Below are 72,089 nucleotides of genomic sequence, written 5' to 3' on the forward strand. Positions count from 1 at the left end.
AGATTTAAATATTCACCTTTCACAAGCTCAACCTTAAACCCCAAGTACAATAATCTTTCTCATGAGTAGAATAGTTAAAATGGTTGCGTGTACTAGAGACTTTTTGTTAAGGACATTACATTTTCTTATCATCTTTGAATATGGTCATTATATTTTGTTGGTTATTTTCAGTTCAAAATGCACCATGTAGTGTATGGGGATTTAGATACAGGGTAATTTAGCTACATGGCTCCTATCATTACACTGTCTGGGCAGAGAAACCTGAGCTCAGCTGTTCCAGTGTTTGTTTTACTTCTTACTAGGCCTCAGGCTAAAGTGGAGGTGAGGAGTTATGCACATGTGGAATTAATAAAATGTGTTGAGATCAGATTACTATTAATTGGATGATGTAATTCCACATTATCAAATTTTCTGCTGGAAATAAGGGTCTACCTGCATTCTGAACACCTGTATCCTTAAATGATAAAACCGTGTATACTATGTGTTTTGAAGAATGGTCACAGAATTCGGTGACTTGCCAAGAAATGTAACTATCAGTTTATAGCTAAATAGGTATTATGTTCAGATTGGGTTATGGATCGATAAGGAGAGAACTTCTCTATCTCTCTATCTCCCTGTCTCCTTCTGTGTCTCTAATCCCTGCCAAGGATATGGACCCTAAAGGAAATGAGGTAGCTACATAGAGCAAAAACAAGTGCAATATTTTTAGTAAGATTTTCCTCTTGCCCCTGGACTCTTTATGCTTCTGACATTCTTGGACTTTTGGGATCCTGCTAGGGTTGGGAAAGAGGCTGAATTTGCTACTTCCTTGCTCTTTTCTACTTAAGTTTAAATCTCATTATTGACAAAAGTAATCTATATGCTTCTGTTTAAGATATTGTTTAAATACATCAGGTTCTTCTGGTTCATTAACCAAATTCAGAGCTAGCAACTACAGGTGGAAAATGGAGTCAATGCCTGAATGTCTCTTAACTGCATGTGGCTTCCAAATGTCCCAGAATATCTGTTTTCCCAAACCATATTAGACACTTTTCTCTTTTATCAATGTCTGGGGCTTCCTAGGAATTGAAGGATGAGGCTGGCCTACTGAGAGGATGGTACAAGTTATGAGCACCACTAAGAATTTGTAATTTGTCAATTGGTTAATGTTAGCTGTCTTTTGAAATCAAATGCTCAGAAAGGTATAGACATTTTGGCCTCTGGGCTCACATGCAGTTTGGGATTTTTTCTCTTGGTATCAGTAAGACCAAGACCTTATTCCTGGAATGATTTCAAGTTCATCACATGCTCAGGATGGTTGTAGTTTTAGTAGTATTCACTGGAATAGTGGCTCCCAAGTGCTGGTCTAAAGACAGTGCCTGTCTTAACAAGGGTTCCACTGTTCCAAAATAAAATGGAAAAAATGTTGGTTTCCCAAATTTATGGGGAAAAATTTTAGGGGTCTATGAAATCTAAAAGTTAGGAAATTATTGTCCTATCCTATACTAGGACAAATGATTAAAAAGATTAAAAGGATCCAACAGCATTTTAACTCACCTATTACAGTAGCTGAAAAAAATAATTAGGGCAAATTCTAAAATCAGCAGCTACTCTGTTCTTTTCTTAGCACAGATTAAGCAAGTAAGATATTCTATAAGTATTAGAATGTCAAATATTGACCAGCAACATTGGTCACTGTCAGGTAGAAAATAAGGTGGAAGGTAAATTAGATCATATTTTATATTTTGTTTATATAAAAATAGAGATAAGTGGCCATGGATAACTCTATATAGAGAAATTCATTGAGAAATTTACCTAGGGGAGGTGAAATCTGGGGAGGAATTTATGACAGTAGTTTTTTTTAAATTTGATACATTTATATATTGTAATATAATGGCTGAGGTAGCAATATTTATCACATTATATAATTATAGCACAATGTGATTTCCTATATTCATTATACTGTGCATAGATCTTGATGGCTTATTTACTACTTGCTACGTGTGTACTTTTAACACCATCAGTCTTACCCCCACCATCCCATGCTCTGGTAACCACCATTTTACTCTCTGTTTTTTACACATTTAACTTTTTTAGATTCCACATGTAAATGATATTATACAGTACTTGTCTTTCTCTGTCTGACTCATCTCACTTAGCATAATGTGCTCAAGGTCCATCCACATTGTCACAAATGGGAAGATATATTCCTTTCTCGTGACTGAATAATATTCCACTGAGTGTATATTTCACATCATTTTTGTCCATTCACCTGTTGATGGGCATTTGGGTTTCCATATCTTGGTTATTGTGAATAATGCTGCCATCAACATGGGAGTGTGTATTCTGCTCAAATCCTATTTTCATTTGCTTTGGATATATACTCAGAAGTGGAATTGCTGGATTGTATGGTACACCTATTTTTAACTTTTTTGAGGAAACTCCATATTTTTTTCCATGGTGGTTGGACCAATTTATATTCCCATCAACAATGTATAAAATTTCCCTATTTACCACATCCTTATCAGCACTTGTTGTCTCTTGTCATCTTGATAATAGCCAATCTAACAGGTGTGAGGTGATTTCTCATTGTGGTTTTGCATTTTGCTAATAATTAAAGTTGAGTATTTTTCATGTATCTGTTGGTCACTTTGATGTCCTCTTTGGAAAAGTGTCTATTTAGTTCTTATGCCCATTTTTTAAATTGAATTGTTTGTTTTTTTGTTATTGAGTTGACTGAGTTCTCTATTTTTTGGATATCAATCACTTACCAATATATGGTTTGCAAAATTTTACCATTATGTAAGTTTTTTCATTTTGTTAATTGTTTCTTTTGCTGTGCGGAAGCTTATGAGTTTGATGTAATCTTATTTGTTGATTTTTTTTCTTTTGTTGTTTCTGCTTTTGTTGTTATGCCCCCAAAATTATTGCCAAGACCAATATTGATGAGCTTCTTCTTGACATTTTCTTCTAGGAGTTTTATGGGTTCAGGTTTTATGTTTAAGTCTTTGATCCATTTCAAGTTAATTTTTGTAAGTGGTATGAGATAGGGGTCCAATTTAATTGTTCTACATGTGTTTCTCCAGTTTCCCCAGCATTATGAGCTAAAGAGACTATCTTTTCCCAATTAGATATTCTTGGCTCCCTTATTGAATATTAGTTGACTAGTGATACCTCCAGCTTTGTTCTTTTTCTTCAAGATTTCTTAGGGATTGCATTGAATCTGTAGATTGCTTTGGCTAGCATGGCCAATTTAACAATGTTAATTCTTCCTATAGATGAACATGGATGCATTTACATTTGTTTGTGTCTTCTTCAACTTCTTTCAGCAAAGTTTAGTGGTTTTCATTGTACATATATTTCACTCCCTTGGTTAAATTTTTTCCTAAATATTTGTTTTTGGTGCTATCATAAATTAGATTGTTTTCTTTATTTCTTTGTCAGATGCTTCATAATTAGTGTTAAGGAATGAAATTGATTTTTGTTGATTTTGTAACATGCCACTTTACTGATATTGCTGACTACTTCCAGAGTTTAAAAACTTATTCTTTGGGTTTTTCTATATATAGGATCATATCATCAGCAAATTACAATTTTAGTTCTTCGTTTTCAATTTGGATGCCTTTATTTCTTTGTCCTGTCTAACTGCTCTAGATAGTACTATATTATTTGAATGGGTGTGGTTGAGAGTGGGCATTTTTGCCTTTTCCTGATCTTAGAGGAGACATTTTCAATTTTTCTCCATTGAGTATAATGTTATCTGTGAGTTTGTCATATATGGCTTTTATTATGTTGAAGTATGTTCCTTCCATACCCACTCTGTTAAGGGTTTTTATCATGAAAGAATGTTGTATTTTGCCAAATGCTTTTTCTTCCTTTTTTCTTAATCTAGCTGAAGGTTTATCAATTCTGCTTCTCTTTTTGAATAACTAGCTCTTAGATTTTTGATCCTTTGTATTGTTTTTCCAGCCTTATTCATTTATTTCTGCTTTGATTCTTATTATTTCCTTCCTTTTACCAACTTTGGGCTTAATTAGGTCTTCTTTTTCTAGTTCCTTGGGTTGTGAAGTTAGGTTATTTGAAATCTTTCTAATTTCTTAATATATGCATTATTGCTATAAACTTTCCTCTCAGAACTGCTGCATTCCACAATATTTGACATGATGTGTTTTCATTTTCATTTGTATCAAGATAATTTTTTATTTCCCTTTTGATTTCTTCTTGGAACCAATGGTTCTTTAGAAGTGTGTTGTTTAGTTTCTGTATATTTGTAAATCATCTCATTTTCCTCTTGTTGATTTCTAGTTTCATACCATTGTGGTCAGAGAAGATAGTATGATTCCAGTTTTCTTAAATTTGCTAATATTTGTTTCATGGCCTGTCATATGATCTATCCTGGAGAATATTCCAAGTTCACTTGAGAAGAATGTGCGCTCTGCTTCTGTTCGATGGAGTGTTCTGTATTTGTCTATTATATTTATTTGTTCTAAAATGTATTTCAATTCCAATGTTTCCGTTGCTTTTCTGTCTGGATTATCTGTCCATTGCTGATAGTAGGGTATTGAAGTTCCTTACAATTATTGTATTTTTTTCTACTTGTCCCTTAAGATCTATTACTAATTGCTTGGTGTTGGGAGCATATATATTTATGATTGTTATATCTTCTTAATGTATTGACTCCTTTATCATTAGGTAATGACCTTCCTTGTCTCCTGTTAGCCTTTTTGGCTTGAAGTCTATTTTGTCTGATATAAGCATGGCTATGCCCACCTTCTTTTTATTTCTGTTTGCTGAGAATATCTTCTTTCATCTTTTCACTTTAAGCCTGTGTGTTTCTTTAGAGCTGAAATGAGTCTCCTGTAGGCAGCATATAGTTGGACCTTGTTTTTTGTTTGTTTTTTAATCTGTCCAGTCATGATGTCTTTGATTGGTGAGTTCAATCTATTTATATTTAGGGTGATTATTGATATGTAAGGATTTACTACTGTCATTTTATCTTTTGTGTTCTAGTTATCTTGTCTCTTCATTGTTTTCTTTTTCCTTCTGTTTCTGTCTACCTTTGTAAGTTGGTGGTTTTCTATGATGAAAAACCATCTTTCCTTTTCTATGTTTCCTGTCTCTGCTCTAGATTTTTGCTTTGTGGTTGCTATGAAGTTTACATAAAACATCTCATAGATAAAATAGCACTTTTCCTGCTGATAGCAATATATTTTTATTCATCTATACAGGTTTTACCCTTTTGCTCTTCCCCATTTGTATTTATTTTTTGACTTTTTTTTAACATCTTTATTGGAGTATAATTGCTTTACAAAGGTGTGTTAGTTTCTGCTTCATAACAAAGTGAATCAGTTATACATATGTTCCCATATCTCTTCCCTCTTGCATCTCCCTCCCTCCCACCCTCCCTATCCCACTGCTCTAGGTGGTCACAAACCACTGAGCTGATCTCCCTGTGCTATGCGGCTGCTTCCCACTAGCTATCTATTTTACGTTTGGTAGTGTATATATGCAGAGTGAAGTAAGAAAGAGAAAAACAAATACCGTATGCTAACACATATATATGGAATCTAAGAAAAAGAAAAAAGGTCATGAAGTACCTAGGGGTAAGACAGGAATAAAGACACAGACCTACTAGAGCATGGACTTGAGGATATGGGGAGGTGGAAGGGTAAGCTGTGACAAAGTGAGAAAGTGGCATGGACATATATACACTACCCTTTTATATTTTTGATGTCACAAATTATCTCTTTTTATACTGTGATTTCATTACCAAGTTGTAGTAGCTATAGTAGTTGTAATTGAAGAGCTCCTTTTAACATTTCTTATAAGGCTGGTCTAGTGTTGGTGAACTCACTCAGCTTTTGTTTGTCTGTGAAAGCCTTTATTTCTCCTTCATATCTGTAAGGTAACTCTGCTGGATAGAGTATTCTTAGTGGGCAATTTTTATCTTTCAATATTTTGAGTATGTTATTCCATTCTCTCCTGGCTTGTAGAGTTTTTGCTGAGAAATCTCTGATAGCCTAATGGGAGTATCTTTGTAAGTTACTGTTTTTTTCCCCTGGCTGCTTTAAAATTCTTTTTTTTTATTATTATTACTGACCTTTAAGAGTTTTAATATAATATGTCTTGGAGAAGGTCTTTTTGCCTTGAGATAATACAGTGTTCTGTTATCCTCATGGACTTGTATATCCAGTTCCTTCCCCAGCTTTGGGAAGTTCTCAGCTATTATGTCTTTAAATAAGCTCTCAGTTCCCTTCCTCTCTTCTCCTTCTGGGATACTGATTATTCTTCTGTTGCCTTACCTAATGGAATCAGATAGTTTTCATAGGGTTTCTTCACTTAAAAAAAAATCTTAGCTCTCTCTCCTCTTCCACCTGTACTATTTCTATATGTCTATCCTTGAGCTCACTAATTCTCTCTTCCATATGACCTGCTTTATTTCCAATGCATCCTAATGCATTCTTCATCTCATTTTTTGAGTTCTTCAGTGGCAGAATTTCTGTTTGGTTCTTTTTTAGGATTCCAATTTCTTTGGTTAAGTACTCCTTCTGTTCATTAATTTTATTCCTAAGATTGCCTTTCTTGAGTTTTCTTGTAGCTCATTGAATTTCTTCATAATAGCCACTTTTAAATTCCTTATCAGTTAGATCACAATATTCCATGTCTTTGGATTCTACTGCTAGAAAATTGTCATCTTCTTTTGTGATAACTTATTATTGTGACTTTTTATGGTGTTTGATGAAAAGTGCCTCTGCCACCACATTTGAAGTAGTAAACACTTTTCTTATTAAGGCAAGGCTTTGTTTACTTTGATTCTAGTAATTCATTAGGTTGATAGTTATCTGCCTTTTGTTTTCCAGAAGGTGGTGATATAGCACAAGTTTTTGGTTTCTCTTATAGTTGCTGACTAAGGTTGGGAGCCTGAACATAAAAAAAAAAAACAAACTAAGGGTGGCAGCAGAGTCGGGGGAGGAGGTATGAGCTGTGTACTTAGCACTTACGGCTTTGGATGTACCCATGTCCTGGTAGGGGAATCCTCAAGTGAGAGGGTCCCAGAGGATTGTGGGCAGTCCTGTTGCCTCCAGGGGACAGACAGCAGGAGACACTTTCTATCAGCTCTCTGTGTCTGCATACTTCCCTCTTCCTTCCCTTCCCCCAGTCACTCAGGTCTCCCTTTTGAGAGAGAAACTGGTCCCTCCATCTGTAGCACATGTGGCCAGGCAAACCCTCCCTCACCACCTTCACCTTCTGCTTCCTCTGCCAGAAAAGTTGTACTGCCTTCTCTGCTATCACAGCCTCTGTTGCTGCAGGCTCCACTTCCTCCATCGTCCAATCCTCCACTTTCAGACAGATGAATATCCATCTCTTGGTTGTCCTAGTGTGTTGTGCAGTTTCTTCCCCCTTTAACCCCACCTCCATTTGTGGCTGTCTGATTAGTTGTGAAGCAAAGAGGAGAGAAAAAAGGAACGACTCAAACCACCATGATGCTGACATCACTCTCCTCACAGTAATTAATCGATAGATTCAGGTATGTCTCTGTCATCATTGACTCATCAGTCAGCATGTGTTGAGGGCATAACATTTACTGAGAATTCTGTCATCTCTATGTTGCTTTTGATTCACTTACTCTGTTACACATCAACCTGTGTGTGGTGACTGCTTATTATTTCCCTAGTGTGACAGACATGGATATGCTCACTGGACATGACTAAGAGCCAAAGAATCTATGGTTGTCCATTTAGCACAGTCCTGTGATTCTGAACTTCAAAGTCCCAGGTAAAAGCTCTTTACTTATTTTTCTGCTGTTGTGTTTGTTATAGGTTATCCTACACATCCAGGTGACAATTAACTTAGTGCCTAGTTTCCAGGCCTTCTCAAGTAAAGCAACTCACTATTGATAAATCATTCACCAATATATTGTTCAGTTAAGCCTCCTTAGTTCGGTGAGTATAATAATGGTATCATCTTAGACCAAGTTGCATCTCAGGCAGGAAATATCCCTCAGAGCTAAGTAAGTAATTATTTGGCTTTATATTTTTTGTTCTTATAATGACTAATACCAGGTGATGCTTTTAGGTAGCTTGAGATTTATGAAGCACAGTGCCTAAATCTCAATGAATGTAACAGTAGGGGCAAATAACTATACTCTGTACTACTGTATTTGCAAGACACTAAGTGCATTATATATTTCACTTCATGTAAAACTTTTAAAGACTCTGTGAGATGGCTACTACTATTATTATTATCCCCATTTTACAGATGTGTAAACTGAGGCATAGAAGAGGTTAAATAATTGTCCAGAATGGCAGTGAGTGGTGGAGCCAAGTTCTTTGACTGCTGACTGCAAATACTGAACCTGTTGAGTTGGTTGTTTTTTTTTTTTAAACATCTTTATTGGGGTATAATTGCTTTACAATGGTGTGTTAGTTTCTGCTTTATAACAAACTGATTCAGCTATACATATACATATGTTCCCATATGTCTTCCCTCTTGCGTCTCCCTCCCTCCCACTCTCCCCATCCTACCCCTCCAGGCTGTCGCAAAGCACCGAGCTAATCCCTGTGCCTTGCTGCTGCTTCCCCCCAGCTATCTACCTTACTACGTTTGTTAGTGTGTATATGTCCAGGACTCTCTCTCGCCCTGTCAAAACTCACCCTTCCCCCTCCCCATATCCTCAAGTCCGTTCTCCAGTAGGTCTGCGTCTTTATTCCTGTATTACCCCTAGGTTCTTCATGACATTTTTTTTTCCTTAAATCCCATATATATGTGTTAGCATACGGTATTTGTCTTTTTCTTTCTGACTTACTTCACTCTGTATGACAGACTCTAGGTCTATCCATCTCATTACAAATAGCTCAATTTCATTTCTTTTTAAGGCTGAGTAATATTCCATTGTGTATATGTGCCACATCTTCTTTATCCATTCATCCGATGATGGGCGCTTAGGTTGTTTCCATCTCCGGGCTATTGTAAATAGAGCTGCAATGAACATTTTGATACATGACTCTTTTTGAATTTTGGTTTTCTCAGGGTATATGCCCAGTAGTGGGATTGCTGGGTCATATGGTAATTCTATTTGTAGTTTTTTAAGGAACCTCCATACTGTTCTCCATAGTGGCTGAACCAATTCACATTCCCACCAGCAGTGCAAGAGTGTCCCCTTTTCTCCACACCCTCTCCAGCATTTATTGTTTCTAGATTTTTTGATGATGGCCATTCTGACTGGTGTGAGATGATATCTCATTGTAGTTTTGATTTGCATTTCTCTAATGATTAATGATGTTGAGCATTCTTTCATGTGTTTGTTGGCAGTCTGTATATCTTCTTTGGAGAAATGTCTATTTAGGTCTTCTGCCCATTTTTGGATGGGGTTGTTTGTTTTTTTGTTATTGAGCTGCATGAGCTGCTTGTAAATTTTGGAGATTAATCCTTTGTCAGTTGCTTCATTTGCAAATGTTTTCTCCCATTCTGAGGGTTGTCTTTTGGTCTTGGTTATGGTTTCCTTTGCTGTGCAAAAGCTTTGAAGTTTCATTAGGTCCCATTTGTTTATTTTTGTTTTTATTTCCATTACTCTAGGAGGTGGGTCAGAAAGGATCTTGCTGTGATTTATGTCATAGAATGTTCTTCCTATGTTTTCCTCTAAGAGTTTGATAGTTTCTGGCCTTACATTTAGGTCTTTAATCCATTTTGAGCTTATTTTTGTGTATGGTGTTAGGGAGTGATCTAATCTCATACTTTTACATGTACCTGTCCAGTTTTCCCAGCACCATTTATTGAAGAGGCTGTCCTTTCTCCACTGTACATTCCTGCCTCCTTTATCAAAGATAAGGTGTCCATATGTGCGTGGGTTTATCTCTGGGCTTTCTATCCTGTTCCACTGATCTATCTTTCTGTTTTTGTGCCAGTACCATACTGTCTTGATTACTGTTGCTTTGTAATATAGTCTGAAGTCAGGGAGCCTTATTCCTCCAGCTCCTTTTTTCGTTCTCAAGATTGCTTTGGCTATTCGGGGTCTTTTGTGTTTCCATACAAATTGCGAAATTTTTTGTTCTAGTTCTGTGAAAAATGCCAGTGGTAGTTTGATAGGGATTGCATTGAATCTGTAGATTGCTTTGGGTAGTAGAGTCATTTTCACAATGTTGATTCTTCCCATCCAAGAACATGTATATCTCTCCATCTATTTGTATCATCTTTAATTTCTTTCATCAGTGTCTTATAATTTTCTGCATACAGGTCTTTCGTCTCCTTAGGTAGGTTTATTCCTAGATATTTTATTCTTTTTGTTGCAATGGTAAATGGGAGTGCTTTCTTGATTTCACTTTCAGATTTTTCATCATTAGTATATAGGAATGCCAGAGATTTCTGTGCATTAATTTTGTATCCTGCTACTTTACCAAATTCATTGATTAGCTCTAGTAGTTTTCTGGTAGCATCTTTAGGATTCTCTATGTATAGTATCATGTCATCTGCAAACAGTGACAGCTTTACTTCTTCTTTTCCGATGTGGATTCCTTTTATTTCCTTTTCCTCTCTGATTGCTGCGGCTAAAACTTCCAAAACTATGTTGAATAAGAGTGGTGAGAGTGGGCAACCTTGTCTTGTTCCTGATCTTAGTGGAAATGCTTTCAGTTTTTCACCATTGAGGATGATGTTTGCTGTGGGCTTGTCATATATGGCCCTTATTATGTTGAGGAAAGTTCCCTCTATGCCTACTTTCTGCAGGGTTTTTATCATAAATGGGTGTTGAATTTTGTCGAAAGCTTTCTCTGCATCTATTGAGATGATCATATGGTTTTTCTCCTTCAATTTGTTAATATGGTTTATCACATTGATAGATTTGTGTATATTGAAGAATCCTTGCATTCCTGGAATAAACCCCACTTGATCATGGTGTATGATCCTTTTAATGTGCTGTTGGATTCTGTTTGCTAGTATTTTGTTGAGTATTTTTGCATCTATGTTCATCAGTGATATTGGCCTGTAGTTTTCTTTCTTTGTGACATCCTTGTCTGGTTTTGGTATCAAGGTGATGGTGGCCTCGTAGAAGGAATTTGGGAGTGTTCCTCCCTCTGCTATATTTTGGAAGAGTTTGAGAGGGATAGGTGTTAGCTCTTCTCTAAACGTTTGATAGAATTCACCTGTGAAGCCATCTGGTCCTGGGCTTTTGTTTGTTGGAAGATTTTTAATCACAGTTTCAATTTCAGTGCTTGTGATTGGTCTGTTCATATTTTCTATTTCTTCCTGATTCAGTCTTGGCAGGTTGTGCATTTCTAAGAATTTGTCCATTTCTTCCAGATTGTCCATTTTATTGGCATAGAGTTGCTTGTAGTAATCTCTCATGATTTTTTTTATTTCTGCAGTGTCAGTTGTTACTTCTCCTTTTTCATTTCTAATTCTATTGATTTGAGTCTTCTCCCTTTTTTTCTTGATGAGTCTGGCTAGCGGTTTATCTATTTTGTTTATCTTCTCAAAGAACCAGCTTTTAGTTTTATTGATCTTTGCTATCGTTTCCTTCATTTATTTCTGATCTGATTTTTATGATTTCTTTCCTTCTGCTAGCTTTGGGGTTTTTTTGTTCTTCTTTCTCTAATTGCTTGAGGTGCAAGTTTAGGTTGTTTATTCGAGATGTTTCCTGCTTCTTAAGGTGGGCTTGTATTGCTATAAACTTCCCCCTTAGAACTGCTTTTGCTGCATCCCATAGGTTTTGGGTCATTGTGTCTCCATTGTCATTTGTTTCTAGGTATTTTTTTATTTCCTCTTTGATTTCTTCAGTGATCACTTCATTATTAAGTAGTGTATTGTTTAGCCTCCATGTGTTTGTATTTTTTACAGATCTTTTCCTGTAATTGATATCTAGTCTCTTGGCGTTGTGGTCAGAAAAGATACTTGATACAATTTCAGTTTTCTTAAATTTACCAAGGCTTGATTTGTGACCCAAGATATCTATCCTGGAGAATGTTCCATGAGCACTTGAGAAAAATGTGTATTCTGTTGTTTTTGGATGGAGTGTCCTATAAATATCAATTAAGTCCATCTTATTTAATGTATCATTTAAAGCTTGTGTTTCCTTATTTATTTTCATTTTGGATGATCTGTCCATGGGTGAAAGTGGGGTGTTAAAGTCCCCTACTATGAATGTGTTACTGTCGATCTCCCCTTTTATGGCTGTTAGTATTTGCCTTATGTATTGAGGTGCTCCTATGTTGGGTGCATAAATATTTACAATTGTTATATCTTCTTCTTGGATCGATCCCTTGATCATTATGTAGTGTCCTTCTTTGTCCCTTTTAATAGTCCTTATTTTAAAGTCTATTTTGTCTGATATGAGAATTGCTACTCCAGCTTTCTTTTGGTTTCCATTTGCATGGAATATCTTTTTCCATCCCCTTACTTTCAGTCTGTATGTGTCTCTAGGTCTGAAGTGGGTCTCTTGTAGACAGCATATATAAGGGTCTTGCTTTTGTATCCATTCAGCCAATCTGTGTCTTTTGGTGGGAGCATTTAGTCCATTTACATTTAAGGTAATTATCGATATGTATGTTCCTATTCCCATTTTGTATATTATTTTGGGTTTGTTACTATAGGTCGTTTCCTTCCCTTGTGTTTCTTGTCTAGAGAAGTTCCTTTAGCATTTGTTGTAAAGCAGGTTTGGTGGTGCTGAACTCTCTCAGCTTTTGCTTGTCTGTAAAGGTTTTAATTTCTCCATCAAATCTGAATGAGATCCTTGCTGGGTAGAGTAGTCTTGGTTGCAGGTTTCTCTCCTTCATCACTTTCAGTATGTCCTGCCACTCCCTTCTGGCTTGTAGGGTTTCTGCTGAGAGATCAGCTGTTAACCTTATGGGGATTCCCTTGTGTGTTATTTGTTGTTTTTCCCTTGCTGCTTTTAATATGCTTTCTTTGTATTTAATTTTTGACAGTTTGATTAATATGTGTCTTGGCGTATTTCTCCTTGTATTTATCCTGTATGGGACTCTCTGTGCTTCCTGGACTTGATTAACTATTTCCTTTCCCATATTAGGGAAGTTTTCAACTATAATCTCTTCAAATATTTTCTCAGTCCCTTTCTTTCTTTCTTCTTCTTCTGGAACCCCTATAATTCGAATGTTGGTGCGTTTCATGTTGTCCCAGAGGTCTCTGAGACTGTCCTCAGTTCTTTTCATTCTTTTTTCTTTATTCTGCTCTGCAGTAGTTATTTCCACTACTTTATCTTCCAGGTCACTTATCCGTTCTTCTGCCTCAGTTATTCTGCTATTGATCCTATCTAGAGTACTTTTTATTTCATTTATTGCGTTGTTCATCGTTGCTTGTTTCATCTTTAGTTCTTCTAGGTCCTTGTTAACTGATTCTTGCATTTTGTCCATTCTACTTCCAAGATTTTGGATCACCCTTACTATCATTATTCTGAATTCTTTTTCAGGTAGACTGCCTATTTCCTCTTCATTTGTTAGGTCTGGTGGGTTTTTATCTTGTTCCTTCATCTGCTGTGTGTTTTTCTGTCTTCTCATTTTGCTTATCTTACTGTGTTTGGGGTCTCCTTTTTGCAGGCTGCACGTTCGTAGTTCCCGTTGTTTTTGATGTCTGTCTCCAGTGGCTAAGGTTGTTTCAGTGGGTTGTGTAGGCTTCCTGGTGGAGGGGACTAGTGCCTGTGTTGTGCTGGATGAGGCTGGATCTTGTCTCTCTAGTGGGCAGGTTCACGTCTGGTGGTGTGTTTTGGGGTGTCTGTGGCCTTATTATGATTTTAGGCAGTCTCTCTGCTAATGGGTGGGGTTGTGTTCCTGTTTTGCTAGTTGTTTGGCATAGGTTGTCCAGCACTGTGGCTTGCTGGTCGTTGAGTGAAGCTGGGTGCTGGTGTTAAGATGGAGGTCTCTGGGAGATTTCCACCGTTTAATATTATGTGGAGCTGGGAGGTCTCTTGTTGACCAGTGTCCTGAAGTTGGCTCTCCTACCTCAGAGGCAGAGCCCTGACTCCTGGGCTGGAGCACCAAGAGCCTTTCATCCACATGGCTCAGAATAAAAGGGAGAAAAGGTAGAGAGTATTGGTAGAAGTATGAGGAAAGAAAGAGGGAAAGGAGGAAAGGAAGGAAGGAAGAAAGAAGCAAAGAAGGAAAGAAAGGAGGGAGGGAGGGAGGGAGGGAGGAAGGAAGGAGGGAAAGAAGGACAAAAGACAGAAAGAAAGAAGTTACAGTAAAAATAAAATAAAGTATAATATAGTTATTGACTTAAAAAATATTTAGAAAAAAAAAAGGGACGGATAGAACCTTAGGACAAATGTTGGAAGCAAAGCTATACAGAGAAAATCTTACACAGAAGCATACACATACACCTTCACCAAAAGAGGTAAAGGGGGTAAAAATCATAAATCTTGCTCTCAGAGACCACCTCCTCAATTTGGGGGTGATTCGTTGTCTAAAGGAGGGAAGGAAGGAAGGAAAGAAAGAAAGAAAGAACGAAGGTAAAGTATAATAAATTTATTACAATTGAAATTAATTATTAAGAAAAAAATTTTTTTAAAAAAACCATGGACGGATAGAGCCCTAGGACAAATGGTGGAAGCAAGAGTATACAGACAAGATCTCACATAGAAGCATACACGTACACATTCACAGAAAGAGGAAAAGGGAAAAAAATCATAGATCTCGCTCCTAAATTCCACCTCTTCAATTTGGGATCATTACTTGTCTATTCAGGTATTCCACAGATGCAGGGTACATCAACTTGATTGTGGAGCTTTAATGCGCTGCTTCTGAGGCTGCTGGGAGAGATTTCCCTTTCTCTTCTTTGTTCTCACAGCTCACAGGAGCTCAGCTTTGGATTTGGCCCTGCCTCTGCGTGTAGGTCGCTGGAGGGCGTCTGTTTTTTGCTCAGACAGGACGGGGTTAAAGGAGCCGCTGATTCGGGGGCTCCGGCTCACTCAGGCCGGGGGTTGACGGATGGGGGAAGGAGGGGCACTGCGTGCGGGGCGGGCCTGTGGCAGCAGAGGCGGCGTGACGTTGCGGCAGAGGCCGGCGTGACGTTGCACCAGCCTGAGGCCCGCCGTGCGTTGTCCCGGGGAAGTTGTCCCTGGATCCCGGGAACCTGGCAGTGGTGGGCTGCACAGGCTCCGCGGAAGAGGGGTGTGGAGAGTGACCTGTGCTTGCACACAGGCCCCTTGGTGGCGGCAGCAGCAGCCTTAGCGTCTCCCGCCCGTCTCTGGGGTCCGCGGTTTTAGCTGCGGCTCGCGCCCGTCTCTGGGGTTTGCGCTTTCAGCCGTGGCTCGCGCCCGTCTCTGGGGTTCGCGCTTTTAGCCGCGTCTCGCGCCCGTCTCTGGGGTTCGCGCTTTTAGCCGCGACTCGCGCCCGTCTCTGGAGATCCTTTAAGCAGCGCTCTTAAACCCCTCTCCTCGCGCACCAGGAAACAAAGAGGGCAGAAAAAGTCTCTTGCCTCTTCGGCAGGTGCAGGCTTTTCCCCGAACTCCCTCCCGGCTAGTCGTGGTGCACTAACCCCTTCAGGCTATGTTCAAGCCGCCAGCCCCAGTCCTCTCCCTGAGCTCCGTCCAAAACCGAAAACTGAGTTGGTTGTTGATGGCAATCATGCAACCATCACATAGAAGGGCAGATTTGTGGCCATTATTACCTTTCTAAGATACAATAAAACAAAGGGCACAAATCTTATTTATTATTGATTTGCTTGTTCTTTCAACTGATTTTTAAATTTAAAAAAATTTTTAAATTTTCACTAAATTTTAGATTCTTTCCCCATATAGGTCATTACAGAATATTGAGTAGAATTCCCTGTTATACAGCAGGTCCTTATTAGTTATTTGTTTTATACATAGTAGTGTGTATATATCAATCCCAATCTCCCAATTTATCCCTGCCCCCTTAACCCCCTGGTAGCCATAAATTTGTTTTCTGCATCTGTGACTCTATTTTCTTTTGTAAATAAGTTCATTTGTACCATTTTATTTTTAGATTCCACATATAAGTGATATCATATGATATTTGTCATTCTCTGTCTGGCTTACTTTACTCAGTATGACAATCTCAGTATTAGGCAGGACCTAATTTGAAGAGAGGAAAACAGTAGATTGAATGATACAAAACTGCTGTACTACAGAAATGAGTTTCTAACCAGGCATGTGTGTCATTCCTCCCCTAGTATTTCATCATCCCTGCCATCACCATCATCATCATCACCATCCCACGGTTTGGATGACCACGTGGAGAATTTTCTCCCCAGAGTAAACACTGTATTATTCATTAAAGGCTACTTCCATCTTCCTACATATACTCTTCCACCAAATTTTCTTTTAAATGGAAATTTGTTTCCCAGCATAGGATGAAAGGAGCATTTAACTCTAAATTTCATTTAATTTTTCTAAATTTGATTTCTAAATTTCTAAACTTTCTAAATTTTATTTTTAAATTTTCACTAAATTTCAATAAAATCATTAAAACTAAAAAAAACCTGCTATCTTGCTTCTCATTTTATTAAAAAAATCCAAATATAATTCTCTCTCTGTTGTATTTAGTTGAATAATTGTCTTTTTTTTTCTTAGTTTATCTTATTGGCCCCTAGAACACAGTACCTTATGTTCCAGAGGTTTCTTTTCTCCCTTGATTTTGGGACAAAAGACTTATTAATATGTAAGTATTGAATTTTTTTTAGATTGATCAGTAATCTCTGATGGATGTTTTAGCAAAATTTAATCGGAACAGAAAAAAATAATGAAGTTTTATTTGTTCATGTTATATAAGGTTTACTTTATTATTAGAATTTTTTTTTTTTTCTGTATGCGGGCCTCTCACCGTTGCGGCCTCTCCCGTTGCAGAGCACAGACTCCGGATGCGCAGGCTCAGCTGCCATGGCTCACGGGCCCAGCCGCTCTGCGGCATGTGGGATCTTCCCGGACCGGGGCACAAACCTGTGTCCCCTGCATTGGCAGGCGGACTCTCAACCACTGCGCCACCAGGGAAGCCCTCTTCTAGTTTTTTATTCCAATTATTTATAGGACATTTTCACTTGGATGTCCACATCATTTTAAGCTCAACTAGGAGGCAATATAAAGTTATGGTTAATAGCATAACAAAAATAAGTTTAAATTATGATTAAAGTTAAGTTTTCTATAGTAAGATAACTATTAATTGAATGACCACCAAACTAATTCTCATCATTAGCTTATATTGTTTCTATCAATAATTTCTTTTCCTAAAAGAAAATGCAAAATGCATGCCAACTGTGTTTGAGTCAAAATGAATTTGTTTTTGTGTCTCTTTCACATAAATAAATTAACAATGAACTATAAACTCTGAGAAGAGTTGTAGCTACAGCAGTTTGAAGGTTTTTAACCTTTACCTTTTTTGTTTCTTAACATCTTTATTGGAGTATAATTGCTTTACAATGGTGTGTTAGTTTCTGCTTTATAACAAAGTGAATCAGGTATACGTATACATATATCTCCATATCTCTTCCCTCTTGCGTCTCCCTCCCTCCCACCCTTCCTATCCCACCCCTCTAGGTGGTCATAAAGCACAAGCTGATCTCCCTCTGCTATGTGGCTGTTTCCCACTAGCTATCTATTTTACATTTGTTAACCTTTACCTTTTATTCTGGCATAAAAACTTCAAGCACCTCTTCACCAGGGAAACCTTTACAAAAGTGTTTATCAGCTTCAGCCTCTTCCAGGTTCTTGATAGAATGAGGTACAAGGCAAGGGTCTAAACTTGAAAACACCCATGTCCTAGCTTATTGGAGGAGCTGATGACCTAGTTATCTGGAGTTCTATTTGACTGTGTTCAGAAGATTGTGTGAAAGAGGAAGACTGGACACATTGGAGCCTGACAGTTGTTGCCTCTGGTGACCCTACACTAAGACTCTTAAGTGATCAGATCACAAGAGCTGCCCCTTATTATCTCTAACAGTGTTATGCCTATCTGGACATAAAGAGTTAGCTCACTCGAGCTTTTAGGGCTGTTCTGGTTGGGGATCAATGAGGAGAGATAATTTTAGACATAGCAATGAGGCATCACTAAAATTAACCTCTGGCTCTGTCCCAGGGAATCAGTGACAGAATCCTAGAGAAAGGCATGCTGAGGCACACTAAAGAGTCAAATGAAAGTGTTGTATCATTAAGGGAATGTTAGAAACAGAAAACACAAGGCTTCTAGGCTTTAGGTTTTATATATTTCATACACATTCACATCCTTCTGCAATTGTTCTTTAGAGCATAGCAAAGGAGAAACTGGTACTAAAGCAATGTGACAGGAGGAGCTTGTACGGATAAAAATGTCAGTAGCAAATTGAGAAGCAGAGGATTGTGTTTGGGAAAGTTTAAAAAATGGATGCCTGAATCTATCTTCTGAGAAAAATTTTAGGTGCCTTCATAATGTTTTTCTGCGTTCTTTCCTTCCTTCCTTCCTTCCTTCCTTCCTTCCTTCCTTCCTTCCTTCCTTTCCTTCCTTCCTTCCTTCCTCCCTCCCTCCCTCCCTCCCTCCCTCTCTCCCTTCCCTCCTTCCCTTATTCCTTCCTCTCATCTTTCCATCTCTTTTTTAATGCTGTTTATTGAATATGTATTTGCTAGGCATGGTGCTAGGTATTAGTAATACAAAATCATTCCCTTAAGTGTTTTACTTTCTATTGTGGAAATCAGAAATGTAAATCATCAATTATAGAACAGTAGGGAAAGTGTTGTGATAAATGTATTCAAAGTCTGCATACAAACCCAGAGTCAAGTAACCTAACATGGCTGAAGAAGTCAAGGGAAACTTCTTGTAGGTGAGGGGACTACACTGACTCCTAAAGCCTAGAAGATTAGATGAAGATTAAATATGCAAGGGCAATCTCAGTAGAGATGTCAAATAAACTTAATAATGATTAGAATTGGAATGCAAGAGTTAATAAAATCTGTTTTACTGCCACTGGAAGAAGGCAACTAGGCAACAACGACTGCTTTGAAGATTGGTTCATCATTTTTTTATCATCATAGAATTTTGGTCTCATTAGTGCTTAAGAACATGGATATGAAAGAGAGAAGTTGAATGTTTAGATTTGTCCAGAGCTGGGATTTTGCAAAGAAAAGAACAGTGGAAGGAGGATGGGTTATAGAGAAACTCACATTTGGGAGCCCTGGATGAGAAGGGAGAAATTTGCAGACTGATTATGTTTCTGGGGCCAATAGAGACCACTGTTTTATTTATACCCTCAAAGTCTTTGATTGGACCCCTAAGCTCCACCTGTCTGTTTTCTTTCATTCAGGTTAGTAAATACCTTTATCTCTGGACATCTACATATAAGTAAATAAGCTGAGAGGTAGAAGAACATAAAAATTCTTAAATTCTATCTTAAAATTTTAGGAATATGTCAAAACTTTTCTTGAAATTGGAAGAACCTTTATGTCTCTATGGCAAATACTTTCCATGGTGGGGATAGCAGAGAAAGGCAGGGTGAGTAAAATCCTGAGAGTTGCAATGCTGGTTGTTAGGGGTTACTTTATGGGATAGTATTACAGGGAACCGAAGAGAGGCTATAGGTGCTTAAGGAATTAATTTCTGTGTCGGTGGTGGCTAAGGCCTTGCCTTGTTAAAAAATAGGAACTATGTGTCTTATGTGAGCTCATATCTTGTTTGTGGGCTATGAAGGAGCTCTTTGGAAAGAAAACTTTAAATCTGGCTTGATTGCCCATGTGTAAAAATATCTGGGTTTCTACCTAGAGTACAGAATACAATGCATAGATCTAAAACATGAAGGTGATTTTTAAGGAACATGTGATTGTCATTATGCTTAAATTAAGCTTGAATATAGTTTTAATTTTAGTAATATTTACTTTTTAAAGTGTTGGGTATCTTATCCTAATAATGAAGTGTTACCCCCCTTTGCCAAATTCTGAAATAATAATAAATGTTAACTACTGAAAATCTCTATGAGAACACACAGCCTCTCAGTGACAATTAAAAGCCCTGTGCCTATTTAGGTGATTCTGACTAACTGTCCTTCAGGATAAAAGTGGGAATAGAAAGATTAGTTTTTTAGAAGAAATAAATGCTTATGTGTTTAAGAATTAGTTAATCATTGCCACTGGTTGGTTTCAGAGACTCACACGAAAAGATTTTACTTTTCCCAAAAGACTTAAGAACAGTGTTCTATCAAACCCTCTTTTCTTCTGGGTGGCAGCCTCCCCAGTGGCATCTTATTCTAACTCTACCATTTTGGGTTACACTTAACTATTAAACCAGTCTTAACCTAGTTTTGAAATGTAGTCCTGCTTATTTACAAACTCCTATCTTATATTTAATTGAAAATGCTTTTTGGCCCAAGCACAGGTAGATTTCTGCATCTAGCATTGGAGTAGAGGGGCCTTTTCACACCCCTCTTCTTATTCTCTGTATGTGTAATCTTTAGTTTGGGGGCAGGGAGGAGATAGAAGAAGACATTTCCTAAAAGACTGTCTGGTAGGTTGGCTGTCAGTGATGGTAAAGTTGCTTCCTCATTTTTGTCTGCTAGTGATGCATCTCTGCCTAACATTTGTTAGTTCTTCAAGTAGGTCAAGGTGGGGAGTTTACTCATAATTCTCTTCAATTTATACTAGACCCCTTTCATTTATACCCCTTTACCCCAATCAGTTCGCCACATAGCCTCTAGCTGCAGGAGTCCCAATGCCTAGCAATTGACCCATATACCAGTTGTACCTGAAGTTGACTTTGCCAAGAGACCATTGAAGCCACAGCATTATTCATGCCAACTGAAGATAGTGTTGACATCTTCCTGGATTCCCCATTTCTCACTCCCTCTCTTTCCTCATCCTTTGACCATGTCCCAGTAGAACTATTAGCCCAAATGTTGCCTTTAAGTGAATTGGAAAAAAAAATTTCCAATAGAATTAGAAAAAAAAAAATGTTTTCCAAATGAATTGGAAAAAAATTTTTCCAATTGAATTGGAAAAAATAAAACTCTGTATCTCTTTCATCTATGTATACAGAGATGTATGACTGTGCCAGATCTCACAGCTTGACTTTGGAGCATGGTTTGTATTTCAGTCCTTGTTTGTAATCTCATCTAGGTGTTCTTGTGCAGTGCATGGCCTTTATGCTCACATAGGGAAGTCCTGAGTTTTGATGCTCATTTTGCTAGCCCTGTGGCTCAGCACTCTCAAGATACAAGCTGATTTCTCTCACCAACAAGGTCACATTGGGTGAGAACTGTTAGTGCACCAACAACCTTATAGTAAGTGATGTTGACTTCCTTGCTTCTCACATGAGGGAAAAAGAGTGGAAGAAATATTACTGCTCCAAAAACTCTACGTTATGCTGAAAGCAATCTCTGCTGAAAGCAATCTCTTGCAGACCCTCTCTTATAGCTCTAGATGGTAAAACTCTCCAAACCAGTTATCTTCCTTGGCTACTGAGAGCAGGGGAGTTATGTGACTTCTTTGAAGTCACCTCTAGATCAGTGGTTCTAAACTGGGGAAATTTTTCCCCTCAGGGGACATTTGGCAATGTCTGGAATCATTTTTGGTTGTCACGACTAGGAGGGAGGAGTTACTCCTATCTAGTGGGTAGAGGACAGGGATACTGCTAAACATCCTACAATGTAGAGGGTGTACATCCTACAGTCCTCCCTGCCCCGCCCACAACAAAGAATAATCCTGTCCAAGATGTCAGTAGTGTTGAGGCTGACAGACACCCCCCGGAACACTGCCAAGCATCTTGTTCCCCACATTGCTAGGGGTCAGGAAATGACCTTATCTCAACTTCTCACATCAAGGGACCAAGAGAACTAAGTTTTTACTTTTGATTTTCCACTTAACTTTGACTCTGGACAAATCTTTGCTTCAATTTCTTCTATCAAATGTGATAAAAGTATCTGTTGTACTAATGTTCTAAGATGGTAATGAGAATGAAATAATAGATATGAATGTTCTTTGAAAATATTTCAAAAGCCACAAAACTCATTATTTCTGCCACATTGAGAGCTTTCTAAGCACAAAAGCATTCTGACGACTATAGGGCTGAATTACTCTGCTTTATCCCCTTGCTTAACTGTAACATCAAGCAGTTCATTTAAAAAATATGTCACTTGTTTAAACATAGGATAGGTTATCTAGATGAGAGAATTTGCTTGAAGTGATTGCCTTTGGTATTCATTTGTTCTTATACTCTATTAGTTCCCTTGTCATCACTTTTCTTGGGGGTCCAAGTGCATATATATTATCTACATTCCTGAAAAAATTAATTTAAAGTTGGGCTAGTTTTTGAATTAGTAGCACCATCTAAAATACCTAAATTGCTAGCATCACCTAAAATTTATGATCAGAGTCTGAACTAAATCTGTATCATTTTGAACGTGACATAAATGAAATAAACATGTTGACCTTGGGCATGCACAATCATTAACAGATATAAGCACATTAAATGGGATAAAACATTATAAAAAATCTATGTACATATGAAAATGTTTCCATAGTTAGACCCCCTACCAAAGAAGTGCTAAAAGTAATGTGAATGGGGCTTAATGTAAACTTATTATCAACAGTTGACCATTTACCAAAACAGCATGATACCTTTTTAGAGTGAATCTTTAGTCAGCAATCCAGTTGCAAAACTTCATCTTAAGAGTTGAGAGAGATAAACTGGAAAAAGCTATTAGGATTATGCATTTAAAAAATAATGTGTTACAGACTGAGAACATAATGGATAGAAAGCTTTTAGTTTGCTCCTTTTGAAACATGGTTTAAAAGGGGCATGCCTGTTTAGATTGTGTCAGGGTGTCATATAGCTATGCTGTAGAAGAAACATGTTAGTTTTGGGGAAAGAGGTAGCACAAGTGAAAGAAAACTCCCCAACTCCTTTTTGATCATTCCATGATCACACAGAAATGACACATCTGACATTCTCTGTGTTTCTCTGGATTTCTAGAAAGGAATCTTAAGCATATATCATTACTCTCTTTTTTTTTTCTTCATTAAAACTGTGATACTAGCTATGGTTATGCTTAAATCCATGATTTCCTTTAAGGTTTTAGTGTTCTATTATTTGACCCTCCTTGTGCTAAGCTCTCTAAATTGTGCCTTGCCATTCTCACATTGGCTGAATTCTGATGTAGAGAGAAAGAAAGAGCCTCCGATGCTTTAAATGCCCTCTTGATTTTGCCAGGGAAAGAAGAGTCAACATTGCATGGCATATTTGGGGTACAGATGAGTATGTAAGGAATGGGAATTGAATAAAGGTAAATGTCTTTTCATAGATAACAAAGAGTTACCAAAGGGGAAAAGGCAGGGGTAGGATAAATTAAGAGTTTGGGATTAACAGATACACACTACTATATATTAACTAGATAAACAACTAGGATCTATTATATAGCACAGGGAATTATATTCACTATCTTATAATAAACTATAATGGAAAAGAATCTGAAAAAAAAATCTGAATCACTTTGCTGTACACCTGAAATTAACGCAACATTGTAAATCAACTGTACTTCAATAAAAAAATGAAAAGTAAGGATAGTAACATCTGAGGTATATATACACAAAAAAAGGTTAATGTCTTTTGAGTTCTTCACTCACAAACATTTATGCATCTGCTTTCTTTTCTGCCACTTTTTTTAATAAAAGAAACACCTTTTTTACACTCCTTCGAAATACTGCAGGTTGGGCAGATGGGAAGAGGTGGTAAACTGGCTTGTAAATTTGTAAACTGTGACTTGAGCTCTTCTACTTCTTCTGGTACACAGAATGCAGGTATCATGAAGCCAAGTGAAGATATCCTGAACAGGTACATAGTCAATCAAGCAATTGCTGAATTTGCTTTATGACAGTGGTGTAGTTCTAGAAGAAGTATAACAAAGCATTACTAAACAATGGCCAGAATTTAAATTGCTACTTAATCCAGATTGACAGATAGTACTACTGATGAAACATAAGGGCTTTGGCTCATCACAGCCATTCACAGGACTTTATGGTATGTTACTGCCTTGTTCAGGATGATGCCTGGCCCATTTCTGGTGCTCAGTGAGTGTTAAATAATACCAATATTGTCATGTGCTTCTTATTTTTCACCTGGGAACATTTATAATTCTCTGCTTCATGTACTTCCTAACTTTTCATGCTTAATGATGGGAATGAGAATTAATTACACTGGGAATGTGAATGTCTCCTTGGCAAATCATTCCTATTCTGTTCAATAATGTTTTCATTGGTGAGCCTAGGAGGTCCCTGAACTCTGTTCTCTTGTCCTAGTCTCCTTTTCATTCCTCCTTCCTCTGCCCTAAAATCTTTTTAGAAATGCCAAAACTCAACAAGAGTAATAGCCTTTTAATTTAGGTCTGGTATTTAGATGTGATTTATTTTAAAACCTTCCCAAATGTGGCATTTAAGTCTACTTGAAATTCCCAATTCTGTACTCCTGTAGCTCAGCCAAAGATGTCATTTTGATTTCTGAGCTGCACATTCCTGGGAGCATGGATCTCATTTGTCTGAAAAAGAGAGATGTAAGCTCATTTGAAGTTTCAGTTGACTTATTGTTCTTTTTTGACCTTTGCTACTAATAGCTGGCAGAGAGTAAATCCAGACATGTCAGTCACTGTCTAGATTTTATAAACTATTGACTGTTTCTTGAAGGATTGTAATGCTTATTTTATTGGCCTGTTGTACCATAGGAGGAGATTTATAGAGTGCCAAAAAATAAAAACCATGGCTAGCTAGCATCATCCAGATTGCTGGTAATAAAGTCATTGCAATTAATAACTATCAAATATAAATGAGCAGACATCACACCAAGGAGAGAAACAAAAGCATTTTAATCCCTAGATCTCTTTTGGTGTTATCATATTTAATGCCCTGCAAAGAGTTGAATTAACTAGTTTTCCAGATTTTTATTAAGCTGAACACTTCCTCTTAACAGTTTTCTTCATATTTTGTAACTTCCAAAGGAAGACTCTCCAAGTCATTACTCATGTGTGCTGTCATCCAGGAAATCTTGCCCCTTCTCTGCTTTACTCCCACCTGTGCCTTGTATATTTTTAGCTCTTCTACACACTGCCATTCTCTTTAACACAATTTCTGCTATGATTTGGTCATTCCCAATACTCCGGTCTCTCAATTTTTTCAACTTCTGTCCTCCAATGATTTTTGCCTTACATCCTGCCTTAGACACATTCCATTGTCTTTACTCTAGATCAGCAGTTCTCAAAGTGTGGTCCAATGTACCCTGAGGTTCCAAGACACTTTCTGGGGGCCAATGGGTTAAGAACGATTTTCATCATATTGCTAAGATGTTACTTACCTTTTTCACTCTCATTTTCTCATGATATACAATGTCATCCAGAGACTACATGACCTGTAATATCAAAATAGGTTGAATATAGAAGCAGATTCAAAATCCAGCTCTCTTCTATTCAGGCAACCATTAGAGAGATTTGCATAAATGTAAAATAATGCCACTCTTCTCATTAATTTTTTTTTGTTTTGGAAAACATATATATATATTTTGCGGTACGCGGGCCTCTCACTGTTGTGGCCCCTCCCGTTGCGGAGCACAGGCTCCGGACGCGCAGGCTCAGCGGCCATGGCTCATGGGCCTAGTCGCTCTGCGGCATGTGGGATCTTCCCAGACCGGCGCACGAACCCGTGTCCCCTGTATCGGCAGGCAGACTCTCAACCACTGCGCCACCAGGGAAGCCCGGAAAACATATTTTTTTAAATAAAAATAGTCATGTTAACACTTAATGGGTTTATTATATTTTAATTGAATTAAATATTTTTAAAACTCCTGTTTTAATTTCTAATATAGTAAATATTAATAGCTGTAATCTATATAAAATATTTTTTGCCATCAATAATTTTTAAGAGTGTAAAGGGGTCCAGAAATCAAAAAGTTGACAAGTACTGTGCTGACCAAATTTCTCAAACTGTCTGGGAAGATGAAACCCCCTTTCTCTATTGTTGCTGTTTTGTAACATCTAATTCATCATAAATAAAAAATGCTTTTGGAAAATGAAATAAAAATAAATTGGTTAAAAAAATGTAGATGCAAAAGATGCAAACCCATGATCAAATGCTTGGGTGTCATGACACTGTCAAATTGTTGTCAAATTTTCTTTTTATTCCCAATTTCTGCAATTTATCTCATTGTGGACCCATATGAGGCTCAAGGATTGGCTTTGATACTGCTTTGAGCAGCACTGCTCTTGATCTTGTCACCACAAACAGCCATTCTTCCACAGAGGTAACATCCCATGCTCTGATCACAACCTCTTATCTTTTCGCTTTATTCTCTCCAGTAATTCAACTCCAAAAATCCTTTGACTCCCAACCAAGACTTTCCATCTGTTTCCCGAACACCTTTTCACTCTTCCTCAGTGCCCTCAATTCCTTATTTCTCCCTTAAATTTCATGGTTAATTATGATAAACACTTCTTTGCAACACTTGAAACCCCTTGCCAATTTCTTACTTCTTTATACACAATTTAATGACTCACAACCCTGTTTAAATCCAGCTCTACACACATGCTGTGCCTGCCTCCATGCAGATGAATGTGGCTGGGAATAAACCCGTAGCCATGCCAATACTTCTTACTGTATATTCACGATGGTAACTTCAAGTAGGCCCTTAATTCTGCCCATGACAGCCAATTTTGTCTAGTTGTGCTGTGATACGAAACAATCTCAGAGTCTCAAAGGGGACGCAATAAAGCTTTATTTCTCATTTAAATGTACACTGTGAGTCACCTTTGTCTCTTGACTCCGGGAACTAGGCTAATGGAACTGCTCCTTCCTGGGGGTGCTGCTGTACTCATGGCAGAAGGAAAGAAGAGATAGTAGAAGCATATGATGTTTCTTTTTTTTTTTTCAGTTATAGTGGTAATAGTTTTCTTCAGAGAGCACAGATTAATTACCTTTTTTTTTTTTTTTTTTTTTTTGCGTCTCCCTCCCTCCCACCCTCCCCCTCCCACCCCTCCAGGCTGTCCCAAAGCCCTGAGCTTATGTCCCTGTGCCTTGCGGCTGCTTCCCCCTAGCTATCCACCTTACTACGTTTGTTAGTGTGTATATGTCCATGACTCTCTCTCGCCCTGTCAAAACTCACCCTTCCCCCTCCCCATATCCTCAAGTCCGTTCTCCAGTAGGTCTGCGCCTCCATTCCTGTCTTGCATATGATGTTTCTTAGAGCTTCTCTTCTGAAGTGGTACATGCCACTTCCACTTCTATTTCATTGGTCAAAGGAAGTCATCTGGCTAAGCTTAATATCAGTGGGGTGAGAATTATAATCCTCCTGCAGGGCTAAGCATGGTAAGGAGGAGCTAGCCGGAAGGGGCAATGAATGTTTTTACATTAATATCATCTATCCGACAGCTATCCAGTGCTACAATTTCTCATTCAATTACTTTTCCATTCCCACAAATGAGTATTTAATGCTTTCTCCACTCCCTTAAGCCTCCAATACCTCTTCTCATATCCTTACACTCTGTTGATGATCATGCTTCCCATTTCACTGAAAAAATCAAAACAATCAGAAGATAAATTCCTACCTACCCATCTACCTGCATTAGTAGATATATATGCTACCTTCCTTTGTATTAAATTTCCATGATCCCACTTGGGGCTGACCCCTTCATTTGTCTACTAGATAGTACTGCCTACAACTACTCAAATTTATTGCCCCAGGAACTCTTTTTTTTTTTAAATAAATTTATTTATTTATTTTTGGCTACATTGGGTCTTCGTTGCTGCACGCAGGCTTTCTCTAGTTGCAGCGAGCACAGGCTACTCTTTTTTTTTCTTACATCTGTATTGGAGTATAATTGCTTCACAATGGTGTGTTAGTTTCTGCTTTATAACAAAGTGAATCAGTTATACATATACATATATTCCCATATTTCTTCCCTCTTGCGTCTCCCTCCCTCCTACCCTCCCTATCCCAACCCTCTAGGTGGTCACAAAGCACAAAGCTGATCTTCCTGTGCTATGCAGCTGCTTCCCACTAGCTATCTATTTTACGTTTGGTAGTGTATATATGTCCATGCCTCTCTCTCGCCTTGTCAAAACTCACCCTTCCCCCTCCCCATATCCTCAAGTCCATTCTCTAGTAGGTCTGTGTCTTTATTCCTATCTTACCCCTAGGTTCTTCATGACATTTTTTTCCCTTAAATTCCATATATATGTGTTAGCATACAGTATTTGTTGTTCTCTTTCTGACTTACTTCACTCTATATGACAGACTCTAGGTCCATCCACGTCATTACAAATAGCTCAATTTCATTTCTTTTTATGGCTGAGTAATATTCCATTGTATATATGTGCCACATCTTCTTTATCCATTCATCTGATGATGGACACTTAGGTTGTTTCCATCTCCTGGCTATTGTAAATAGAGCTTCAATGAACATTTTGGTACATAACTCTTTCTGAATTATGGTTTTCTCAGGGTATATGCCCAGTAGTGGGATTGCTGGGTCATATGGTAGTTCTATTTGTAGGTTTTTAAGGAACCTCCATACAGTTCTCCATAGTGGCTGTACCAGTTCACATTCCCACCAACAGTGCAAGAGTGTTCCCTTTTCTCCACACCCTCTCCAGCATTTATTGTTTCTAAATTTTTTGATGATGGCCATTCTGACTGGTGTGACATGATATCTCACTGTAGTTTTGATTTGCATTTCTCTAATGATTAATGATATTGAGCATTCTTTCATGTGTTTGTTGGCAGTCTGTATATCTTCTTTGGAGAAAAGTCTATTTAGGTCTTCTGCCCATTTTTGGATTGGGTTGTTTGTTTTTTTTTGTTATTGAGCTGCATGAGCTGCTTATAAATTTTGGAAATTAATTCTTTGTCAGTTGCTTCATTTGCCAATATTTTCTCCCATTCTGAGGGCTGTCTTTTGGTCTTGGTTATGGTTTCCTTTGCTGTGCAAAAGCTTTGAAGTTTCATTAGGTCCCATTTGTTTATTTTTGTTTTTATTTCCATTTCTCTAGGAGGTGGGTCAAAAAGGATCTTGCTGTGATTTATGTCATAGAGTGTTCTGCCTATGTTTTCCTCTAAGAGTTTGATATTTCTGGCCTTACATTTAGGTCTTTAATCCATTTTGAGCTTATTTTTGTGTATGGTGTTAGGGAGTGATCTAATCTCATACTTTTACATGTAGCTGTCCAGTTTTCCCAGCACCACTTATTGAAGAGGCTGTCCTTTCTCCACTGTACATTCCTGCCTCCTTTATCAAAGATAAGGTGACCATATGTGTGTGGGTTTATCTCTGGGCTTTCTATCCTATTCCATTGATCTATCTTTCTGTTTTTGTGCCAGTACCATACTGTCTTGATTACTGTAGCTTTGTAGTATAGTCTGAAGTCAGGGAGCCTGATTCCTCCAGCTCCATATTTTGTTCTCAAGATTGCTGTGACTATTCGGGGTCTTTTTTGTTTCCATACAAATTGTGAAATTTTTTGTTCTAGTTCTGTGAAAAATGCCAGTGGTAGTTTGATAGGGATTGCATTGAATCTGTAGATTGCTTTGGGTAGTAGAGTCATTTTCACAATTAACTCACTTCTACATTGTCAGTTTCTACTCTGTACTAGATTATTCCCACAGGCATGCCAATATGTTATTTTTCCTATCTTAAAAAACAAAACAAAATAAAACACAACACAACCCCCCCCTTGTACCCATTAACACTCATGATATTCTTCTATTTATATTTCTCATCTTTGAAAGAGCTGCTTATGCATGCTATCACTATATTCTCTCTTCTCATTCCTCCTGAACCGTATCAAAGTCTCAATGACGTCATTTTTGTTAAGCCAATAGTCAATTCTCAGTTCTCATCTTCCTTGACCTATCAACATCCTGGGAATAATTTCTCCACTTGCCATTCAGAACACTACATATATCTGGTTTCCATTCTACCTTTTTGACCACAACTTCTCAGGCTTTTTGTGATTTCCTCCCCATTTCCCTCACTCCTCCATGTTGGGGTACTTTAGGAAGCAGTAATGGGTTTTCTTTTCTTTGTCTATGCTCTCCCCCCTTGGTAAGTTCATCCAGTTGTATGATTTTAGGCACGTTATATTTGCAGCTTTCTCTCACGTTTATAATTTAAGCTTGGACCCCTCTTATGAATTTCATACTTATAAATTCAGTGCCCCTCTTATGAATTTCATGCTTATGAATTCAGTGTTTGCATGATACAATCCCAGTTTACACTTGTTTTTGGGGTGTAATTATTAATAGAGTTCACTTTCACTCTCTGAAGTGTTTTAGTTTGGATGAAAACTCACATTGCCCTTCTCATAGGTCACACAGGAGGAGATGGTTGCAGATGTGTAGAAGGAACACTGGGAAAGGCTAGAGCACAGAGTCTAACACACCATCAAACAACTGTTTGCGTTGTGTTCTAAAGTGGGTCTTTTTAGAGTAAATATACCCTTTCACCTATGCTTTGCCTTTCTTAGAATTAAATAATTTTAGTTTTTATTAAAAAAATAATTAAGACTGAATATATAATCTGTGCACACAAATAAACTTTCTGCTTTTTAAATGTATGGTTTTGGAGGAGTTCAATGTGAATAAGGAGCTAAGGTAAGGACTAGAGATGAACATTGTCCTGATGATGAAGAAACCACTGTAGCAAAGTATGATGTCTCAGCTAGCCATCCATAAGCTACAGTGGTCTCCAAATCTTGTGGTTGAATACTCTGTCTTTAAAAAATTTTTAGCATAAGCCACCAATAAATTCAAGTAATTGTAGATGTATTCTAAAACATATATAAAAATAGAAATGAAAATGGATGCTATGAAGTCAAATATAATGACTATAAATAACTTTTTATTTGTAATTTATTAATGGAGTGATTATAGAGAGCCCCTTACTCTCACTAGTATAATAATAATTTAGTGTGAGCAATGTAATTGAATATCCTATTATTTTAAAACTTTCAGCTTACAATTTTTCATATAGAGATTTGAAGATCTGGTTCCTTTTATTTGAATATTTGTTTTTAATTTCTATCATAGGTTAGAGAAACCTTACCAAGATAACCAGATATAATTGGAGGGAGTACAGTGTAGTTATACTTACTAAACCACGACTTTCATTTTCATCCCAGATATTAATCATGCAAATATTTTTATTAAGGTATGGCTAGTAAATTTCCCGATATTTATTATTAAATTTTCTTTCAAATTACTTAAAGGATGTTGCATTTTTATATATTTAGTTTATGAGTCTGAAACTCACTGCAATCTTTTGTTTGGAAGACTTATAAACAGGTTAGAAAATTCTGATTACAAGTTTTTTTAAAAATAAACTTTGGGCTTCCCTGGTGGCGGAGTGGTTGAAAGTCCGCCTGCCGATGCAGGGGACATGGGTTCGTGCCCCGGTCCGGGAAGATCCCACATGCTGCGTAATGGTTAGGCCCGTGGGCCATGACCGCTGAGCCTGCACATCCAGAGCCTGTGCTCCGCAACGGGAGAGGCCACAACAGTGAGAGACCCGCATACCGCAAAAAAAAAAAAATAAATAAATAAATAAATAAACTTTAATTTTAGAATAGTTTTGAATTACAGAAATGTTGCAGAGAGTACACTGAGTTCCCATGAGGCCCACCCCTAGTTTCCTACTGTTATCATCTTACACTAGTACAGTATATTACTCACAACTAATGAACCAATGTTAATATATTACTATTAACTATAGTCCATACTTCTTTCAGATTTCCTTTGTCTTTACCTAATGTCCCTTTTCTGTTCCAGGATAGAACATGACTCCTTAGGCTCTCCAGACTGTGACAGTTAACTTTCCCTGTTTTCTCAGACTTTCCTTGTTTCTGGTGACCTTGACAGATTTGAGGAGTACCGGTCAGTTATAGAATGTTCCCAGATTTTTTAAGTGTGCAGATATGAATTTTTATAGATGGTAGAAATCATATTGCTTTTTGTAACAAATGCATATAGAAACATTTAAAAACAGTCATTTTAAACAACTCATCACTCTTAAAAAGCACCTTTTTATTTTTCATTATTAAAACCTCACCTTTATATTGAGTGGGCAGATTATACACAGTTATCACTATTTTTTGAAATTTTCTGCTAGGGGCAAACTACCAAGTGCTACATTTTCCATAGAACAGGCCAGCAGATTTAGGACAACTTGTCTTCTTTTAACAGAAAAATGCACCACTCATCTTCAGGTCAACAACTTTTTAAAGATTTTGATGCAAGATAACAAATACATATCTGGGCTGGGCAGCAGATTCTCTTGCTCACTCCCTACCTCATTAGTGAGGTTTTGTAAGAACTCTATTGCATTTTTAAAATTAATTTTTATTGGAGTATAGTTGCTTTACAATTTGTGTTAGTTTCTACTGAACTCTCTTGTATCTTAAAGGTCTTTAAAAGGTGAATTGCATCAATGATTTCCTGCAGTACTCTGTGTACTTCTATCTTTTATTTTGCTGCAATAGCTTGCCTGTGAATGATGAAGTGAATGGATTAAATGTGTGGCCCTATCCCTGTAATTTTTCCTTATAATCTTTCCTTTAGTCTGGCCAAAATAGTTACTCCATTAATGTTGTAATGTAAATATTGTCAGGAAAAAACACTATTTTTAAGAAATTAGGGCTTCCCTGGTGGCGCAGTGGTTGAGAGTCCGCCTGCTGATGCAGGGGACACGGGTTCGTGCCCTGGTCTGGGAAGATTCCACATGCCGCCAAGCGGCTGGGCCTGTGAGCCATGGCCGCTGAGCCTGCACGTCCGGAGCCTGTTGCTCCGCAACGGGAGAGGCCACAACAGTGAGAGGCCCCCATACCGCGAAAAAAAAAAAAAATTAAAGAGCTCACTTTCTGTCAACAATATGTCTTTTATGATACATCTTTAATTTCATGGTACACAAAAAGTTAGTTTTGATGTATCTTATTTTTGAAACAGAATTTAGCTGTTACATACTGATATACTAAGTTATATAAGAAATATAGGTATTTTCCTCCAACTTTAGAGAAAACATATCACCATGTGTAGATTGTTGTTCCAGTTCTTGTTTCTTCCATTCTTCTGTTACGTGTTCTATACATCTTCCAAAATGATTTACTCATAAAAAGGCATATTATTTTGTCTCTGTATTGTATGTGTGTGTGTGTGTGCGTGTGTGTGTCTTCTGCTAATTTTTACCAAGAAAAAGAACAAGGGTTTTCTAGATAATATGTGGCTTTTAAAATTTTTTCTCATAGTGAGAAACTTCTAGAGGTGATATTATATCTACCATGCAGTTTAATAATGTTGTAAAATTAAGATGAATTTAAACATGACTGAAAAAATTATGCAGCTGTGTCTTCATGTTCTGAGTATGTAATTTTAATATGAGTTATTAATTGTGACGACTGCATACCATCACTGAAGAAAATCTCAAAGATTTGTTGTTAACGGTAGCAGATGTCAATCCATTAACTTCCTGATAATTTTGAAATTTTTGGTCTACTTTGGTCGTGTTAGGTATGATTATGTTATTGCAGTTTTCTAAGGCTGCATACAAAGGATAGAAGAAGTGTCAGCCTTTCTATTTTCTTGATGTTTTTCGTGGGCTTGCATGATTCTTATCACACTCAATCTGTTGGTTTATTTTACCTGAAAAAGTTTGATCCACTGGTCAATTTGTGAAGATTAACTTGTTTAAAACTAGATAATATGATCTATAAATCCACCTAATCACATGCACTCTGAAATGTGCTTCATTACTCTGAAAGCAAAATAACACTTTAGGGCCATATAGTGGGTTAAATGGTGGCCCCCAAAATGTATGTCAACCCAGAACTTCAGAATTGGGTCTTTGTAGATGTTATCGAGATAAGGATCTAGAGATGAGATCATCTTGGATTAGGTGGGCCCTAAATCCAATAATGGGTATCTTGTAAGAGGCTGAAAAGGAGAAGACACAGGGAAGAAGGCCATGGGAAGTCAGAAGCAAAGATTGGAGTGACTTTTCTACAAGCCAAGGAATGTCAAAAATTGCCAGTAGCCACCAGAAGGTGGAAGAAGCAATGAAGGATCCTAGCCTACAGACACATTCACATCTTGATTTTGGTCTCCAGAACTGTGAAAGAATAAATTTCAGTTGTTTTAAACTGCCAACTTTGTGGCAATTTGTTATGACAGCCCTAGGAAACAAATACAGGTTCCATTGTTCACTCTTCTGCCCTGTGACTGTCTCACTCTTTCCAGAGGAAACTTAAATACTATACCTGACTCATGCACACACACCTGACTGTAAACTGAGTGAGGTAAGAGTACAAATCCATGAATTAAATATCAATATCTCAATATTAAGAGAAGCCTTTGTATTGTTTTCGCACCCAAAGTAGATGCATCATCTTATACAACACCTGAAGAACATTCACCCCACTTTGGAGACCACTGGGGAGAGACTTTTTATATTCCAAGACATATCTGTTTAATTGTTTGAGCCGTATCTTAAGAGTCTTATCAGACAATATTCAAGGCCACAGAGCAGCAAGATTGTATTCTTTGAAGAGCTGAGGAAATAGAGTAAGAGAAAGGACATGGGACCAAAACGTAGTATTTGGAGGATGTAGAGTAGGGAGGATGGACACTGAAGTTAGAATTCTGGTCCAGGATGTAGCCCTGGCCTGAGCACATAAAGTGCTAACATAGGTCTTTAGGGTCACAAAATATGAATAAACTTAATAAATTTGGAAAAATATTTCTACTTCTTTTTGGATGCAATTATGTCATTATTGCATTTAAAAATGATTAAAATAGTATCAAGTGCTTATTGTAGAATACAACAAGGATAAACAAAAATGTAAGACCTATGATGCTATTACTTGGTATATTTCTCCCACCCCCCCCACTTCCACCACCCAGTGTGTATATTTTTAAATTGGAACCACAGTATAGATTTTTATTTTCTGCTTTTGTTCACTTAGCATTTTATTGTGTGAATAATATGATTGGAAACTATGGTGTTATAGGTTGAATAATGTCCCACCAAAATTGATACATTTAAGTCCTAACCCCCAGTACCTCGGAATGTGACCTTATTTGGAAATAGGGTCTTTTCAGGTATATGGTTAAGATGAAGTCATACTGGAGTAGGATCTGTCCTTAGCCCAATATGACTGGTGTCCTTATTTTTAAAAAGGGAAATTAGACATAGATATGTACACAGGGAAAATTCCATGGAAGATGAAGACAGACTTTGGGCTTAAGCTTCTACAATACAAAGAACACCAAAGATTGCCAGCAAACCACCAGAAACTAGGGGAGAGGCATGGAACAGATTCTCCCTCACAGCCCTCAGAAGGAACCAATTCTGCCACCACTATGATTTTGCACTTGTAGCCTCAAGCACTCTGAGACCATAAATTTCTATTAAGCCATCCAGTTTGTGGTGGTTTATTATGGCAGCTCTAGCAAACTAATACATATGGTGTGGTGGTGAGGTACATGGACAATAGAGCTAGGAGGTCTGGGTCTTAAACTCAGCTCTACCTCTGACAAGCTGTGCCATTGTACATGCTAACCTTTCAGTGTCTCAGTTTACTAGCTATAAAATGGGGAACGATGATGCTTCAGACCTAATAGGTTTGTTATAAGGATTGACTAGGTCCATAGATACAAAGCCCTTAAAGTGGTATTCAGCATATAGTAGCCATTTAGTTCTCGTTTATTACTCTTCAAAACATTAGTAACTGGATATTATATTCTACGTATGTACCTTAACTAATCATTCTCTATTCTTTAAAATATTATAAATACTACTGCAATGAAGACAGTTATAAATAAATATTTTTTCCCATTAGGCCAGATACTATATGTGCAAACCTTGGTCAGAGAATGTTAGTCTTAAGTTTCTGGATACTATATGTTTAAAAATTCCTACTTTGAACAGCTGTGTTTTAAAGGAATCCCCTCATTGTACCTTGACTACCATTAGGCATTGCAGTTAACTAAAAATATTGCTCATTTCATAAAATTATTGTATTTGCTTTCTTTTTGTTACTTGTATGGTAGTAAGATTGAATAAAATTTATTAATTTTTGAATGCTAACAGTTGAGTGATGAGTATTTGCTTGATGAAAAAGAAATGTGGTTCTTATGGGAAATACACTAGAGCCTATCTATTTAGAGAGGAAAAGTCGAGCATCTCGAAGTCATTCACTTCAACCTGCTCTTATCCCCTATGAGACATTGGACTTTATCAACTCTTTGCTAATAAAATTCACTTTTATCACTGATAGCCTGCAGAGCGTCCCCTCATTCTAGATAAATTGCTAAAGCAATCTACAAATATTTTAAAGTGACATGTCATCCATTCACTGAATAAAAAAGGCCTGTGCTCAGTACAACCTTACAGAAACTGAAAGAACACTGCATTAGGTCTTTATAATATGCGACGTGCCAAGGACTCGTATGCGAAATGACGCTGAGATAGGAGGTGGGGAGAAATGAGCAGGCTGGTGCTTTGTTGCTGTCAGGAGCAAAAGCATATTAATCAATGCCTCTATGAATAAAAATCTTCTAATATCATAATATCATGGCTTAAAATAAACAGTCTCACAGGCAGTATGTCTCAAAACAAGCCTTTGTCCTCAAGACGATCTTGCTGGGTAAAAAGTTGTCTTAAAAGGCGCTGACAATTCAGTGTGAAAAGGAGCCTTATTTTTTTTAACTCAGGAGTTTAAAAAAATAACTAAAACAAAGACCAAAGAAGAAACCCCTTGTGAATTTTAGTTACTTATGTGTAGCATGCCTAGATTTAGGAGTTCAGGAACAGCTTTATTGGATCTTCTACATCATATGAAAAATTCCTTGGTATATTTCAGGCATCAAATTCTGTCAGCCCAGACTCAGGGCATTCATCATGCATGTATTGAGCTCCAAAAAAAAAATTAATACTTTATTCAGTCTCTTGAAAAATGATAAAATGACAAAAAACAAACAGACAAGTCCCCAATCCATACTACTTATCTTTGTGGTAGAAGCCGAAGAATTTTGTAGAAGCTGTAATATAAGGAGAAATTATTATAGTCCTCATTTTATCCTTATAACTTTCATTCAGTTAAGAGTTACCTATTAAGGTCCTACTAGAGCCGGGTTCTGTAATGATGCTGTGGACATGGCAATGAACAAGAATAAATCCTGCTGCCAGGAATTCACAATCTGGTGGGAAGGGTAGATAAATGAAGAGTCATAACTGTAAGACAACTGCTATTAAAGAAGAATGTTGGAGAACCATGAGAGTAACAGGAGCAAATCCCACTCTGTTGAAGTGAGGTAGATGGGCAAAGGGCAAGCTAAGAGGCTGGAGAAAGAAACATCTGAGCTAAGTTTTAAATAGAAATAAAAACTGAGTGTGGAATGGGAAAAAGAAGAGAAGTTCAGTGGAATGACATGAGCTGAGATGTAGAAGGGTGTCTTTCATGTCATGTGCAGGGAACTGCACGCATTGGGTAAATCCCAAGTGCAAGTGGATAGGCAAAGGAGGCCAGAAAAGCATGCAGAGCTTGCATGTGCCTACCGTAAAGTTAAATTTCAAGCACAGGCAAAGGGAACGCATCCAGGATTTTAAGTTGGGCAGTAACTTGGTCAGTGCAGCCTAGAAAATCAACCTCTTAGTCAGTGGAGCGGTGGTCTCTGATGGAGGTAGGGTCCATTGAGAAGGAAGTACTAAAGCTTATGTTTTTGCTTACTATGTATCTTAAAAATAATAAAACTATTAGATTGTGCTCAGTTTGATGGGATGCACTAGAAAGAAACTTTACTCTTCCTCTAACTTTTTTTTTTTTTTTCGGTACGCGGCCTCTCACTTTTGTGGCCCCTCTCGTTGGGGAGCACAGGCTCCGGACGCACAGGTTCAGTGGCCATGGCTCATGGGCCTAGCCGCTCCGTGGCATGTGGGATCTTCCCGGACCGGGGCACGAACCCGTGTCCCCTGCATCGGCAGGTGGATTCTCAACCACTGCGCCACCAGGGAAGCCCTGTTCCTCTAAGTTTTAACCCACTCTGTAGGCTGGCTCCTTTCCTGCCACTGGATGAAATTTTGTGCAGGTCTCATTGCTTTTCTGATCACTTTTAGGGACAAGTAGAGTATCATTTTAGGAGGTAAAATGCCAAGTCCCTGCAATAATCAAAATGATACCTTCATGTGAAATTAAAGCTTTCTTCTCCTGTACGTTGGGTCTTCTTTGGGATATGAGGCCAGAGGGCAGAAGCTTCTTTTCTATTCTGTCCTTGTTCTTCAGTTTTCTTCTTCTCTGCCTCTCCATGCACCAGGGTTGGGGTGGACCAAGATGGAGGTGTGAGGAGTATGCTTGTGATCTGGTTTTGGGACCCTCCGGCGCCATGTGGACTCAAGTCATGAGGTGCTCTTGAGGTTTTCTTGGGGATTCATCCTCTCAGAACCTTTGTCTGCAATTCCTACCACATGAGAATACTTCTGTCTCTTCCTTCAGCAGGCCACTTGCTACTCCCTTTCTTAGTCCTTCAGATTCCTAGAAATTCACCCTTTTTCAGGCTTACTTTCCTCTTTAGGGCAGATACCATTTCAAGGTATTTCCAGGACAGCTTTCTCCCATCTGGTTCATATGTCTGTTCACTTTCATTCCCATCATAAGTGAAAATGCAGGTCACCCCTAGGGCTATCCTCTCTCTCCAGCTCACTCTTTCTCTTTATCTCTCTGTGTCTCTGTCTCTCTCTTTCACACACACACACACACACACACACACACACACACACACATTCTTTCTCCATCTCTCTTCTTCTGTCTTGGGTTGGTATAACTTCAGTATATAATCGTAGTTCTTAATCTTTCTAAATTCCTAAAGACCAGCTTAGCTATCTGATTGATATCCTTAAAGCATCCCTTGATTTACTTGGGAGAGAGAGAAAAACCTCCTTGAAAGGCAGGGGGAGCTCACAGCACTCTCCAAACTCCAAATGAATTCCAGCCTTTCTGTAGCTGAAGGTGAGTGATCTCTAATTCTTGAAGAATAGGTTTTATTATCTCATCACATTCTTATATGTGATTTATCAACTATCTGTGGGATTTAGGTATGGGTTTCCTTTTGCAGTGGTTCTCAGCATTTGGAGCTGAGAATAAATAAAGAGAATTATACTTATTATCCCTGTTAAACCAAGAATTAAATTATGATGTAGAAATATTTAGTACATAGATGAAGATCCTAAAAATATTTTATAGGTATATAAATATATATTTATATATATTGTATATAAATATATATTATATATACCTATATATTATATATAGGTATATATTTATTATATAATATATATAATATACATAGATATATATTTATTATATAATATATATAGGTATATAAATATATAAATATATAAATATATCTATATATCAAGGATAGATTCTCAAAAGAGAGGCTTGATCAAAAGTTAGCACCGCACTGGTATAAAAAACACCTTGGATGTGGGTTTGACAGGATGTGGGGAGACTATTATATGGGGTGGGTGAAATGTGTTGAGGACCTAAACCAAGGGAGCAAAATTGCCAGTGGAGAGGAGCAGACAGCAGAATATCCTGGACTGGGAGATTGACATTATTATGGGGACTTCCCTGGTGGCCCAGTGGTTAAGAATCCACCTGCCAATGCAGGGGACTCGGGTTCAGCCCCAGGTCTGGGAAGATCCACATGCCATGGAGGAGCTAAGCCCATGCACCACAACTACTGAGCCTGCGCTCTAGAGCCCACAAGCCACAACTACTGAGCCCGCATGCCACAACTACTGAAGCCCACATGCCTACAGCCCGTGCTCCGCAATAAGAGAAGCCACTGTAGTGAGAAGCCTGCGCACTGCAACGAAGAGTAGCCCCTGCTCACCACAACTAGAGAAAACCCATGAGCAGCAAAGAAGACCTAACACAGCCAATAATAAATAAATAAATTAAAAAAACACACTATTATGGACTGAATTGTGTTCCTCTCAAAATTTATTTGTTGAAGCCCTAACCCCCAGTACCTCAGAATGTGACTCCACACGGAGATAGGATCTTTAAAGAGATAAGAAAAATGGGGATAATTATGATGGGTTTTAATCCAATCTGACTGGTGTCCCAATAAGAAGAGGAGATTAGGACACATGAGAGACACCAAAGATGCAAGCACACAGAGAAAATGCCATGTGAGCACACAGAGAGAAGGCAGCCATCTGCAAACCAAGGAGGGTGCCTCAGGAGAAGCAAACTCTACTGACACCTTGATGTTGAACTTTCAGTTTCCAGTACTGTGAGAAAATAAATTTCTGTTGTTTAATCCACCCAGTCGGTGATATTTTGTTATGGAACCCTCTCAGTCTAAAACAGGTGCCCAAAATAGGAGAGTGGAGAAGCAACTAGGACCTTGATTCACCAAGATGAGAGTTATGTGGTGGGGTCACTTGTGTGAGTCTTGGGAGGAGGACTCTTGCCTTTCCCCTTCTGTCCTTACTTTTCTTGTATATTGTTCACTTACAAATCAAGGGTTCACCCAAACTAATATACTGTTCTATGTTGAGGGAAGACAAGATCAGAGGGCATCATCATCGGATGAATGGATAAAGAAGATGTGGCACATATACACAATGGAATATTACTCAGCCTTAAAAAGAAATGAAATTGAGCTATTTGTAATGAGATGGATAGACCTAGAGTCTCTCATACAGAGTGAAGTAAGTCAGAAAGAAAAAGACAAATACCATATGCTAACACATATATATGGAATTTAAGGGAAAAAAATGTCATGAAGAACCTAGGGGTAAGATAGGAATAAAGACGCAGACCTACTGGAGAACGGACTTGAGGGTATGGGGAGGGGGAGGGGTGAGTTTTGACAGGGCGAGAGAGAGTCATGGACATATACACACTAACAAACGTAGTAAGGTAGATAGCTGGGGGGAAGCAGCCGCAAGGCACAGGGATATTAGCTCGGTGCTTTGTGACAGCCTGGAAGGGTGGGATGGGGAGAGTGGGAGGGAGGGAGACGCAAGAGGGAAGACATATGGGAACATATGTATATGTATAGCTGATTCACTTTGTTGTAAAGCAGAAACTAACACACCATTGTAAAGCAATTATACCCCAATAAAGATGTTTAAAAAAAAAAAAAAAAAAAAAAAAAAAAAAAGATCAGAGGGCATTACACATTATGGTTCAAAGCAAGGGTCTTTGAGTCAGTAGAACTTGTGTTCAAATCCTAGCTATACCATTTTGAGCAAGTTATGTAATCAGTCTTGTGAACTGAATTAAACCAATTTGGTTACTTGCAATTCTTTGGTAAGTGTTTGGTAATCCTCCATAAAGCTAATTAACAAAAGCTCTGTTTATTTTTTCTAAAGATAGATGAAGAATTTAGAGTATCAGCCTTTAGATTATGGCTTTTGATCAGTCTTGCAAAGTGCTGAGTAACCCTACAGTGTTTTCCCAGTTAGGTACTTCAGATGTTTACTAATCACTGTAGGGAATAAAATAAAACTATATATCAAAGCTATATGTCACATTGTCCAATCCAAAGAATTTTAAGATAAATGAGACATAATGTAAAACTGCCTAGGGCTTCCCTGGTGGCGCAGTGGTTGGGAGTCCGCCTGCCGATGCAGGGGACACGGGTTCGTGCCCCGGTCCAGGAGGATCCCGCGTGCCCCGGTCCGGGAGGATCCCGCGTGCCACGGAGTGGCTGGGCCCGTGAGCCATGGCCGCTGGGCCTGCGTGTCCGGAGCCTGTGCTCCCCAACGGGAGAGGCCACAACAGTGAGAGACCTGCGTACCGCAAAAAACAAAAAAACAACTCCCTAAGTTGACTTGCCCTTCTGTAAAATAGATTAATTTAATCAACACCACATTCATAACACAAGGATTAAAGTAAATCATGTCATTAAAGCACTGAGCTTCATTTCTGGCATATAGTTGGAACTTAAAAGTAGTTGGTTATTTTCCCTGAAAGATGACATGAATTAAGTTGTTCTACAAGGAAAATAGCCTCCATTTTGTTGCTAAACCAATAACTAGGAAATCTGATCTAGGAACTTACTGATCAGTAGCAAACAATTTTTTACCCTACACATCATATCAATTAAGGGATTGCTCTGGTCTTGAATATTTAAATTGTTTTTTAATCAAACATTTGTCAAGCTTCTGTTTTAATACACTTTTTAAATCCAGGAAAACAATTTTTCTTTCAATCTTTACTGATTTCTGCTAAGAAGTATAAATTTCTATCCAAAAAAGTGTGGGCAAATATTTCTGTAGATTCAGTTTTGAATTGTGAACAATTTACACAGTAAGTCTTTCACTTTTGTGCAAGAAAGCTGAGAGTTATTAAAACAACATTTTAGGTTTGATATAATCTTGTGTCCACTGGACCAAGAGAGCACAGACCAGATTATTAAATTATATTTTGTTACTGAGGGCATATATGACTTAGGCTATTGTTTAAACTCTAAACATACTTTTTTGATTTGTTAGATTGCCTCTTTTTCCTTTATCTAATTTCTTGATGTTTTGCAGGTACCACTGTAAACATTAGGAGAAAATGCAGTTCAGTGTCGTAACTTTCATAAAAGCTGTATTTAGTATAAGATGTCAACTATTCAATGTAAACTGAGAAACTCAGTCAAAAATGCAAACATTTGGGCTCTGTGATAATCCTCCCCATATTTGGAAACATTCTAAATGGGATAAGTTGAAAGAAGGGAACTGATATTATTACAACTCAATTTCTAAACAATGATTGATCCTTCTCCTTTCCAAAACTGTAATTTAAGCAGGAAAACATGTTGCCTTAGCCATTGCTATATCCTTCAGAAATAAGAACAGCTGTTTTGCCAGCAGTGTGGATTCCTTTTTCTATCATGTAAGTAGCATTAGAAAGAAAAGTTTTTCTGATTTCAAAAGGACCAGCTGCTCTGATGTTTTGGGAATATTCCCATATGTTCTGAATGGGAAAAGTTAAATGAAGCCAAACCAAAGACTTCTGACTTCATAAAAGAGACAAAGCTTTTCAAGACTTTCCTCAACCAGAAAGTTTATAATTAGAGCATTAATTTCCTGGAGGGAATTTTTGCTTCTTTGTGTAACTTAAAGGACAAATTTTTTCATTCAGTCTCCCATAGGGTTTTGTTTTTGTACTTAGAATTAATAGTCCAATGAGCCCAAAATAGTCCCTGATGCTTGGCTGAAAAGCTAATTCAAGAGCAACTAGTAGTGTATTAAAACATAAATTAGTATTCAAAATCAGGGTCTTGGGGCCCATTATAGAAATATGTGAATCTGCTATACAAATGACTAATTTCATATTTGTGTTTAAGCTAACTGGCACTGCTTTGAAGACATCTGTTTTATGAATACTAACATTTAGACTATATAAAGAAGAACAAACAGAAACTTCTCTCCAAAGAAACCCCTTGCTGAGATACTTAATGGTGTACAACCTGTGAATCAACTAGAAGAGCCTGACTTAGAAATCAACCACCATTTCTCACATCTATAGCAATAGTCTTTCGTTAACTTGTAGAGTCTCACAAGTTTATTAGTGGCAAGAAAGAAATTGCAGTCCTTTGGTCAGGTCCAGACAATGTATGTGAAGTAGGCTGGGAAACAGATCCATGTGGGAGGACATGAGACAAAATATTCTGGTGGGGCTGGGCCTGGAGGTGACTTCTCCATGGGGAAATTGTACGTGATCTTGGACCTAAGAAATGTGTATGTTCCTTTAAGTTTGACGAGTGGATAACCTGAACTAGGTGTTTGGGTTAAAGAAGGAAATTTAGCACAGGAAAAAAAAAGGGAATTGCATCTTTATCGGTAAGGCTCATATTTGTCCTCTAAGCCACCATTTTTAGCCCATGCTATTCCTGTATTACCTTTATTTATTTAGACTGTCAACCTGAAAGATAATTTTGTTATATTTTAATTTCTATTGTTTGTGTTGTAAATAAAGTAGGTATATTAATCATATTTTTGTAAAAACATACATGTTCTTTTCCTCTCTGATATTTATATACACACTGAGGAACTTCCTTCACTATTGCTTCACTCTGATTATTTGAGAATCAACATCCAAGTGTAAAGGATCTGTCTGTTTATGTAGTCAAACACATCACTTAAATCTGATTTAATTTGGGTAAACTGACACCTATTAATTGTGTTCTGGACAATATAGTATAATGTTTAGTGATAATAATTTAAAAAATAATAATGATATCAGCTGACATTTAGAGAATGCTAACAAATTCCAGTTGATGATCTTTTCTGTCATTCTATGTTTTCAGTAATCTCTTATAGCACATATTTTTTATTTAAACATCTTTATTGGAGTATAATTGCTTTACAATGATGTCTTAGTTACTGCTGTATAACAAAGTGAATCAGCTATACATATACACATATCCCTATAACTCCTCCCTCTTGCATCTCCCTCCCACCCTCCCAATCCCACCCCTCTAGGTGGTCACAAAGCACCGAGCTGATCTCCCTGTGCTATGTGGCTGCTTCCCACTAGCTATCTATTTTACATTTTGGTAGTGTATGTATTGTATATATGTGCCACATCTTCTTTATCCATTCATCTGCTGCTGGACACTTAGGTTGCTTCCATGTCCTGGCTACTGTAAATAGAGCTGCAATGAACTTTGTGGTGCATGACACTTTTTGAATTTTGGTTTTCTCAGGGTATGCACAGTAGTGGGAATGCTGGGTCATATGGTAGTTCTATTTTTAGTGTTTCAAGGAACCTCCATACTGTTTTCCATAGTAGCTGTATCAATTTACATTCCCACCAAGAGTGCAAGAGGGTTCCCTTATCTCCACACCCTCTCCAGCATTTATTGTTTGTAGATATTTTGATGATGGATATTCTGACTTGTGTGAGGTGATACCTCATTGTAGTTTTGATTTGCATTTCTCTAATGGTTAGTGATGTTGAGCATCCTTTCATGTGTTTGTTGGCAATGTGTATATCTTCTTTGGAGAAATGTCTACTTAGGTTTTCTGCCCATTTTTGGATTGGGTTGTTTGTTTTTTGATATTGAACTGCATGAGCTTCTTGTATATTTTGGATATTAATCCTTTGTCTGTTGCTTAATTTGCAAATATTTTCTCCCATTCTGAGGGCTGTCTTTTCATCTTGTTTATGGCTTCCTTTGCTGTGCAAAAGCTTTGAAGTTTCATTAGGTCCCATTTATTTATTTTGGTTTTTGTTTCCATTTCTCTAGGAGGTGAGTCAAAAGCGAACTTGCTGTGATTTATGTCATAGAGTGTTCTGCCTATGTTTTCCTTTAAGAGTTTTATAGTGTCTGGCCTTACATTTAGGTCTTTAATCCATTTTGAGTTTATTTTGGTGTATAGTGTTAGGGAGTGTTCTAATTTCATTCTTTTACATGTAGCTATCCAGTTTTCCCAGCACCACTTATTGAAAAGGCTGTCTTTTCTCCATTGTATATTCTTGCCTCCTTTCTCAAAACTAAGATGAACATATGTCTGGGGGTTTATCTCTGGGCTGTCTATCCTATTCCATTGATCTATATTTCTGTTTTTGTGCCAGTACCATACTGTCTTGATTACTGTAGCTTTGTAGTATAGTCTGAAGTCAGGGAGCCTGATTCCTCCAGCTTCGTTTTGCTTTCTCAAGATTGCTTTGGCTATTCGGGATCTTTTGTGTTTCCATACGGCTTGTGAAATATTTTGTTCTAGTTCTGTGAAAAATGCCAGTGGTAGTTTGATAGGGATTGCATTGAATCTGTAGATTGCTTTGGGTAGTAGAGTCATTTTCACAATGTTGATTCTTCCCATCCAAGAACATGGTATATCTCTCCATCTATTTGTATCATCTTTAATTTCTTTCACCAATGTCATAGTTTTCTATATACAGGTCTTTTGTCTCCCTAGGTAGGTTTATTCCTAGGTATTTTATTATTTTTGTTGCAATGGTAAATGTGAGTGTTTCCTTAATTTCACTTTCAGATTTTTCATCATTAGTGTATAGGAATGCCAGAGATTGCTGTGCATTAATTTTGTATCCTGCTACTTTACCAAATTCATTGATTAGTTCTAGTAGTTTTCTGGTGGCATCTTTAGGATTCTCTATGTAGAGTATCATGTCATCTGCAAACAGTGACAGGTTTACTTCTTCTTTTCCGATTTGGATTCCTTTTATTCCTTTTTCTTCTCTGATTGCTGTGGCTAAAACTACCAAAACAATGTTGAATATTAGTTGTGAGAGTGGGCAACCTTGTCTTGTTCCTGATCTTAGTGGAAATGCTTTCAGTTTTTCACCATTGAGAATGATGTTGGCTGTGTGTTTGTCATATATGGCCTTTATTATATTGAGGAAAGTTCCCTCTATGCCTTCTTTCTGTAGGGTTTTTATCATAAATGGGTGTTGAATTTGGTCGAAAGCTTTTTCTACATCTATTGAGATGATCATATGGTTTTTATTCTTCAGTTTGTTAATATGGTTTATCACACTGATTAAGTTGCGTACATTGAAGAATCGTTGCATTTCTGGGATAAACCCCACTTGATAATAGTGTATGATCCTTTTAATGTGCTGTTGGATTCTGTTTGCTAGTATTTTGTTGAGGATTTTTGCATCTATGTTCATTAGTGATATTGGCCTGTAGTTTTCTTTCTTTGTGATATCTTTGTCTGGCTATGGTATCAGGGTGATGGTGGCCTTGTAGAATGAGTTTGGGAGTGTTCCTCCCTCTGCTATATTTTGGAAGAGTTTGAGAAGGATAGGTGTTAGCTCTTCTCTAAATGTTTGATAGACTTCGCCTGTGAAGCCATCTGGTCCTGGGCTTTTGTTTGTTGGAAAATTTTTAATTACAATTTCAGTTTCATTACTTGTGATTGGTCTGTTCATATTTTCTAGTTCTTCCTGGTTCAGTCTTTGAAGGTTATACCTTTCTAAGAATTTGTCCATTTCTTCCAGGTTGTCCATTTTATTGGCATAGAGTTTCTTGTAGTAGTCTCTCAAGATGCTTTGTATTTCTGCTGTGTCTGTTGTAACTAATACTTTTTCACTTCTAATTCTACTGGTTTGAGTGTTCTCCCTTTTTTTCTTGATGACTCTGGCTAATGGTTTATGAATTTTGTTTATCTTCTCAGAGAACCAGCTTTTAGCTTTATTGATGTTTGCTATTATTTACTTTGTTTCTATTTCATTTATTTCTGCAATGATATTTAGGATTTCTTTCTGCTAACTTTGGGTTTTGTTTGTTCTTCATTTCTATTTCCTTTAGGTGTAAGTTAAATTGTTTATTTGAGATTTTTCTTGTTTCTTGAAGTAGGCTTGTATTGCTTTAAATTTCCCTCTTAGAACTGCTTTTGCTGCATCCCATAGGTTTTGGATCATCGTGTTTTCGTTGTCATTTGTCTCTAGGTATTTTTTGATTTTCTTCTTTGATTTCTTCAGTGATCTCTTGGTAATTTACTAACGTATTGTTTGTCCTCCACGTGTTTGTATTTTTTACATTTTTTTCCCTGTAAGTGATTTCTAATCTCATAATGTGGTCAAAAAGATGCTTGATATAATTTCAATTTTCTTAAATTTACTGATGCTTGATTTGTGACCCAAGATGTGATCTATCCTGGAGAATGTCCCATGTGCACTTGAGAAGAAAGTGTAATCTGCTGTTTTTGAATGGAATGTCATATAAATATCAATTTAATCTATCTGGTCTATTTTGTCATTTAAAGCTTCTGTTTCCTTATTAATTTTCTGTCTGGATGATCTGTCCATTGGTATAAGTGAGGTGTTAAAAGTCCCCCACTATTATTGAGTTACTGTCAATTTCCTTTTTTATAGCTGTTAGTATTTGCCTTATGTATTGAGGTGCTCCTATGTTGGGTGCATAAATATTTACAATTGTTATATCTTCTTTTTGGATTGATCCCTTGATCATTATGTAGTGTCCTTCTTTGTCTCTTGTAACAGTCTTTTTTAAAGTCTATTTTATCTGATATGAGTACTACTACTCCAGCTTTCTTTTGATTTCCATTTGCAGGGAATATCTTTTTCCATCCCCTCACTTTCAGTCTGTATGTGTTCCTAGGTCTGAAGTGGGTCTCTTGTAGACAGCATATATATGGGTCTTGTTTTTGTATCCATTCAGCCAGTCTATGTCTTTTGGTTGGAGCATTTAATCCATTTACATTTAAGGTAATTATCGATATGTATTTTCCTATTACCATTTTCTTAATTGTTTTTGGTTTGTTATTGTAGGTCTTTTCCTTCTCTTGTGTTTCCTGCCTAGAGAAGTTCCTTTAGCATTTGTTGTAAAGCTGGTTTGGTGGTATAGCACATATCTTTTAACAACTATTTTTTTATGGATCAGGAAACTAGAGCCTAGAAAAAGTATCTTTCTTAAGGTCACATAGATAATAGAGGGAAACTAGGATTGGAAGCCTGTGTTGCCTAACTCCAGATCCAAAGCCTTCACTGTTTTCATTACATCATCCTGCTCTCTTGACTAGGATCTCCCTAGGAACAATGGGGAGGCATGAACAATTTTGATTTCATAGATAATGTCTTCAGTACACTGTGGTTTCTTTTCTTCATTTTACATTCATGTCTTTTTAATCTCCCTCCCTTCTACCACAGGTATCCAGTTCTCTCATGCTGGTCTAGGCCTTCCCATGTGTAAATTTAATAGGCTATTTTTCTTGGAGATGGAAACACTTACGACAATTTTATAAAAAGTATATAGGCAGCAGGCAATACTTACTACAAATGAATGAATCATAAATTACAGAATTTCTACTGTTGTTTCAGGTTTTAGGAGAACTGGGAACTTTCCTGAAACCCTCTAAGTGTTGTCTTTTGGCTAATTTCCTCCACACAAGGTTGACAGTGGAGGAATGAGTTTATTTGGAAAGTTGAAGCTAAGGCAGGTCTCCTTCCTTGCTACACCTGCACAACCCACTGCCTCCAGGTCAGGATGAAGCTTTGCTGAATCCCACTGTGGTTCAAGATCCAGAAAGCCCTGTGCTTGTGAATATTCCCTTCATAGTATACAGCATTAGTTTTTGCTGCAAGTGCTTCTGAAATGGTGATGTGAGTTAGAAAAATAAGAGTTGTAACAGAGTAAGAATTAAGTCTTCAGGATGCAATGGGACCATTCTTTGCATGAATATGACTTTTGGCTTGTGTTTCCTATTATGATTTCTTACAGTGGGGGAATTTTGCTGAGATATGCCTCATCTGTTGCTACCATTTGAGGCCACCTTGTTTTTTAAACAGATTGTATATCTTTGGATAACTAAACCGTAATGTATTCTAGTCCTATAGACTACGTGTGTTTATGTGGTGCATACTTCTGGGTATATGTGTGTGTATATGCACCTATGTGTATGTGTGTGTGTTTCAGGAATGGGTGTGACTCTTCCTTAGCTTAACAGAAATGTTGCAGTGTGTAAAACTGATGTATTATTTCTCAATGGTGAAACAATCTCTAGACTTCCTATAGGCTTCTATACCATTTAAATAGAAATATTTTGTATCTTTTTAAAAGTTTGAGTTTATGTCTTAGAGTGAGAACTGACAAAAATTTGGAAATACCCAACAAAATTTCTTTATTAAAAGAGACAGAATCCTCACTTGGCATGGTACCCACACAAGTCATTATCTAAAAGAGTCTATATTGTTAACCTAAGTATAAGGGCTTATCAAAAACTGTGAAAGCTTTGAGACTTTACCTTAGTTGCAACATAATACATTAATCCCCCCAGTTTCATAGATGGTAGGGATACAAGCATCCTGGGTTAGAGACATAGCACAGTTTATTACAACCAATACCTTCAGCCAGATAATCAGCATTTTTGTGCTGTTCCCTGACCTCCAATTCCCACACGATGATGCAGAGAGGCCACCAATACCCACACACACAGTGCAGTGAGTTACAGAAGAAGAATGCAGAATTTAGGAACCAGGAACCACTTACAATGAACAGAAAGCAAACCCGTCCTCTGCTTTGGAGGAAAACACTATCTCTATCTTCCAAGGCTGCTTAATATACAATTATCCTTGAAAATATAGTCTGCCACAAAGGACAATCAGTTCCTTTGCTTTTAAGACATGCAGAAATGCAAGAGACTCATGCAGGATTGTCTCTCAACAGTTTATTTCTCTGCTTTCCTTTTCTTGGTATCTATTTTTTTCCTTTCCAATACTCATGCAATACTATCACCTTGAATTTATGACCAAAACTAACAGAGAGGTAAATGTTCAATGTGTTAGTTGAATAGTCAATTTGGATGCATTTTATAGCTGATCTGATCATTTGTACAGACATTGGTCAAAAATAACTGTCATAAGAAACTTCTACTAGAAAATTTTTTCCCTCAGAACCAAGGCTTGAGGGTGAAGAGTAAAACCTGACTAGGGTAAAGACTGACTAGGATTGTCAGGATCTGAGACCTCAGGACCCAGTTCTAAAACAAACACTGAGTCAAAAGAGTTAGCTGAGGATTGGCAAGTGTGGCAACTATAACTAATCTAGGGAACTGGATTAGAAGAAAAATGTCTTAAGAACTGGCTTCCTAGTTATCTTCTGCTTGGCTTTGCTCCTACACCCATTTTCCATTCTTGTGACCATTCTGTCTGCTGTAAGAGGCCTGTGCCTAGGCACTGCATTACCCAGAATCCCTTGCCAACTGGCTTCCACTGGGAGGCACCAGTAGTGTGATTGAAGGTGGGGAAGAGGGAAAGGTAGGGGAATTTTTTTCCTAGGCCCTTCTTGGGCCGTGTTTCTGGAAGTGACTCAGACCTTCCATAAGTGCAGCTCCAGCTCCTCTCAGGCAGCCCTTCTTCCACAGCTCTGGTTCTCACTGGATTCCATTGTTTCAGGACTAGGCTTCCCATTGGCTTCCCACTGCTGTTTGTCTTCAGGTACCTCAAAATCCCTTGGCAATTCTCTTAACTTGTGCCCACCCCTCTATAAGTTGAACTTCATTCAGGTCTCTTAAATATTTTGAGTTGGTTTCTGGTTCCTACTGAGACTCTGACTGATAGAACTAGAGAAAAAAAGTGGGACCCTAGTCTCAAAGGACCTAAGATAATAATCAACATTTATTAAGCCATTACTGTGTGTTGGTTTAAACCTCACAGCAAACCTAGGAGGTGGAAACTATTAGTGGCTCCATTAGACAAATAAAGAAACTGGGGCACAGAAATCTAGCAATTGGGGGAACAGAGACTTAAACCCAAGCAGTTGGACTCTAAAGCCCTCACTGGTAACACTGCACACTACAAGTCACATGGCCAAGGTCAGACACTGCCATATGCTCCTCTACAGGGCAGAGGCTTAGTCATCATAATCTGAGGAGGAGGCAGGTGACCTCTAAGAAGGCATAAGGCAAGAGTAAAATGATAACAACTGGTTTTCAGGATTAGTGTGGGATCAGGAGCAAGCTGTCCTGCTGCTGAATAACTGGTGCTTTAGTCTAGGACTGGTCCTGCATCATAGGCCTAGACTGAATCCAGTTTTCTGAGGTTAAGACTCCCTAGCTGTGGGAGGGATGAAGGGCTATAGGGACAAGAAGTCAAGGATGGTGTGTGTGTGTGTGTGTGTGTGTGTGTGTGTGTGTGTGTGTGTGTGTGTATGTGTCATTGCCATGTCTAGGTTTCAAGCTGTAAAGATCTATGTCCTTTGTAAATAGGTATATCCATGTAAAAATGGCATTGATAAAATACGCTACTGAATGCAGAGAGCAGTTAGTGCCATTCAAAACCAACTAGAATGTCAAAATATTTCAAAAGAGAGCTATATACTAGTAAAATGAATTGAACTGAGTCAAACAGAATAAACAAAATAAAAACAGCATGTACAGTTGAGTGGCCATCTGACTTTCAGATGTCTGGCACTATTAACTTTCTAAAACAACCATGAACATGAAAATAAGCAAAAAGGCTAATAATCCGAAACAGTAAAAATAGCCCATAACATATTTCAGAACATTGAATGGCTAAAAGGAAAAGCATTATTTCTTCAACTAATAATTACAATAAAACTCATTTCTCATTGGCACCAAAGCCCAGAAGCCCTGGAGAAATAACAGAGTAGACAGTGAAAAGACTGATGAAGGAGGATTTGGAAATATCCACATACAAGTTTGTCTCAGAGAGACAACTGGCTAGTCTCTTTGCAAATGCCACGTGGCCAGAAGAGAGAAGAAAACAATGAAGAGTCGTGAGGAACTGTGATGAGAAGTGACAGCCAGTATCAGAAATCCTCACTAGGGGAGGCAGAAGAAATACCAATGTGCTGAATCCAGCAGCCAGAGATCACTCACTGTGCTGGTGAGCACAGCTCAGCCTCTCCTGGCACTGTCACAGTATTCCATTCCAGGAACTCCAACCAGCACAGGACAGGAGTCTGTGATCACCTGACTGCTTCAATTCCCAGCAAATCCTTCTGCATCACCACCTCATTTATTACTCTACTACAGCCTTGTCTTGATTCTGTCCTTGTAGTCTTAGAAGCTGCTCCAGGGGGAAAAGAAAATGTAGGAAATGCTGATCATAATTTTCCCCTCTTTGTGATTCTGAGTGAACATTTATTTATACCCCCAAAACATGTGAGAGTCTAAAGTAAGGATGCCATTTAATTTTGATAAATCCAGTCTGTCAAAATAATTTAACATTGAAACCTTTTTATTTCTGTTTCAAGAACAACCTTTGGGAAATGCTGCTATAGTCACTCTAGACCAGACACAGGTGCATTCCGGAGTCACCTGTATTAATCAGAATTAGGTAATATAAGGAGAGTTTGCAAAGGTGTGGACTCAACTTAGGTAAAGGAACAAAGGAGAGTGAGGAACCTGGGCAGTGACAGCAGAGAGCCATTACTGTTCCCTGGATGCTGAAACTGCAGAGACAGACAGCTGTAAAGCAAGAGGTGGCCTCTGGGAGAAAGATGCAGCCAACCTGAGACATAAACACCTGACCTTCCTATCATCCCTTCCTTTGCATCTGCTGTTGCCTCCTCTGTATGCCAGTGGCTGCCTCACTGTAAGCTGGAGGGCAAGATAGCTCCCAGGGCAAAATGTGCAGGTCAGTGGCCCAGGATGGAGAAGGGGAGGGGGGATGGCTTTGAGGGAAAAGAGAAGACTCTCGACATCACCTCCCCTACTATCAAGTAGAAACTTCCTAAATTAAAGGCAAATAATCTGTGAAATTTGTGTAATAAGTAGACACACAAAGACATCTCTCCAGAACTTAAAGAACACAAATATTTGGATGGATCAGTGCAGTGTTGCTCATCCTTGACATGTAATACAGCTCTGTATTGCCATGTAATACAGTAAGGATGGCTTCTGGTAGATTTTGAATCAAATAAAGCTGTTGATCAACTTGGTTAATGCATGCAGCAAAATTAGTGTCAAGTTCTGTTTCATGTGAGTACTTCTCAGCAAAAAGATCAGAAAATATTGCTATCTTTGGTTCAGTGATTGCTGAAAAGTATGAAAAAAGTTGCTTGACTAGACTTCAGAGTAAATCATGGCATTAGAAGACAAAATACAATGAGCAGGCTTGAAGTTGCAGGCAAATATTTTGATAAAGAACAATTCATTCATCTATTTAGAGATATTATGCATGGAGTTTCTGTTTTGAACAGTAAAGTACTTATTTGCCATTCCGGGGAGGGGGTAGGCAGTATTTCAGAATAAGCTTGAGAATTTAGAGTCAGAGAAACTTGGGTTAGAGTCCTGTTTTCCTCACTTACATGGTGGTACCTGCCTGGCAAATTCATCAGTCTTTGTAGGCATTATTTTAGTTAAATTATAAATAGAAGCTAATGTTTGCCAAGCTCTTATTTTATGCCAGGCATTAGATTGTGCATTATCTCAATAATTCTTATAATAAACCTAGGGAGATACATTATTCTAATTTTCAAATACAGAAGTTGAATCAATTGCTCAAGGTTACACTTACACTAACACATGTAAACCCTAGGCATACTGCTTGATAATAAGTGCTTGACAAATGCTAGATGCTGCAAGTATTTGTTATTAGTATTATTGTTAATATTACTTGTTAATTTTACCCTAAGAATAACAGGCAAATAAAGAGCCTTTGGAATACAGCAAATGTGGCTAGTTTGATTTTATATATGTGATGATATTACAGGCCCCCATTAAAGTAAAACGTACGGTAATTGTTCTTTTAAAACTGTAATTATTCTGAAATTTTCAAAGATGTCACACATTTACTTATTTAGAGTAATTTAATACATGAAGGGACAAGTTATATATATTTTTCTGATTTGTTCCCTAGAGTTTATATCCTTAAAAGGGGAATGTTTCAGGGCTTCCCTGGTGGTGCAGTGGTTAAGAGTCCGCCTGCCGATGCAGGGGACATGGGTTCGTGCCCCGGTCGGGGAAGATCCCACATGCCGCGGAGCGGCTGGGCCCGTGAGCCATGGCCGCTGAGTCTGCGCGTCCGGAGCCTGTGCTCCGCAACGGGAGAGGCCACAACAGTGAGAGGTCCGCATACCAAAAAAAAAAAAGTAAAATTAAAATAGAGTAAAAATAAAGTCAAGTGGAAGAACACTGGAGGTTGAGGTATGCTTTCTCAAGTATGCCATTAGTGCAAATCATTCATTCTTTGTCAAGCACTAATTGAATAACCACTCTGATGGGTGCTAATGATTATGCATATATTGGCATAGTCCTTGCACTCATGGAGCTTACATTACAGCTGGAGGAGCTTTCTTCTTATCTTAAGCTCTGTTTAAAACAGGACTTTTATTTCTGCTTACATACCCAATCTTTGCTTTCATCTACTCTTCATTCTAGCTTTCTACTCCTCAGGCTGACCTCAGCCATCCTGATATTAGTTTGTTCTTCTATCAAAGCAGTAATTCATGGGCCAGTGTTTCTGGGTTCCCAGCATCTGGCTGCAATCCTGTATCCCAGAGATTGGTGCCCTTGTGCCTACTCTAGCTCATCTGGACATGAGTCCCTGAAGTAACTCTGCTGTCCCCTACTGTACCTGGGGTCTGAGACCCTGGTCAAATCTAAAAATGTTGTAATACTTTTAATTTCACAGTAGTACTTAGTTTGAATTTTAAACAATATTCTTTATGCCTAGACATCTTTTAAAATTCAAATATTAAGGATGACATAGGGAAAGACCAGCCTATGTTTATAAGGAGTATCTTTTAGTGATGCTGTTGGATGAAGAGGAATAACAACATATAGGCTTTATGATAGTAAACACTATCATAAATTAAATGTCACTGGAATAATGGGCAATACTTATTTTTTAAAATATTTTTTATTATATAAATTTCAGGTGTACAGCATTATAATTTGACATCTTTATAAACTACAAAGTGATCACCACCTCTAAGCTAGTTACCATTCATCACCATACAGTTGACTTCCTTCACCTGTTTTGCTCACCCCAAACCTTTTTCCCCATTAATCTGTTCTCTGTATCTATGAGTTTGTTTTATTTTGTTTGTTGGTTGGTTTTGGTTTTTTACATTCAACATATGAATGAACCATATGATATTTGTCTTTCTCTCTCTGACTTATTTCACCTAGTGTAATAACTGCAACGTCCATACATGTCGCAAATGGCAGGATTTCATTCTTTTCAATGGAATACCAGGTAGTATTCCACTGTGTGTATATATATATACATATATATATGTATATATATGTATATATATATGTATATACACCACATCTTCTTTATCCATTCATCCATAGATGGACACTTAGGTTGTTTCCATATCTTGGTTATTGTAAATAATGCCACAAGGAACACAGGGGTGAATATATCTTTTCAAATTAGTGTTTTTGTGTTCTTTGGATACACACCAAGAAGTGGAATAGCTGGATCATATGGTAGTTCTGGTCTTAATTTTTTGAGAATCTCCATAATAGCTGTGCCAATTTAGAGCCCCACCAACAGTGCACAAGGATTCACTTTTCTCCCTGTTCTCACCAACATTTGTTATTTCTTGTCTTTTTGATATTAGCCATTCTAACAAATATAAGGTGATTTCTTATTGTGGTCTTGATTTACATTTCCCTAATAAATTAGTGATGTTAAACATCTTTTCATGTGCCTGTTGACCACCTGTATGTCTCTGTTGGGAAACTGTCTATTTAGATTCTTTGCCCATTTTTCAACCAAGTAGTTTGGTTTTTTGTTGGTGAGTTTTATTTCTATTTCTTCATGATTCAATCTTGGAAGATTGTATGTAAAATCTAGGAATTTATGCATTTCTACTAGGTTGTCCAATCTGTTGGTATATAATTGTTCATAGTAGCATCATATGATCCTTTGTATTTCTGTGGTAGGATTTGCAATTTCTCTTCTTTCATTTCTTATTTTATTTGAATTCTTTTTTTTTTACATCTTTATTGGAGTACAATTGCTTTACAATGGTGTGTTAGTTTCTGCTTTATAACAAAGTGAATCAGTTATACATATACATATGTTCCCATATCTCTTCTCTCTTGTGTCTCCCTCCCTCCCACTGTCCCTATCCTACCCCTCCAGGCGGTCACAAAGCACCGAGCCGATATCCCTGTGCCATGCGGCTGCTTCCCACCAGCTATCTACCTTACGTTTGTTAGTGTATATATGTCCATGCCTCTCTCTCGCCCTGTCACAGCTCACCCTTCACCCTCCCCATATCCTCAAGTCCGTTCTCCAGTAGGTCTGTGTCTTTATTCTTGTCTTACCCCTAGGTTCTTCATGACATTTTTTTCCCCTTAAATTCCATATATATGTGTTAGCATACGGTATTTGTCTTTCTCTTTCTGACTTACTTCACTCTGTATGACAGACTCTAGGTCTATCCACCAAATTACAAATGGCTCGATTTCGTTTCTTTTTATGGCTGAGTAATATTCCATTGTATATATGTGCCACATCTTCTTTATCCATTCATCCGATAATGGGCACTTAGGTTGTTTCCATCTCTGGGCTATTGTAAATAGAGCTGCAATGAATATTTTGGTACATGACTGTTTTTGAATTTTGGTTTTCTCACGGTATATGCCCAGTAGTGGGATTGCTGGGTCATATGGTAGTTCTATTTGTAGTTTTTTAAGGAACCTCCATACTGTTCTCCATAGTGTCTGTACCAATTCACATTTCCACCAGCAGTGCAAGAGTGTTCCCCTTTCTCCACACCCTCTCCAGCATTTATTGTTTCTAGATTTTTTGATGGTGGCCATTCTGACTGGTGTGACATGATATCTCATTGTAGTTTTGATTTGCATTTCTCTAATGATTAATGATGTTGAGCATTCTTTCATGTGTTTGTTGGCATTCTGTGTATCTTCTTTGGAGAAATGTCTATTTAGGTCTTCTGCCCATTTTTGGATTGGGTTGTTTGTTTTTTTGTTATTGAGCTGCATGAGCTGCTTGTAAATTTTGGAAATTAATCCTTTGTCAGTTGCTTCATTTGCAAATATTTTCTCCCATTCTGAGGACTGTCTTTTCGTCTTGTTTATGGTTTCCTTTGCTGTGCAAAAGCTTTGAAGTTTCATTAGGTCCCATTTGTTTATTTTTGTTTTTATTTCCATTACTCTAGGAGGTGGGTCAAAAGGGATCTTGCTGTGATTTATGTCATAGAGTGTTCTGCCTATGTTTTCCTCTAAGAGTTTGATAGTTTCTGGCCTTACATTTAGGTTTTTAATCCATTTTGAGCTTATTTTTGTGTATGGTGTTAGGGAGTGATCGAATCTCATACTTTTAGATGTACCTGTCCAGTTATCCCAGCACCACTTATTGAAGAGGCTGTCCTTTCTCCACTGTACATTCCTGCCTCCTTTATCAAAGATAAGATGACCATATGTGTGTGGCTTTATCTCTGGGCTTTCTATCCTGTTCCATTGATCTATCTTTCTGTTCTTGTGCCAGTACCATAATGTCTTGATTACTGTAGCTTTGTAGTATAGTCTGAAGCCAGGGAGCCTGATTCCTCCAGCTCCATTTTTCTTTCTCAAGATTGCTTCGGCTATTCAGGGTCTTTTGTGTTTCCATACAAATTGTGAAATTTTTTGTTCTAGTTCTGTGAAAAATGCCAGTGGTGGTTTGATAGGGATTGCATTGAAACTGTAGATTGCTTTGGGTAGTAGAGTCATTTTCACAATGTTGATTCTTCCCATCCAAGAACATGGTATATCTCTCCATCTATTTGTATCATCTTTAATTTCTTTCATCAATGTCATAGTTTTCTGCATACAGGTCTTTTGTCTCCTTAGGTAGGTTTATTCCTAGATATTTTATTCTTTTTGTTGCAATGGTAAATGTGAGTGTTTTCTTGATTTCACTTTCAGATTTTTCATCATTAGTGTATAGGAATGCCAGAGATTTCTGTGCATTAATTTTGTATCCTGCTACTTTACCAAATTCATTGATTAGCTCTAGTAGTTTTCTGGTAGCATCTTTAGGATTCTCTATGTAGAGTATCATGTCATCTGCAAACAGTGACAGCTTTACTTCTTCTTTTCCGATTTGGATTCCTTTTATTTCCTTTTCTTCTCTGATTGCTGTGCCTAAAACTTTCGAAGCTATGTTGAATATTAGTGGTGAGAGTGGGCAACCTTGTCATGTTCCTGATATTAGTGGAAATGCTTTCAGTTTTTCACCATTGAGAATGATGTTGGCTGTGGGTTTGTCATATATGGCCTTTATTATGTTGAGGAAAGTTCCCTCTATGCCTACTTTCTGCAGGGTTTTCATCATAAATGGGTGTTGAATTTTGTCAGTGGCTTTCTCTGTATCTATTGAGATGATATTATGGTTTTTCTCCTTCAGTTTGTTAATACGTTGTATCACATTGATTGATTTGGGTATATTGAAGAATCCTTGCATTCCTGGAACAAACGCCACTTGATCATGGTGTCTGATCCTTTTAATGTGGTGTTGGATTCTGTTTGCTAGTATTTTGTTGAGTATTTTTGCATCTATGTTCATCAGTGATATTGGCCTGTAGTTTCCTTCCTTTGTGACATCCTTGTCTGGTTTTGGTATCAAGGTGATGGTGGCCTCGCAGAATGAGTTTGGGAGTGTTCCTCCCTCTGCTATATTTTGGAAGAGTTTGAGAAGGATAGGTTTGAGCTCTTCTCTAAATGTTTGATAGAATTCCCCTGTGAAGCCATCTGGTCCTGGGCTTTTGTTTGTTGGAAGATTTTTAATCACAGTTTCAATTTCAGTGCTTGTGATTGGTCTGTTCATATTTTCTATTTCTTCCTGATTCAGTCTCAGCATGTTGTGCATTTCTAAGAATTTGTCCATTTCTTCCAGGTTGTCCATTTTATTGGCATAGAGTTGCTTGTAGTAATCTCTCATGACCTTTTGTATTTCTGCAGTGGCAGTTGTTATTTCTCCCTTTTCATTTCTAATTCTATTGATTTGAGTCTTCTCCCTTTTTTTCTTGATGAGTCTGGCTAATGGTTTATCAATTTTGTTTATCTTCTCAAAGAACCAACATTTAGTTTTATTGATCTTTGCTATCGTTTCCTTCATTTCTTTTTCATTTATTTCTGCTCTGATTTTTATGATTTGTTTCCTTCTGCTAACTTTGGGGTTTTTTTGTTCTTCTTTCTCTAATTGCTTTAGGTGCAAGGTTAGGTTGTTTATTCGAGATGTTTCCTGTTTCTTAAGGTAGCATTGTATTGCTATAAACTTCTCTCTTAGAACTCCTTTTGCTGCATCCCATAGGTTTTGGGTCGTCGTTTCTCCACTGTCATTTTTTTCTAGGCATTTTTTTAATTTCCTCTTTGATTTCTTCAGTGATCACTTCGTTATTAAGTAGTGTATTTTTTAGCCTCCATGTGTTTGTATTTCTTACAGATTGTTTCCTGTAAGTGATATCTAGTCTCATAGCATTGTGGTCGGAAAAGATACTTGATACAATTTCAAGTTTCTTAAATTTACCAAGGCTTGATTTGTGACCCAAGATATGATCTGTCCTGAGAATGTTCCATGAGCACTTGAGAAAAATGTGTATTCTGTTGTTTTTGGATGGAATGTCCTATAAATATCAATTAAGTCCATCTTGTTTAATGTATCATTTAAAGCTTGTGTTTCCTTATTTATTTTCATTTTGGATGATCTGTCCATTGGTGAAAGTGGGCTGTTAAGTCCCCTACTATGAATGTGTTACTGTTGATTTCCCCTTTTATGGCTGTTAGTATTTGCCTTATGTACTGAGGTGCTCCTATGTTGGGTTCATAAATATTTGCAATTGTTATATCTTCTTCTTGGATTGATCCCTTGATCATTATGTAGTGTCCTTCTTTGTCTCTTCTAATAGTCTTTATTTTAAAGTCTATTTGGTCTGATATGGGAATTGCTAATCCAGCTTTCTTTTGGTTTCCATTTGCATGGAATATCTTTTTCCATCCCCTTACTTTCAGTCTGTATGTGTCTCTAGGTCTGAAGTGGATCTCTTGTAGACAGCATATATATGGGTCTTGTTTTTGTATCCATTCAGCCAATCTGTGTCTTTTGGTGGGAGCATTTAATCCATTTACATTTAAAGTAATTATTGATATGTATGTTCCTATTCCCATTTTCTTAATTGTTTTGGATTCATTATTGTACGTCTTTTCCTTCTCTTGTGTTTCCTGCCTAGAGAAGTTCCTTTAGCATTTGTTGTAAAGCTGGTTTGGTGGTGCTGAACTCTCTCAGCTTTTGCTTGTCTGTAAAGGTTTTAATTTCTCCATCAAATCTGAATGAGATCCTTGCTGGGTAGAGTAATATTGGTTGCAGGTTTTTATCCATCATCACTTTAAATATGTCCTGCCAGTCCCTTCTGGCTTGCAGAGTTTCTGCTGAAAGATCAGCTGTTAACCTTATGGGGATTCCCTTGTGTGTTATTTGTTGTTTTTCCCTTGCTGCTTTTAATATGTTTTCTTTGTATTTAATTTTTGACAGTTTGATTAATATGTGTCTTAGCGTATTTCTCCTTGGATTTATCCTGTATGGGACTCTCTGTGCTTCCTGGACTTATTAACTATTTCCTTTCCCATATTAGGGAAGTTTTCAACTATAAACTCTGCAAATATTTTCTCAGTCCCTTTCTTTTTCTCTCCTTCTTCTGGAACCCCTATAATTCGAATGTTGGTGCATTTAATGTTGTCCCAGAGGTCTCTGAGACTGTCCTCAGTTCTTTTCATTCTTTTTTCTTTATTCTGCTGTGCAGTAGTTATTTCCACTTTTTTATCTTCCAGGTCACTTATCCATTCTTCCGTCTCAGTTATTCTGCTATTGATCCCATCTAGAGTATTTTTAATTTCATTTATTGTGTTGTTCATCATTGCTTGTTTCATCTTTAGTTCTTCTAGGTCCTTGTTAAGTGTTTCTTGCATTTTGTCTATTCTATTTCCAAGATTTTGAATCATGTTTACTATCATTATTCTGAATTCTTTTTCAGGTAGACTACCTATTTCCTCTTCATTTGTTAGGTGTGGCGGGTTTTTATCTTGCTCCTTCATCTGCTGTGTGTTTTTCTGTCTTCTCATTTTGCTTATCTTACTGTGTTTGGGGTCTCCTTTTTGCAGGCGGCAGATTCGTAGTTTCTGTTGTTTTTGGTGTCTGTCCGCAGTGGCTAAGGTTGGTTCATTGGGTTGTGTAGACTTCCTGGTGGAGGGGACTAGTGCCTGTGTTCTGGTGGATGAGGCTGGATCTTGTCTTTCTGGTGGGCAGGTCCACATGTGGTGTTGTGTTTTGGGGTGTCTGTGGACTTATTATGATTTTAGGCAGCCTCTTTGCTAATGGGTGGGGTTGTGTTCCTATCTTGCTCATTGTTTGGCATAGGCTGTCCAGCACTGTAGCTTGCTGGTCCTTGAGTGAAGCTGGTGTTGGTGTTGAGATGGAGATCTCTGGGAGATTTTTGCCATTTGATATTATGTGGAGCTGGGAGGTCTCTTGTGGACCAGTGTCCTGAAGTTGGCTCTCCCACCTCAGAGGCACAGCACTGACTGCTGGCTGCAGCACCAAGATCCTTTCATCCACAAGGCTCAGAATAAAAGGGAGAAAAATTAGAAAGAAAGAAAGAAAGAGGATAAAGTAAAATAAAGTAGGATAAAATAAAGTGATTAAAAATAGGAATTATTATGGAAAAATTTTTTAAAGTAAAAAATATTAAAAAAGAATGGATGGACAGAATCCTAGGGCAAATGTTGAAAGCAAAGCTATACAGACAAAATCTCACACAGAAGCATACACATACACACTTACAAAAAGTGGAAAAGGGGAAAAAATAATATATCTTCCTCCCAAAGTCCACCTCCTCAATTTGGGATGATTCATTGTCTATTCATGTGTTCCACAGATGCAGGGTACATCAAGTTGACTGTGGCGATTTATTCCGCTGCTCCTGAGGCTGCTGGGAGAGACTTCCCTTTCTCTTCTTTGTTCGCACAGCTCCCGGGGTTCAGCTTTGGATTTGATCCCGCCTCTGCGTGTAGGTCGCCTGAGGGCGTCTGTTCTTCACTCTGACAGGACGGGGTTAAAGGAGCAGCTGATTCGGGGGCTCTGGCTCACTCAGGCTGGGGGGAGAGGAGGGGTATGGATGTGGGGCGAGCCTGCGGCGGCAGAGGCCGCCGTGACGTTGCACCAGCCTGAGGCGTGCCGTGCATTCTCCCGGGGAAGTTGTCCCTGGATTGTGGGACCCTGGCAGTGGCAGGCTGCACAGGCTCCCAGGAGGGGCGGTGTGGAGAGTGACCTGTGTTTGCTCACAGGCTTCTTGGTGGTGGCAGCAGCAGCCTCAGCGTCTCATGCCCGTCTCTGGGGTCCGCGCTTTTAGCCGCGCCTCGCGCTAGTCTCTAGAGCTCCTTTAAGCGGTGCTCTTAATCCCCTCTCCTCACGCACCAGGAAACAAAGAGGGAAGAAAAAGTCTCTTACCTGTTAGGCAGCTTCAGACGTTTTCCCGGACTCCCTCCTGGCCAGCCGTGGTGCACTAGCCCCCTTCAGGCTGTGTTCACGCCGCCAGTCCTCTTCCTTTGCTCCGACCGAAGCCCGAGCCTCAGCTCCAAGCCCCGCCCGCCCCGGCGGGTGAGCAGACAAGCCTCCTGGGCTGGTGAGTGCTGGTCGGCACTGATCCTCTGTGCGGGAATCTCCCCGCTTTGCCCTCTGCAACCCTGTTGCTGTGCTCTCCTCCGTGGCTCCGAAGCTTCCCCTTTCCACCACCCACAGTCTCCACCCGTGAATGGGGCTTCCTAGTGTGTGGAAACCTTTCCTCCTTCACAGCTCCCTCCCACTGGTGCAGGTCCCGTCCGTGTCCTTTTGTCTCTGTTTTTACTTTTTTCTTTTGCCCTATGCAGGTATGTGGGAAGTTTATTGCCTTGTGGGAGGTCTGAGGTCTTCTGCCAGCATTCAGTGGGTGTTCTATAGGAGCAGTTCCACGCATGGACGTATTTCTGATGTATCTGTGGGGAGGAAGGTGATCTCCGTGTCTTACTCTTCCGTCATCTTCTCCAGCACTCTGATTGTGTTTTATGATATCTTGCCTATAACTCTCTATATAAAGCTGATGTTATTCACCAGTTCTTTGTTACCCAAAAGATAACAGCCTTATTTGGGCTTATTTTAATAATTGTTACCTAATTTCCCACTTCCTTTCTCTGTCTTTTCTATGAATAAGTTTTACTATCTTTACTTTTTAATCATATGCGGTCTTCAACAAGATCATGAGCAGATTATTGATTTTGAACTACAAAAATCAACCAGCTCTGAAGTTATTTATCCAAAAAGTAGTCTCCCTCAATCAGAGACACTGTTTATATCAATCATCTATTCATCTTTTCTATGTTCCTGGGTATATCAAATAATTCTTTCAAGAACACTCACATAGTATTGTGTGAGAATGAAGTATTTATGGGATTTCATAGAGCTTACACAGAAAAAGCAAAGGAATATTCTGGAAATTATAATATTGATTTGTTTCATTTTTGTATAATTTACCTTCTCAGCCAGACTTTAGATTCTCAAAGAACTAGGTGGTGCCTTTTCAGCCCTGTATTATCCAGAGCAATGCTTCATGCAGTGCCCCAATGCCTGAGGCAGTACCGGATTCAATACATTCTCATTAAATGAAGGACTAATGGGCGCAGTGGTTGAGAGTCCACCTGCCGATGCAGGCGACGCAGGTTCGTGCCCCGGTCCGGGAAGATCCCACGTGCCGTGGAGCGGCTGGGCCCGTGATCCATGGCCACTGAGCCTGCGCATCCGGAGCCTGTACTCCGCAAAGGGAGAAGCCACAACAGTAAGAGGGCCGCGTAACGCAAAAATAAATAAATGAAGGACTAAGTCTGGAGTTGATATTTTACAAAAACTGAGAAATTAAATTCCTTCTGAGGTTCACAAAGTAAATGTGTTTCAAGATTAATCAATGCTAATTTTACTTATTTTAAAAAGCACTTCGAAAAGCTTGTTGAGATAATTGATTATTTCTACCTCTCTTAAGTTTAGAGAAAATTCTGATCTTCACTGAATTCACTATGAACAACTATGATTTTTACTCTTAGAGGAATTTAAGTCAGATAGACCAGGAGATATTAATGAGCACATAAAGCCTAATGGGTGAATTTCTGCTCCCCTCCCATACTTTGCATGGTGGAGTGTACCCTGTAAGTGATGGATAAATATCACCTAACTGGTGGGGCATCCCATTGTTATCATTCTTAATTATTGGTCCTGTAACTAAGGGTAATGTTTCTTTGTAATTATTCTGCCTACAGAGAAGACCATAAATGTTTAATGCTCTTGTGTTTTCTGTTCAGGGATAAGATGAAGTTACTCCCTTTTGTATGCAATGCAAACACCTATATCCGTCACTAGTTTGTGATAATGTCTTGATAGCAATTGAATTCAAATTTTACTGACTAAAAGTTTACACTTACCAGGCTCTCCAAGCCTGCCAAGTTCTTCACAAATATACCAAAGACTTTCCAAAGGCCTTTTCCATGTCCACCAAAATTAGTCCTGCTTGTTGATGGCTTGCTGCTGACAGCTTTCTGTTGCTGGTCTGTAGAGACAGACACACACCGTCCATGCCATTGATTTAGGATTTAATAAATAAAGGCCAGGGATCTTTAATCACTGGTGCTATCTGAACTGGAGGTGTACATTCACTGCTGAGGTTGCTGGGCAGTGCTGTAACCCTCACCTCCACTGAACAGGACCCATTGCCAGTGTGAGCAGCCAGGCTGATGGCTCAGGTCACCAGTGCCATTCCAGTCCCAGTTCTTCCACCACAGAGTGAACATGGGAATGGCATCCTTCCTCTAGAATATAACTGATTATAGGGATTCCTTAGTAAGGACCTCAAGATGTTAAGAGTTTAGTGAAAAACTTCCTTTAGTTAGCAAAATTGGCCAATTTCTCTTCTGGGTGTATACAAACCAACCCAGAATCTGTTGGGGAGAGTTTCCAGTATTAGCTGTGTATCTGGAACCACACCTCCTCTCCAGTCCTCAAACTCTGTGCAAATTCTCCTCAACCTTTTCATATCTTTTCTTTGAGATAAATTCTCTCTCAAACCCCTACTGACCCTTCTTGAAATTTGACTTCTGTTTGCCTAATCCTCAGTTTTCTAGATATGTTTATATACAATCATAGTTTGGGAGCTCCTTAGCACTTGTGTAAATCAGCTGACACAACTAGATATGGGGTCGAGGAGAAATGATGCAAAGGTGTCATATAACTCAAAAATTCCAGTTTACACAATTCAGCTGGAATGGCCTTTATGTGTGAAAAAGTGAGCATTTATACTCTTTGATTGTTTGAATCTGTGGGTGAACAGGTATAATTGAAAAGATTCCTCATGTGATTCTGATACACTTTTCTGTGAAGTCAGAGAGAGTGGAAATAAAGGGGATGTGTGGGTATTGGGGGAAGCATGTCTCCCCTGTATCTATGCCAAAAAAATCACTGTCACTAAAAGGATATATTATAAATCTCAAGTTTAAAGTAATTTATAAAGCAATGTGCCTAACATAATTACTCAGGCTGGGGTTAGAGTTGGTACAATGGAATTCTCAGAATGGGTGTGAGAGATTTGAGAAGTAAGAGCCTGGGAAACTTCTGCTTATAATTTCTCCAGGGTTTTAGTTTATCCTATTTTATTGTGTTCTCTATTCTGGCCCCTCCAAACATCATGCTTTAATTATACATCTGTCAATTTTCTGAGATCATGCTCAGGTGGGCTTTTATATTTTTCTCACTCTATAGGAGTAGTTGGTGTGATGATTTTTTAACCTCTTAAATTTTTCTTCTAATATTTTAGAGAATATAGCTGTAGCTATATATGTAATCCAGTGTTACCTTAGCTAAATTGGTCAGTGGAAAATACCAGAATCAGCTCACAAGAGAAGAGGCCACAGGAGATTGGGCAGTGACCTTTTAGAAGCATAAATATTCTTCAGAATATGCTGATAATGAACACATTTGGTGCTTGAAGCTGTAGCAAAGCAGGAACAAATTTGAATTAGCTAGCATCATGTGGTAATTTTCAAGGTTAATAACAGGTGAAGTAAAATCTTAGAGAACTTTGAAGCTAGAAGGGATTTTTTTTTTAAATCAGTGGCTTTCCAGCTGTGTTGACTAAAACCTGCAATAAGCAATACATTTTACATCATGACTTAGTATCTACATAGGTATGTCTGAAACAAAAGTTTCATGCACATACACATACACAGACACAGAAATAATAATAGTTACATTTACCATAGGGAAGCACTTATTTCCTATTCTATCTTTGACTCACTAAATTAGTTTTATATTCCATATGTGGTTATGAACAGAAATTATAAAGTATTATTATAGATCACCTTGACCCACCTTTCATTTTATAGACATATGTATTGACATATGAAGCGGATAATTCTTTGTTATGCGGACCATCCCATGCATCGAAGAATGTTTAACAACATCCTTGCCCTCTACCTACTAGATGCCACTCTCTTTGATAACCAGAAATGTCTCCAGACATTGCCAAATGTCTCCTGAGAAGCGAAATCACCCCTGGTTGAAATCCTGCTTTAATCTGTTATATCTCTTTCTGTCTCTCCCTTTTCAATCACCTCCATCTAATTTCCTCCTATTGTTTAGCCTCTCAGCTAGCCTCCCATTTAACCCCTAACACAGACAGAAGTGGGGGTCCCTTTCAAAACACATTCTTTCCTGGTGCCTAAAATTCCACCATTAGCAGTTAAAGCATAGCTTTGAGCAAACTTTAAACATGAAAATTTCTGGAAACAAAATGCGTGCTATTGATTACTGAAATTTTTAATGATTTAGTTTTAATATATATACCTTTGTGGCAAATAGATGATGGGATAAACACAGAACATGATTATTTATGTATTTTTCCCAACAGCACTTAATACAATGCTTTATGTATAGTAGTTGCTTAATAAGAATTTGTTAAATTAATGAACAGATGGATGAATGGATGAATGCATGAATAGATTAAAGAATGAATAAGAGAAGTGAAGGCCCCAAGAATAGACTGTTTTTCTAATAAATATGAAAGAAAGCATTGTTAAAAGTGGTTTTATTTTTTTACACAAAAGAAGAAATCTGGATATGTTCAAATTAGTTGAAAAAAATGGGAGCTAGTAGAGAGAGAGATATTATAGAAGATAATGAAATACTTAACTTGAAGGAGTCCGGTCTCAGAGGAATGTGATAAAGTTCCCAGTTAGGAGGATTATCTTTGCAAAGGAATTTTTGAGGTGACCTTTTCCTTTCCTTTTCTGAATAAAAATTATCAATGGGAGAAAGCAAAGTCTTTTGAAAGTAAATGAAAATTCTAGCAGAAGTGTAGTGCATAAATTCCTCCATTTTATTTATGTGTTTTAAGCTTGGAATGGCTTGAGTTAAATTGATTCATTCTCCTGCACGTGCCACCTGCAATTAGGGACTGTTCAGCATCAGCCATAAACACCTGCTATTTGTCTTAGGTTTTTAGGCTGGCACTATTTTCAAAGGTTCTATTTCTAAATTACAGGTTTCCTTTTAGAAAGAACACAGCCCTAATCTGCAGAAGGAGATGCTGTACCATCTGAAAAGCAAAAGTTGGCTTGTGAATTTATGTTTCAGTTTTTAAATTCTGTGCATGACAATAAAACCTCTATGGAAAGGCTCCTGGTTTCTGTATTAGATGAGGACATGTTGCATTGCCAAAACGTTAGCTCTTTGTTGATTGTTGAAATTCGGAAAATTTTGAAAGCAATTTATGCATTTGTGTGAGACCAGCTACATTTAATCTGTTTGACAAGGATAAGTTACAAATGACTTGTTTAATAGATCATCTGTATGAGATGAAATGCAAATGAGGACATGATGAGTGTAGGGGTAAGTCCTCTGTTCTTTGCCAGTAGAAGAAATGGCTAAGCAGAATTTGAGTACACTTGCTGGGCCAATTCAGGATCAGATTAATAATGCTAACGGCAGAAAGGACAATCCTTTGTTGTCCTTTGTTGTTGTTAATTATAATTTATAAGGCATTACTAGGATTCAAGTGTAGCTTGGTAGTGGGTGCTGGATGTCAGAAAAGAGATCCACTGCTTTGCTACAGCCCAAGAACTCAGACTCAAAGTGCTTCAGCAGATGAACTCCTTGTGGAAAAGGGTGAACTGAACCGGAAACAGCTGCAGTGGCTGTAGCCCCTTCCTTATGGAAATACCTCCAGAGTGCCAGCTCCCAAGTCTACTGCCTGGATTCCAATCCTGGCTACCTCTAATTGCTAACTTATCTGCAATGCAGACTAATAATAGTGCCTGATTTATGGAACTTCTGTGAGGATGGGATGAGGTAGTCCATGTAAAGAATAAGCACAGTGCCTCAGAATAAGCCCTCAGTAAATGTTAGTCATCATTGTTCTTGCTTTTAATTATTAGAATTAGAAAATATGAAAATGCAACTCATGTAATGGAAGGAAACTTGGGAAATATTTTTAGTTCTAATTTTATTTTAGAAAATTTGCCCTCATCAGTCTCTGAGATTAAAGAAACGACCAAGTAAGCAAGCAGGCAAGTGAGCAAACAAATAAAAAGCAGCAGCAGAAACAACAAGTTATTTAAAAGCTTAAAGGCTAGACAGACCACAGTGCATCCACCTGAGAGCTAGGATCTCTAATAGTGGAAGGCTTTGCCCACTGCAGGACATCCTGTACTTCTGAAATATATGGTTTGAGGTTTGGCACTATGTCTGCCTTGCCCATTTTCACACCATGATTCTATTCCCTGTACTCAGAGCGTGGGAAGGGGTAATCCTCTCACCTAGGAAAGAACATGAACAATGTCTCTGAGATTAGACACTGAAACATATGGGACTGGTGGGAGAAGGGCATCAGTGGGATGAACTTTTGGTGGCTTAAGATGTTGTTTGATTCTGATTTGTAGCTGGCAGAAATCTGGACTTGCATCATGTTCAAAGATGACCAATATCACATTGTTGGCTGTCAATAAATAGGTGCTGTTGTGAGAATAATGGATGAAAGCTGTCACTCAGGTGCTGACAATTCTGCTAGCCATTGTGGGAAGAGAATATGAGCTGGTGTCAGTGCTTCTGCCTTCCTAAACTGAGTTCAGATACAAGCAAGGTGATGTTGAGAGGGTTGCAGTCTTCTGGACCTCAGCTTCCTCATGTGTAGAATGAATGCTTCCAACTGCGTGGTCTCTAAGGTTCCTTCATGATCATAATTTGATGATTTGAATAGAAGTAATCATATCCAGGCACATGGGAAAGTAGAATGGAAATAAGGAAAAGAAAGGGAATGAGAGAATCTGAAAGCAAAGGGAAGTATGGAGATCAGAGAGAGAAGAAAGAAAGCAAAGGCAAGAGCAGATCAACTAGAGGAAGGAAAATACAAGATAAAACAAGCCAACAGTGGGAGGAGAGGTCGTGAATAAGCACTGTAGCTCTTCTGTTGGTCAGTGGAGGCGTCGATCTGAGAAGGAAAGACTCTCATGGTGGATTACTTTCCTTCGTTTTGCACAATCTCAGTTAGCAAGTCAGGCACTTGCTGTTAGAGGAAAAGCGGAAGAAATAAGAAGGTTTAAGTAGATAATTAGAGATTGCTTGAGGAAGGACAGAAGGAAGTTGAGGGTGGAGGGAGTGATGCTGAGGGAAAGGAGAAAATAATCAAAGGGGAGGATGAGGCGTTCCCTTGTCCCACACCATTGGCTCACCCAGACCCGGCACTGGGGCCCCTCTGTTCCAAGAGTTCCCTCCTTTTGCTAGGCGGTTCCTGCTGTATTTATACAGAGTGAAAAATGGAGGTTCTTTTCTCCGTCTCTGACTCTGTAAATGTAGTTAAGTCTACAGAATTTCATCCATCATGATGGAGTCTAGTATTCCCAAAAGTCACTCTCCAGGCATCCTAATGATGTTCACATTTCAACTCCCATTTGCCTAGGCTGTTTTTAAGTCAGGACTCTCAGGGATCATAGTAAAGACAAGTAATTTGAATTCCTTATTTTTGTCTGAATGTGCATGGTGAAGGACAAGTCTGTTAATTAAGGGGCCTTCAATGAGGCAAGAATTTTATTGTTCCAAAACTCCATGGAATATCCCAATCAGAGTCTCTGCATTATACAACTGTAAGAACTACAAAGAAATAAAAATGGTAACAGGTTCTCAGAAGAAATAAGCTCAGTAATACTGAGCTGACATTTATACAATATCAGAAAGTGGGTTACTGAAGAACCCATGTTCCTGTAATGTGCAGGTGTCTCTATTCTTGCCCCGTTACTGATATTGATGTTCATAATCCAAGTGTGCAAATTGCAAACTCCCAATTTCTAGAGTCTTAAGTAGCTTCTGGTAGTTTTTAGTTTGTATTTTTATTTTTTCTAATATATTCTGATACATTAATTTTCATTAATCTCTTGATGAAAGGCCTCCTTTCAAATGACATGGGTTAGGGAATTGGTCCAGGTGTGAAGACTGACAGTGAAAATGACTGAGTCCAGAGATGGGTCAAGGTTGCTAACACATCAGAAAACCACTAGACTAGGTGACTAGTTAAGCAAAGAATATCAACCAGAGAAGATAAGTGAGTAGACACAGTGTTCTGTCTTCTACTTCTTCACAAAAGACTGCAAATCTCAGTGGTCACTTCTGCTTAAACTAGTAGGAGATGTTCATTTTGATGGAGCTTAGAGCCTGGTTTAAAAACTAAGCAGGGCACAACACTGTATCAGTACTTGAAGGCTTGTTTTTCCTGTCTAAGCCTTAGATTCTTTGCTGTGCCATTAATTCTATATCTGAGATCTCTTTCTTACAGATCACTGGTCAAAGCAAATTAAACTGTGATGTAACATATGGTAATGGCCTCCAAAGATAGTCTTGTGAATTTCTGTTATGTTACATTGGCCAGTTGGTGATATTTTAACTGCCCTGCTGACATACATGATTACTTTTATTAACTCAATAAAAACTCTGAATAAAAGTCAAAGGAATCATTTTATTTAATAGTTCAACCACCTAAAAGACAAAGGATGTAGACATGTTGCCTTTGATGAATCATATTCCTCGTTACAAAGACAGAATTTGCCAGCAGGTACAAATCCATATTTGTAGAAGTCACGACGTATTGCTGCATGTTCCTAGAAACTGGAGCGACAAGGCAGGAAATTCACCACTAATCTCCAGTACTCTTGAAGATTCTGTAGCTACAACTACTGACAAACTATTCTGATGGATTGGATTATTCATAGCCTTTGCAGTACCTCCCCTTAGAGTAGGAGGGGTGTACATCCCCACCCCACTGACTTCAGGTTTGGTGATGTGACTTTTTGGCTGATGAAATGTTAGCAGATGTTACATGAACTGAAGTTCCAAATGTGTTTGCATGGTTAGGTGTGGTTTCTTGTCCTTCTGCCATCTAGATGGTCCCAGGACGAGAGGCATGTGGAGCAGACCTGAAACTGAACTCGAACCACAGCTTGAAGCAGACCCATCCTGGCCAATTTGATGACGAACAAGAGAGAAATAAATGTCTGTTGTTGTTAGCCACTGAGGTTTTTGGGGTTATGATTTAGTTAACATTTTCATAGCAGAACTATGGCTAACAGCATATCTAGAACATCATTTTCCTTTCTGAACTAATTTTTTCTATGAGGTTTATAAATAATAGTGGACA

The 72,089-nt window shown here is 38.1% G+C and overlaps 1 long non-coding RNA gene across 1 annotated transcript; it reads right to left on the minus strand.

The window, feature by feature from the left end:
* Positions 1 to 23,243: 23,243 nt before the first annotated feature.
* Positions 23,244 to 41,006, minus strand: LOC116754092. Its single transcript, XR_004349948.1, has 3 exons — positions 40,973 to 41,006; positions 29,828 to 29,833; positions 23,244 to 23,375 (listed from the first exon to the last, which is right to left on the minus strand). It is a non-coding gene; the product is annotated as an uncharacterized LOC116754092 (long non-coding RNA).
* Positions 41,007 to 72,089: the final 31,083 nt, after the last annotated feature.

This window comes from Phocoena sinus, chromosome 5 (assembly GCF_008692025.1).
Source record: "Phocoena sinus isolate mPhoSin1 chromosome 5, mPhoSin1.pri, whole genome shotgun sequence".
Taxonomy (NCBI): Eukaryota; Metazoa; Chordata; class Mammalia; order Artiodactyla; family Phocoenidae; genus Phocoena; species Phocoena sinus.